General features: G+C 38.8%; 1 protein-coding gene and 2 long non-coding RNA genes across 4 annotated transcripts; 2 read left to right on the top strand and 1 right to left on the bottom strand.

The window, feature by feature from the left end:
• Nucleotides 1-18,299: 18,299 nt before the first annotated feature.
• Nucleotides 18,300-22,281, bottom strand: LOC307171915. Its single transcript, XR_013823620.1, has 2 exons — nucleotides 21,606-22,281; nucleotides 18,300-18,800 (listed from the first exon to the last, which is right to left on the bottom strand). It is a non-coding gene; the product is annotated as an uncharacterized lncRNA (long non-coding RNA).
• Nucleotides 22,282-25,317: 3,036 nt separating this feature from the next.
• LOC307171885 (uncharacterized protein) lies at nucleotides 25,318-28,562 on the top strand. The gene is made up of 4 exons (XM_079893821.1): nucleotides 25,318-26,459; nucleotides 26,574-26,643; nucleotides 26,754-26,931; nucleotides 28,402-28,562. Exons 1-4 carry the CDS (start codon nucleotides 26,382-26,384, stop codon nucleotides 28,559-28,561), a joined length of 486 nt encoding a protein of 161 aa, XP_079749947.1. The 5' UTR covers nucleotides 25,318-26,381; the 3' UTR covers nucleotide 28,562.
• A 5,612-nt stretch (nucleotides 28,563-34,174) lies between these two features.
• On the top strand, nucleotides 34,175-38,665 carry LOC307171899. 2 transcript variants are annotated; one of them, XR_013823615.1, is made up of 4 exons: nucleotides 34,175-34,595; nucleotides 35,565-35,611; nucleotides 35,706-35,804; nucleotides 38,152-38,665. It is a non-coding gene; the product is annotated as an uncharacterized lncRNA (long non-coding RNA). The 2 variants fall into 2 exon arrangements; XR_013823616.1 differs by lacking the exon at nucleotides 34,175-34,595 and having other exon boundaries at nucleotides 35,548-35,611; nucleotides 38,152-38,216.
• Nucleotides 38,666-69,914: the final 31,249 nt, after the last annotated feature.

Here is a 69,914-nt window from a genome sequence, read left to right as displayed (position 1 = left end):
AGGACTGTCTGGTTAGTAAAAAAAAATCAAAATATGATTTCATCCAGTAAAAGTTAACTTTACATGGTAATTTGTTTATTGTAACAACAACAAAGGGAAAAGAATGCTACCGATTACAAATGGAATGTTCAATATTTTTTTCTTTTTTTTTTTGCCTACCTATGAATTAAGAGGCATTGTTAACTCTTACATTCTAATTACATGTACAATCAAGGCATCAGATGAAAGCTTATCTTCCACTCTTTCTAAAGGTGTGCTCAGTTTGTTTCTAGCATAAAGTATCAGGGAGATATGGCTCACGATTCATGAATATAATTAAACCGTTTTAGCATGTTTGGGTGATTCTGGGAGTTAAAGCCGAATTTGAGGTAACATTGTTTTGACCCTAATTACAAGTTTCCAGCAGCTTGTTGACCGGGTTGGCCACCCAGGTTGTGATCCTCAGACATCATAGATTTCATTTTTATATGACAACCTTTTACAGCAGCCCATGTCTGATTTCCTAAAAAACAGGTGTTTTGCCCCCTGGGTATCTAGTCAAGTTTTTAATGTTAGGCTATTGTCTGTGTCTGTTGTGTCTAGGGCTTCGCCGGCGCATAATTGTGACAAATGTCGACGTATATTGACGTAAAAGTCGCATCAAATCCGCCTTGGTTGTTCACACTGCGGCCACATTGAAAAAAAATCAGATCTGGGTCTGATTCAGGACCACATATGTATGTGGTCTAAATCTGATTTGAAAAAATCAGATCTGGGCTAGATTTGAGTGTTCACACTACCTCTGAAGAAGTCTGACCTGGTCACTTGACCCCAAAAAAACAAACAGATTTGGGCCACTTTTGCCTGCAGTGTGAACGGGGCCTACGTCACCCCTCCGATTCTTCTCACCCCGCTCCGAGCGGGATTCGAACCCGTGTTTCTGGCATGGGAGGCCAAACATTAGAAAATGTAAGTATAGAAAACTGACAACTGTCTTTGTGCTTTCAGATACTTTTTAAAGGTTTGATAAAATAAAACAAAAGACTCATAATGTTAAATACATTTCTTATTGATTAGCAAAGTTTTATGATAAGATAAAAAGAAAAAGAAATGTTTTAATTGATGATAGGCTACATGTACAGTCAAAGCTTTCATTGTTTTAAAAATACAATAATGAACTTTAAAAAAGCATGTCTTTAATTATGTAAATAATAATAAGGCAGATGAGTTGCATGAAATTAATACATTTGGAGTCTTACAGCTCTCATACCAATAACTTGAGCAACACTAACTTTTAAAAGCAGACCACCTAATGCCTGTGTATTCAAAAAAATGTGTTCATGTTCCCTCACCATGTATAGCTTTCTGGCGTCCTACCATGATATTTCTTACACTTATGGTCTATAATATGGAATTTTTTAGATGACAGCAAGAATGATATAGAGGACAATGAAGAAGATGCCAACAGCAACACCGACATGGTTAAGGATGCGAGACATTCTGGAGTTTTTGCTTGCTATTGGTTGGTGTCCAAACATGTTAGCATCCCGAGTCTGTGAAAGTAAATTATAGTAATATTACAAATATTGGCATAAAACCTTTCTGAAGTGACATGCATAAAATCACAGGTCAGAATATAAACACAATAAGAAAACTAAAAATGCAACTCTAAACTAAGAAGAAAATGAGAAATAACATATATTGTTATATATTTAATTTATATTAGCTGTAAAAAAAAAAAAAAAATCACAAAACATATCACAGAGTTTTTAAACATCAGTGATTGGTGTGTATTAGGCTATATTTGCAGTTTTGCACTATTTTTTTTTTTTTTAAAGTTAGGCAACTACAACTAGATTAACTGGCTTGGCATTTTCTATTCTTGCATGTTGCTTAACCAAGTTGAATATGTTGTATGGCATCAAAGCATCGCGAGAGTGATTTGAGAGCAGCCGGAGGACTGAGCCACCGCAGCTTCTCCAGAGCAGCTGTACAAGCCATAGACATAATATACATAGACGCCCTATTGGCCGCTGGATCGTACGTCAACGGCGCCGCCATACTGCGGAGGGCAACCTTCCCATACCTCTCATAACGAGAATTGAGAAAAATGCCTATTTCTTGTGCTGCTTGGGGCTTTTCAAATCGCCACACAATTGAACACAGGTCTCAGGGAATTACCTTTCACAAGCAAAACTGAAAATTTGTTTCTGGTTGCATTTCATTTACTATTTTTATTTTCAGAGGAGAAAGGCCGCGAAATTTAAAAATACTACTGTTATTGTGTCACGAAATGTAGTTTTAAGAGTTTTTCAGTCGACAATGTAGTTGTTTAAAGCTCAAATCTGTGGTTTATTTATAAAGATAGCGCCTTTTTAAAAATGTTATCTGACGGTTTCGGAGTTGTGAGATCCAGCGATCACCGCGGGCGCTCAGCGCTCATGAACCCCGCCGAGAACAGCCTTGCCTCGGCTATAGTGCTTCTGAGTTCTGACGTTCGTCGCTGTCAGTCTAGTGAGAATAATTCGTCTTGTGTTTATCTAACGGGCGATCTTTGGTTTCATTAATCTATAATTTGTTCCTTGGCAGATTGTTTTGGCTGAGGGCAAAGTGAAGTTTCATAACTTTATATATTTAGGCTATTTAACTTTAACAGTGTAGCCTAGGCTACTGTATGTTTGACTGGATCGTTTACTTTATTTCTTGACTTGTATAGCTTCTTATACCTTTTAAAAACTGAAATTTAACAAAAAGAGACAGGGTTGCGTCATTTTATTTTATATAGCCTATGTAATAATATTTTAAAATGTATACATTTACATTATTTATTATTGTTATTATAATAATATACCACTTGCGATTATCAATCTATTATAGTTATGCTGTTAAATTATTTTACTATTCATAGTAACTATTTAACTTATTATTTTTTGTCTATATTCTGTAATTGATATTTCATATTCTATTGCTATTATTATAGTATTATACATAAACTATATGCTATTATCAATATATTATTATTATTATTATTATTATTATTATATTAGTACTTATGATAGGCTATTATATAATTATACTTTTCATTACTATTTTATTTACTGTATAGCCTACTGTTTGTTTATTTTATTGACTAAACTATTTACTATTAGCCTACCTCTCACTTTATCTTACTATTTACATTGCACTGTAGTTGTACCATATCATATGTATTACCATAAAGGATCCATCAGTTATCTTTGTTATTGCTAAAATCGGGTCAATGACAGAATATGCTTTTCCCACAATAAGAAAACTTTATTTAATTTAATGTGAAAATTAAATTATATCTCAGTATGGGGGTGTTCACAATTCTTATTCAAGAATGAAAAGCTAAATACATGACAAGCCTGAGCTTTGGCCATTCCTTATTAAAAAAAAAAAAAAAAATGTATAAGTCTAACTATCGAGAGTTTAACTAACTACAGATGGAACTTTTTTGTACACCACATACAAACCACCGAAATCGGTTGATAAATGTAATTTTTTTTTTGGTTTTTATACAGAAAAACCGCAGCTCACCTGTTTACTTGCATTTGATTACAGCGCAGTCTTGCCCTCCACAAAATGGCGGACGCGTTGACGTATCGCAGCAACATTCCAAAGCGGCCAATACGCTGATTTCACGCAGCCGCCATTTTGAAATCGAAAGTGAGGCTCCGGTGGGAAAAACCCCGGAAGTAAAGATAAACAACAATGCCTTTGGACTACCAACCTGAAGCTGCTGCCGCGATTTACACTATTGGATGTTAATATCCAATATAGGATATGTATATAGTTCATTCCTGCTTCTTTTTTTACTTTCTGAATTATATAAAAAAAATATTTTATTTATAAATGAATTTTACTGTATATAGTCTAAAGTATAAAAGAAATGTATGTACAGTTTTAGAATTGACACAACATCATTAAACACAACAATACGCCATCGCATTCACGACTCTCCTGTGATTAAAGGCGACACTTCCGGTTTTCTTCCCACCGGAGCCTCGCTTTCGATTTCAAAATAACGGCTGCGTGAAATCAGCGTATTGGGCGTCTATGGGTGCTTCTCAATATCCCTCCTCGTCTCCTCTCTCCTCCATCCTCCATCCTATGACCCGGAAACCGATCGAGCACAGCCATCTTGAAGGACATCTCAATTCTCTAATAGGCTTTATGCCCAGCTCCACTACTTCCTGAACTTCAGCCAGCTCCTTTGTTTCCTGTCTGCCATTATTGGACAAACTGATTAATCCAGGTGTGCCTGACCTCAGTAGTCACAACAACAATAATCAGACACACCTGGATTAATCAGTTTGTCCAATAATGGCAGACAGGAAACAAAGGAGCTGGCTGAAGTTCAGGAAGTAGTGGAGCTGGGCATAAAGCCTATTGCACTGCGAGGAGTCGAGGATCGAGGAGTTAGGAGGCTTCCTGAGGAGTCATGAGCAAGGATACACAGGTGGATCCTATGCGGAAGAGTTTTATCCACTAAAACGTGACGCACGTATAAATTCTCCTCCCCCTTCACATCGGTCACAATCATTTTGATTTATACTTTACTTTTGCAGTTTATATAAACCACACACCTCACATATTTCAACAGGGTATCTTTCTTTATTATTATTTATTATGAATTTCTTAAATAAACAAATTTCAACAACATGAGGGCAGATCCTCTGAGCGCTGCTGATGACGCGATGAAGTGACGCTCGAGTGATCAAGTATTCCAATGTATAAAAAAAGCTTTCATTCGATCCCTCCGTCCTCGCGTCTTTTCCTTGCAGCCTTCCCTCGCATCCTACAGGGGGTGGAGCTGAGACGCGAGGAAAGGAAGCGAGGAGAGGAAACGAGGATGCACAAATAAGAATTGAGAAGCACCCTATGCATAGGCGGAGGGTGTGTAAGGCTGGGGAAGGCTTAGCCTTCCCCTGGCCACGGATTTGAGACTAGCATAATTCGAGTAAAAAAAAAAAAAAAAAAAAAAAAAAATTCGAGTGAAAATTTCTCCCTCAAAAGCAGCCTGTCTGCTACTACTAGTTGCTTTTATAAAGAAAAGCTGCCCATAATTGCTGGTCTAGAATCAGTTTCCTCCACTCCAAAACCAAATGATAAGCGCGGCTGGCTCAGTCAACTGTGGTCTGTGGAAAACGTAAATAGGGTATATGTCGAACGTCGCATGACGAAACCGGAAACCTGGTCTCATCGCATCCGCTTGTCATAGAAAGTGTTAACAGCCGTACGAACTGACGCCGATATCTATGGAATTTTAAGGTAATCAGCTAACCTACCTATCTCACTTTGTTATTGGCGTTTTATTCTATTTAAATATCTAAACGTTAGTGTGAAGATTTTTTTTTTTTTTTACTTTTAAATATCGATCTTCACATGCGAGGGACATTGGTTATGATCATCTTTGCTCGCTCCTTTTAAGTTATCTTGAGTAAAACAGTAATAAAATGCAAGAAGCACATACAAAAGACCTGAACCGGAAGCGATGCGTTCTGTTTTCCGGTTTCGTAATGCGACGTTCGACATATACCCTATTGCATGCCGTGCGCACGCGCAGAGATAATTCATTTATGCAGGATTTCTTTTTTCGATAAACAATTTTTAAATAAATGAAAGCAATATAATTCATAAATTACAATGTTTTTATTAAATTGTGATCACTTTTCGTTCATTTTAAAAAATAGTTTATGACACCCATATCCGTCACTCGCCTAAAAACGCGGGTTTATGTGCTTTAGAAATAAAAACGTGATTTAGGCTATTTTGAGCTGGCAGCCAATTTAGTTGACATAATGGACATACGAACATTTTTCAAGACAAAGACTTCAAGCTGCAACGATCTAAACAACAACCCCTCTTGCTCATCCAATTCAAGTGTGCAAATATCGGACAAAAACTTAGAAGAAAGCTCGTCTTCACAGATATCAACAGATACAGCCGGTGAGTCTGGCTGCACCAGGCCTTGTGAACGGATCTTTGACTTTGAGTTTGTTACCAATAAAAGCAGCAGCACACCAGTGGATTTGGGCACAAAGGAAACTGGACCATCACAACCCTACTTGCCCGAATACCCAAAAACATTGTTCGGTAAGCAGAACCGGTCATTTTCGTCCGATTACTATAAGACATATTCATTCATTGAATACAGCAAATCGGCAGACGCGATTTTCTGCTTCCCATGTAGATTGTTTCAGTGCAGTTCTAGTGGTGCATACAGAGATCCTGCTTTTATTGCAAATGGAGTATGTGACTGGAAGAATATATTAGCAAAGTTACAGAAACACGCAGACGGAGCACCACATCGTCAGTGCAGTGAGCAGTGGCACTGCTTTGAGCAAACCAAAGCTACTGGTTCCATCGCTGCACAGTTAAGTGAATCTCACAGGACCTCAGTGCAGAGCAATAGGGAATATGCAGCATCCATTGTTGACATATTGCTCTATATAGGAAAGCAAGGACTTGCACTGAGAGGGCACGACGAGAGAGAAACTTCTGCAAATCGTGGGAACTTTTTGGAGCTGTGTGACTAGTACGCAAGACGTGACGACGCTTTCTGCGCTCGATTAAAGGCCCCGTTCAATCTAACGAGCCCTGACACACAAAACGAAATTTTAGAAATTGCGTCTGGTTTAGTCAAAAACAAAATAATCCGCGGCATCGAAAACAATGGTTTTTTTACTGTTCTAGTGGACGAAGCACGGAGTTTTAAAGAGGAACAAATGGCCGTGTGTGTGAGGTACACGGAGGAGCTGGAGATAAAGGAAAGATTTCTAGGATTTGTTGACTGTTCTGAAAGAGTTGATGCTACTGGAATTTATGGACACATAAAGAACTTTCTGGATGCGTGTGGAATCTACTCTTTACCCATTGTTGCACAAAGTTATGACGGAGCGGCTGTCATGTCCGGTCACGTAAACGGAGTCCAGCAGAAACTCCGTCAAGACCATCCATCTGCGGTGTACATTCACTGTATGGCCCACAAGTTGAATTTGGTTTTGGTCGATGCATGCAAGGTAAATCGTACAGCATCTACGTTTTTTCACATTCTCGAGAGTCTGTATGTGTTTTTCTCACAACCAGGCACACACCATGCATACCAGCAGCACCAAAAGGAGCTCGGGGTTAAAGCCGAACTGACAGCACTCAGCGACACGAGATGGGCGTGTCGATGGAAAAACATAGCAGCTGTCAAGACTTCAATAAGAGCCCTGCTCTCCACTCTTTCCGAGCTCTCTGTTCCCCCTTATCGTAGGTTTGTTGAGGCATCCGGTCTCTTAAGCCATCTCAAGAAGGCCACGTTCTGTGTGTGTCTTTTGGTGTTTTACCATGTTTTCAGTATGATCCATGTTGCACACAAGGCACTACAAAAGAAAGACACGACATTATCTCAGGCCTCAAGTGTCATGGAATCTACAATAAACGGCCTTGAGAACATGAGGACCACTGAAAAGTGGGACGAATTATGGATGGAGATTAAAGCATTCTGTAATTCACTTGACATTTCAGTCTGTGAAGATGAACGCGATCTTACGCATAAGCGAACTGCGAAAAGAACTGCTACGTTGGATTCCTCTGTTGTCACAAGTTCCCTTGGACAAAGAGAATACCAAACAAACATCACACAAAGCATGAAAGAGAAATGGGCCCAACAGCTATATTTTCCTGTTTTGGATACCCTGTTGGGTGAGTGTCAGTCCCGGTTTTCCACTCAGACCATGGGAATAGCAAAGAGTGTGGATGCTGTGCTAAAATGTGACCCAGAAGGCGCGCAGTTTCTTTTAAATAAATATGCGACCACCCTCTCTATCAACCCTAAATTGGCATGTACTGAGATGAATTTACTGAAACTGAACTCACGTCACACATCTCCTGACTTCGTTAAGGAGGCACTCTCGACTGGATTTTATCCAAACTTCGAAAAACTTTTCAAGTTGGCTCTAACATTACCGGTGGGGACCGCAACATGCGAGAGATCTTTTTCAGCTATGCGACGCGTAAAGAATTGGATGCGTTCAACAATGGGCCAGGAGAGACTTTCATCCTTGAGTTTGCTGCATATTGAGAGTGACATAACCACAAAACTAAACAACGAGGACATCATCAACGCATATGATGCCAGGTCTAAACGCAGGATTTTGCTGCATTAGGTAAGGGTAAGGCAGTGTTTATTTATATTGGCTGCCATGCATACAGTACTGCTTGCTTTTTTGCTAAAATTAACAGTTTGTAAACGTGTTCTTTTATGTATTTATTTAGTAAGATGTGCACTGTAGGGTCGTTGTAAGATTTTTACATTGTACCTGATTTGTTTGTATTTGTTTCGTTAAAAAAATAAAAACCTGAAAAAAAAAACAGTTTGTAAACGTATAGTCGCGTTAATTAGTTAACGGGAGCGTTTATACCGGGACGTTTAAGTTGTTGCTAGGCGACACGTTGGTTAAAACTTACATGTGATAGGAAATCTATTTTGCATCAAGGGGAAGCGCACATAGCCTTACCCTGGAGTTGGTTCACCCTCCGCCTATGACCCTATGTATTTATTATGTCTATGGTACAAGCTCTGATGACGACACAGCTGTTTCACGATTGGCTGAATTCACCGGATGTCAACAATCACGTGTGATCATCGAACACCTTCAGTTCCACTAATGCTCACAAATCAGCATTTTTATAACAGTAAAATCTCTTTTCATGTAGTCGCGATATTATATTGTGTCATTTTTATCAAAATAAAACTGATAATAAAAAACGTAGACCCCACTATTGGTATAAGGCTTATGTTGAACCTTTTCTTGAAATCAGACGCTGTAAAGCAGTAGGCTACATAACGTATTAAATGGAAACGGATCTGAAACGTCTGTGTATTTGACAAATATTGCATTTATTTCACTTCGGCTGTGGTAAAGTAGCCTATGCAAACACAGCGTGAGCGGTCACTACGGGAAGCAAAAAGTGTCCAAATTCACGTCTCCGGTTTTAGCTCTTCTCCGCCTGCACGCGAAAACACTCGGTTACATCCAGTCGCAGGCGATTTCGAACACACCTTAAAGGAGCTGTATGTAAGAAATGTATTTCAATTAATCATAAAATGGCCCTGATATGTCACTAGACATTAAGAAATCATGTTCATTTCAAATACTTATATCACTGACAACAGTAGTACGGCCAGGATATTGTCATTTAAAAAGTGAAGTTGCAGCCCTCAACTGATGTTGATGTTGTCATCTTGTGTTTTGGCCTGATGCTCCACCCTCCACCTATCTACCAATCACGAAGTCAGTAGTGTTTCGGGATCCGGGTTGCCAGCTCTGCTCTAGTTACCACAGTTGCAGCTCCTTGTAGCAGCCTACGTTCCTGCTGGATCCTGCAACATATCTGGCAACCTCGAGTCAGGGGGGAGGGGGAGGGGATACAGTGATTGCAGTACCAGTTTTGGCCACAATCTTACATACAGCTCCTTTAAATTTGAATAAAACTGACTAGATTTTTTTTTATTCTTTTTTTACTAGCAGTTTATACTATTTTAAAGCACGTGGCCTATACTATTTAATTCTGTATTATGAATTTTTAAACACGGATGCAATATTTTCTGTATAGGCTTCTCGTGGCGCTTCTCGTCTGTGTGACTGACTTAAAACTGTTTGTGCTACTAGTAGGCTACATTAATAAATTAAAATAATATGGAAAGAAATACCTGTTTACAACGTCAATCACCATAATAAACTGTTTTTGCACAGCTAAAATAACCTAACTGGAGAAGATAATTAACACCGAAAGCCTTGAACATTCAAAATTAAAATGGTTCTTAAGTTAAGAATAAGGTGAATACAGGCCTAAAGTATTGGAGTAAACAAGCGATAGCAGTGTTACAGCTAGATGACTTCTGTAATTTAAACTTCTGTAATGCATAGTTTATTATTTTATGTTTTTTACTCAAAAGAGAGAAAGGATCTACTGTAAAATGACAGCAATTCACAAAGTTGTTTTTGAACGATGAACTCCTAAAAATAAGAGTTTTTCTATCGACACCAATTGTTCAATGAAGAACCTTTAACATCCATGGAGTCTTTCCATTGCACTAAAGGTTCTTTATAGTGAAAAAGTTTCTTTAGATTTTTTAAATGTTCTTCAAACTAATAAAAATTTGTTATTTTAAGAACTTTTCACTAAAATATTCTTTGTGGAACCAAAAGTGGTTCTTCTATGGCATCACTGCGCAAACACCCTTTTGTAACCTTTATTTTTTAGCGAGTAACTGGAAGCCACAAAACAGCATTTAATGCTATAAATAGACCTAGACATAAAAAGGTTAACAACATGCTAAAAATACAATGCTGAAATTTTAAACAGAGGTTCAAACAACATCACAATATCAATGTTGATTGGAATAGCAAACTCTTTTTGATTTAAATTCAACCTTGATCCATGACGTTAAATAGCCCTAATCATTAAAAATGCAGGTTGTAAACAATAAAGTCTTTCTGAAGATTTAAGTAATTCTTTACATATTTAAACTCTGAAATATGAACCTTGGTTAATATTCTAGTACAACTATGACCTCATTATTTTGACTGTCTCTATTGTCTGTTTCAGTTCCACATTTATACTTTATATTGACATGAATCATGACCCTGAAGTCTTGTTTAGCCCTTAATATAAAGTGATTTTAACGGTGCTCTATAAACAATTTCAAAACAATATTTATGCCCTATATTATTTTACAAATAAAGGTTAAATTATTTATTTATTTATTTATTTTGAAGAGTAGGCCTATCATTTGTAAATGTGCTAAGCGAGGTGATACAGGTGTATGAACCAATACTTACTGTGATGGAGTAAACAAGAGCAGCCGATCCCAGAGGTAAGAAGCAGCACAGCAGGGTAAAGATGGCATAGCACAGGTAATCTGGCTCTGGATTGGTCAGTGGAGTGAAGGACGCATTAACTGGAGGCTGCACAGTGACCACAGTCTGCCCTGGATATGGCCCTTGTATGTACTGGCCAGATGCTGCCGGAGCTCCATAATGCTGCACTGGTTGACCTGAAGTGCTGGGATAACTCTCAGAGGGAGGGAATCCAACGGAGTATTGTGGAGGGTCCTGCTGAACTGGAAGTAAAGACTGCCCTACTTCCATTGGAGACTTTTTGGGATCCATGTTTGTCTTGGATTGTGTTTTTTTTTCTGCAATAATAAAGATCTGTACGTCTGTCTCTGGTGTGTAGTCAGGTGAAGACTGATCTGTTGCGTGCATCTCACATTCCTGTTTTGGTACCACAAAACCAGTCACAAGCGGGTAATGTGTATTGACAAAAATACACATTTTGTGGTCCAGGGTCACAATTGTGTTTAGCCTTTTGAAAACATGTTGTTACATTTGGTTTCAATTTCTGAGTAAAAATTGTTTCTTAATTTTTCCAGTGAATTTCTTTTTTTTCATTGGACTACAACAGTAAAAATAACTAATATAATAAATATAATATATAAAAGATGTGTTGCTGTTGAGGGGGTCTCCAGTGTCACCTCTCTAGAACTGAAAGTCATTTACAGGAAGCCAAAAAAACTGGTATAAAAACCACAGGTATACATTGGCCTTGTTAAGTAGGTTTCTGGACTGTATTGACTGGTTCTGACCTAATTGGGATCATCACGGGGCATCGGTAAGAATCTACAAAAGTCCAATCACTGTTTTTAATCGTGTTCAAGCCATCAACATACTTAGTGTGGTGCATGAACAGATGCATGTGATATTAAGGGTGTGTGAGTGTGGTTTCTATAATAAAAAACAGAAATATAAATAATCAGTTTACAGTAGTGATTGACCGATATTGATTTTTTATAACCGATACCGATACGATTATTTGCATGTTTATGTGCCCGATAACCGATATGCAGAACCGATATTTATTAATTAATGTAATTCATTTTAAACAGTTTTAGAAGGTTTATGTGCCGTTTAATAGGTTTAAAGAGTGAGGAATAATTCACTGGGTAATATTAATTCACTGAATAATATTAGCTGGAATATAACATTGTCAGGAAAGTAACAAACAAAACAGCATACAGTATACATCATTGCATTTTCCAACTAGTATGTTATTAATTATTAATAATGTTTTTGTCTACTCTAGATCATGAAATGCTTTCTGACAAAGTGCTGTTTATCTATGCATTTACACAGAACTATAACTTAGGCTACTCAACCGCGATCGCACGTGGAGATAATAAATAATTAATTTCCACAGAGCGGTATTTATTTAGATGTGTATTAGCGAAATAATGGCTATGTAGTAAATGATAATATAATTTAGGGTGTTTAAACGAGATTATCTTGAGGCAAACTTTAATATTAATAGAAGAGACCTTATCACTCAAGCTCTCGTTTTCATGACCCTGATTGGCCTTTGGAAATCACTCTGAGCCAGGGAAACAATGGAATTACTCTCCTGACGGTAATGAGAGAAAAGAGCCAGTGTGAGAAATTGAGTATGAAACAGGACACATAAATCAATTCCTAGTATATTTTTAGTGAATGTCCTGTCATTATTTAGAGCCTGAATAAAGTTCTAGCGAGTCGTCATGGCTTTTTTGTCTTACCGAAACATGGCTCATGACAGCCATTCCAGATCATGCAGTGCAGCTGGCAGGATTCTCCTTTCACTGCATTAACAGGATGGAGAACTCTGGGAAAACCAAGGGTAGAGGAGTGTATATCGTGGTTAATGAGAAATGGTGCAGCACAGAAAGCACCTGTCGTCTTAAGGAGCTATGCACATCAGATCTGGAATACCTTGACATCAAATGCCAACATTTTTATTTAGCCAGAGAGTTTACATCAGCCATCATTGTGACTGTTTACATTTCACCTCAGGCTTGTATACAGAGCCGTAGCAAGAGCTGTGTGAAGTGTGCGACCGCACAGGGCCTCGCGCTTTAGGAGGCCTCGCAAAATATGACAAAGGTATCATGAATTGACTGTTGACCAGGATTTAAAGGGATTTCAGAGAATAAAATAATAAAAGAACTAGAATTTATTGTAATGCATTTGAACTATTTGCAAATAATACTTTTTATTTTAAAATATGCACACATTCACTCAAATCATATGGCTAATACCGAAAATGGCTCTGTTAATGTTACTTGTCTTGTCACATTCAAACGAATTACATGAATCAGAATCACATAATTTATATATATATGCTTATTAATTTCAAAATAAAAATGGCAACATTTGACAAAAACAGTCGAGTAGATCACTGGATTGCTGTCGGTCGTTTAACATTTCTATCATAAAACAGTTTATCTATTATGTTTAGCTAACCTATACCTTATCTTGAACTCTTGCTCCATTAAAGCCTTGCGCTGGAGTTCACACTGTAAATTCGTCGAAGCAGACCAGCCTAAAAATTTAACAATTTATTTGTTTTTTGTCATCCTAACAACATACAGAGCGAGAGTGCAACAGAGCAACAGAGCAACATCAAGAAAATCAAATAGGCCTATTGATGACATTTGTAAAAAGAATAAAGAATAGCCTACAGTTCAAAAAGATTTACCTGTGTGTAATAATGACAAAATCTTGTATTCTTATTGCTGATCCTGTTTTGATTTACAGAAAATGGAGTAAATGGAGGCTGTGGCTCAGTGGGTAGCACTGTCCCCTCACAGCAAGAAGGTCTCCGGTTTGAGTCCCGGTTTATCCAGGAGGCCTCTCTTTGTGGAGTTTGCATGTTCTTCCTGTGTCTGCGTTGGTGTAACGGTCACCAGCTGGAGTGCCCATGAGAGCCACCAGAGGGCACTCCACACCATACTATTGTCAATCTCACAAACTACATTTCCCAGAACTCACTGCCCGGACTCATCATCATTGACTGCATTCACCTGTATCTTATTACCCTGTTAGTCTCAGCCTATTTATACCTTGTACACTCATTCATTCATTCCCTGTGAAGTCTTGTTTTATTGTCACACTGCAATTCTGAGCATTCTCCCGGTTTTCATGTCTCTTGGTTTTGGGTTTCTTGCCCTGTTTCCTGGATTACTCTTTTGCCTCTGACCCCTGCCTGTTTTGTGTGTTTGTTTGTATGGACTGCCTGCCTGTGTTTGACCTTGCTTGCCTGTTCTTTGGATTACCCCTTAATTAAAAGCTGCATTTGGATTCTCCACCTTCGTGTCTTGGAGCAGTTTGTGACAGTTGGTTTTCTCCAGGTGATCTGGGTTCCTAAATTAATGCGAAATTGTCTGTGCCTGTGGCCCAAAATGCTGGTATAAGCTCCAGCCTCCCACGGCCATAATAAGAATAAAGCGGTTTGGATAATGGATGGAGGATTTCTGAGAAATTTCTCACTTTCTCATTTTCATTTAGTTTAACTTGATGTAGCCTATAGTAAAATTGAATAATAACAGCTACATAGGCCTAGAGATATTTAAAAACAAACTAATAAAATGAGCAAAAAAATAAATAAATTACTGAACTGAAAAATGAATAAATAATAGAAACTACAATAGTATCTCAATGATCCTAGAATAACACAGCGATTAATGCCTTGTCACCCATATGCATATTTAAAGGGGTGGTTGATCATGATTTCACTTTTCTAACTTTAGTAAGTGTGTTGCTGTTTGAGCATAAACAACATCTGCAGAGTTACGATGCTCAAAGTTCAAAGCAAAGGGAGATATTTTCTTTAAAAAAAATTGCTTTTTAAGCACTACAACAAACGGCTGGTAGGGACTATACAACATTCCTCCCGGGTTAGTGGCATTACCAGCTCCAATATTTACATAAACCCCGCCTCAGAACACAATTTATAGATTATCAAGATAGAATATGCTAATCAATGACTAGAAGATAACTACACATAAGATTCATAAATTCATCAGCTAACCATTCAGAAATGTTGTCTACATGTTTTCACTTCTTGAGACTCTCTATCTTTCTGTCTCCGGTTTGACCATAAAAGACTAAAAGTTTTTGAAATTTTCAGTGCATGTCTGTGTGAGGCAGGGGCGGATCTAGAAAAATATTTATGGGGTGGCGAGAGGGGGGCAGGAATTTTTGAGGGGTGGCAACATATGGCAGACGTATATATACTGAATTTAATCACAGTTAAATTGGCCATAACTTTTAATTCGTTGCTGCCAATAGGGATGGGTATCTTTAAGGTTTTAACGGTATTACTACTCTTACCAATACTCCTTATCGATCCAGTACTTTAACAGTATTCTATATCGGTTCTTTTTGTTATATAAAAAAAAGGGGAAAAAACTATTATGAACACATTTAATATTGCTTTATATTTTGAAATGTAAAATAAATATCTATAGCAAAAGAAAAAGCAATGCTTTAACAAAACTAATAATACATTCATGTTATGCAGAAGGGTGCAGGCTTTTGTGTTTTATATTCAGAAGACATAGGACACCAAAAACAAAGTACAAACACATAGTCAAACAAAAAAAGTATACAATTAAACAAATATACAAATTATATACCCAGTGCTTTAATTTCAGTAATGTCGGCATTACTGTTCAGGAGTAATATGGGCTAAAAATACATCTAATAAAGTCAGATTTAAAATAACACTGCATTGTTTATCATAGATTAAAGTTATAAAGGTTGTTGTTTGATTCACATTAATGGAGCAATCGTCAGCATGTTTATTAGACTGCTGCCCCTTTAAGACCAAATGCAGATCTAATCATTATTACGCATCATATTTTCTCCCAACTATTAACGCCCATTTAAGACATAAACTGTATTTAAGTGAATAAACTGTTTAAGTGAATGTCCAAGACAGCCATTTTGACATATTTGATCGTTTAGATGTGCACACGAAGCCCAAAATATACGTTGCTTGTCTCGGTAGTTGAACTTTTCTATTGTAAAACAGTCAAATATATATATAAAAAATTCTACTTACATTTTACCAGGCATTCGTTAACTTATTTAATCATTTTGACATTGATGAGCTAGACCGCTGAACTTTTAGTCTTCCTAACAACAAACAGAGCGTTGCGTAATGTAGTGCATCAGAGCAGCATCAATAATAATATCAAGTGAATCTTTTATTTGCATCTTAAGTTTATTGCCAATAATAATGACAGGTTTGCGAACGTGAACTCGGTGAGCTCGCGCAAAACACATCTTCAGCACAGCGACTCATTTAAACGCCTCTGATTGGCCGATGTGAACAACAGACATGTCTGTGATTGGCTACAATGCTCAACGCTGCAAAAGCACGTCAAAAGTACCTTCAATGCAAAGGGAAAAATATAAATAAAAATGTAATATGCACTGTTCATGATTAGGTAATCGCGGCCGCTGTAATCTTATTCACATTTGTTTTTCTGATTAATTGCTTTGCTCTGTGAGAAAGACAATTAAACAAAATATTCGAGGCTTTACTAAAAACATTCGGGGCTTAAGCCCCCTTAGCCCAGCCCTAGCGCTGCCCCTCAATATTTTATATTTTTTATTAAGCTGTTCTTGTCTTTACAAGATTTTGTCTTTAAAATCAAAATTAGGCTAATCAAAGGGAAGAGTGCTCTTACAAATCACGAGGGAGCGATTTGACCGCTGATTTTGGCTAACGTGATAGACTCGCTGTTTTTGCTGATGCTGAATCGTCTTTAGCATACAATACATTCATTACAAATGTAACTTTAAGTTAAACGTGTGTTTAAACTACACCTGGGCTGGGGAAACTCACTTCACCTTCAGAGGCTCTGTCAGGGGCAGCTCAGTCTAGTCGGGTTGCAGGACCACCGCACCGCAGCAGACTTGCTGTGTGTGTGAGCCAGACTGAGCGAACGCGCTCTGCACGTTTGAATCAGGGACGCAAGTATTTGAGGGGCAGGGGAGAGGGGCGAATAATACATTTAAAATTAAAAATTAAATTGTTCACTTTTGGTAAATGTATTGGACATAGTGGTGGGTTGTTTTTGTAAGTACAGTTTTTGGATCATCAAAGTTAGGGGGGCAGCTGGGGGGGGCAAGGCTCTAGAGTGGGGGGGCACCTGCCCCCCCTTGCCCCCCTGTAGATCCGCCCATGGTGTGAGGTAATCGAAGCTACTAAGGACAAGAGCTCTTGAAGCTCTGTCCCCTGTGCTGGGAGCAGCAGCTCATTTGCATTTAAAGGGACATACACAAAACGAGGTGTTTTTGCTCACCCTCAAAAAGTGACAACTTTAACATGCTATATAAAAATATATGTCGGGTATTTTGAGCTAAAGCTTCACATACACACTCTGGGGACATCAGATATTTATTTTTACATCTTGTGAAAAGGACATTATACCACCCCTTTAAATAATGGTTGTGTGAGTATTTGCAGTTTGTTTCTGTATATTTGCATTGTGAGCATTTGCAGCACACGTGTTGTCAAACGGAAAAAAACTTTTTTTTCTAGCCTTTTTTCTAAAACTTTTTTTTTTTTCACATTTTTATTAATCTTGAAAACGTGTTTTTTTCTCTTTTTCTGGGTGATTTAGAGCTAAATGCGGCGCTAAAAGAGTCACACGAACGTGCACGTCGCGCAGCTGTGCACAGAAGACCAATGGTCAGGATTTTCTTTAAATAATAATACATTCAGTTGTTTGTTTTTTTTGTTTTTTTTTTGTTTTTTTTTTACCAAACCCTGTCGTATTGACTTACCCCCAGAACACGTGGAATATATAACACGTCACATGGGACCATTCTGTGAAACTTTTGCTTATTTTTTTAAAAAGCTTGATGTTGGTCGCTCGCTAGCACGCAGGTGCACACAACAAAAATGATGGTGTGGGTGGTCGTCCTCATTGAGTGCGCGAGACCCCTTATAGCGTGCCGGTGTGCACAACATTTTTTTGTTTGCAAGTAGCTCAATTTTCAAAGATGCACGTGTAAACCCTCCAATTCTACTCTTAGAGCAGGATTTGAACTGGCGTTTCAGGCATGGGTGTTGGGCACGCTAACAAGGACTCTAAAGACTGCATCCTCTAGCATCAGTCGCCGCAGTGCGCCTCCTGTGGCCAGAGGAGAGAGGTTTACTAGCACAGCTCTTACTAGCTGGCCTCCGTTACACGTTACACTTACCCTAAACCTCCCTCCCATCCGGGTTGTAACAAGCAGGATTCAAACCTGTCTTTCCGGCATGGGAGGGCAAACATTAGAAAATGTAAGTATAGAAAACAGACAATTGTCTTTGTGCTTTCAGATACTTTTTAAAGGTTTGATAAAATAAAACATCAGACTCATAATGTTAAATACATTTCTTATTGATTACCAAAGTTTTATGATATAACATAAAGATAAGAAGAAAAAGAAATGTTTTAATTGATGATACATGTACAGTCAAAGCTTTCATTGTTTTAAAAATACAATAACGAACTTTAAAAAAGCATGTCTTTAATTATGTAAATAATAACAAGGCAGATGAGTTGCATTAAATGAATGCATTTGTAGTCTTACAGCTCTCATACCAAATAACTTGAGCAACACTAACTTTTAAAAGCAGACCACCAAATGCCTGTGTATTAAAAAAAAAAAATCATGTTCCCTTACCATCTATAGCTTTCTGGTGTCCAACCATGATACTTCTTACACTTATGGTCTATAATATGGTCTATATTTATTGTTATTGTCATAGTCAAATCTAATGTTTGTAACTGCGATGACAGCAAGAATGATATAGATGACAGTGATCAACCAGAAGAGGAGGCCAACAGCAACACTGACATGGTTAAGGATGCGAGACATTCTGGAGTTTTTGCTTGCTATTGGTTGGTGTCCAAACATGTTAGCATCCCGAGTCTGTGAAAGTAAATTACAATAATATTACAAATATTGGTATAAAACCTTTCTTAAGACATGTATAAAATCAAATAAAAGGTCTTCATAGGTCAGAATATAAACACAATAAGAAAACACAAAATGCTACTCTAAACTAAGAAGAAAATGAGAAATAACATATATTATTATATACTTGATTTATAGTAGCTGTAAAAAATAAAAAATCACAAAACATATCACAGAGTTTTTAAACATCAGTGCTTGGAGTGCATTAGGCTATATTTGCAGTTTTGCAATATTTACACATATAGGCTACACAATATACACAATATTTGCAGAAAGTGTCCTGCACTCGACAACTCTCGCCGATCGGTTACATCCAGCCGCAGCCGATTTCGAACACACCTTAAATTTTAATAAAACTGACTAGTTTTTCTTTTTTTTTAACTAGCACTTTTTTATACTATTTCAAAGCACGTGGCCTATACTATTTAATTCTGTATTATGAATTTTTAAACATGGAAGCAATATTTTCTGTATAGGCTAGAGGCTTCCTTTTCATAAACCGCAGCTAAGCATGGCGCTTCTCGTCTGTGTGACTGACTTAACCCTTAAAGAGTTTCTGTATCTTGGGGGAGAAGGGAAGGGCCATGGGGGAGGGGCATTATGTGGTTGCAGTTGATGAGAAACGCTGATGGGGTGATGGGTCATGTAATCAGGTCATGTGACTTTATGCCAACATTCCAAACATTTGTATCAAAATCCAAAATGGCAGCATACGTGGACAAAGACACTGGCCATGAGTTGAGGGTTTTTATATTTTTCACGATTATGATATTTTAGAGTGATTTTGTTTTAGAAAATAGTTTTTTAAGGATAGTTTTACATGTTCTTGTGGATATTTTTAAAATAATCTTCTCACAACTTTGATTATCAGGCATTGAATGCCTGTATCCTGGGGGATACATTTCCCATATAAGGGTATTTAACAGGGCTGATCACTCACAGATAGTCTTATGTTTTGAGGCCTGTTCTCTACAGATAATGTCATCCTGTCAGTGAAAGGCCGATGCAGGATGTGCCAGGATGGGCAAACATCCATCATGTGTCAGAAGTGCAAAGTGAGGCTTTGCCTGGTCACTGGACAAAATGCTCGCAACTGTTTTCTCAGCTTCCATTGCCCATAGAATATATCTGGTGTGGGGCACCATGCACAGGGAAGATGGTAGAATTAAAAAAACAAAACAGGAAAAAGGTGTTTTAAAAATCGGCACATGAACTGTTTAAAAAGTTATGAAATGTTAAATGTATATCCTACATACACATCTTGGGAGAAAAAGTTCAGTTTTTTCCAATTTTTCTAATGTTGTATGGATAACATGAAAAAATTTAGCTAATTAATTGTTCATTAAATGTTTTAAAAGTTGTCATATGAACTATAATAAAAAAGAATACATTGCAAAATGTTACCCTAAATGGGCAATGTATCTCGGGAGATACAGAGTGTAACTTAGAAAATAAAGGTCATATTTTGGAAAAAATGCATGAACTGTGTCATTTTAGTCTAGATACATACAAAAATAGCAATGAATCATTTTTCCATCAAATTTATTTATGCTTGCCCCTTTAAGGGTTAAAACTGTTTGTGCTACAAACTAGTGTGCTTATTACGTTAATAAATTAAAATAATATGGAAAGAAATACCTGTTTACAACGTCAATCACCATAATAAACTGTTTTTGCACAGCTAAAATAACCTAACTGGAGAAGATAATTAACACCGAAAGCCTTGAACATTCAAAATTAAAATGGTTCTTAAGTTAAGAATAAGGAGAATACAGGCCTAAGTATTGGAGTAAACAAGCGATAGCAGTGTAATAAAACTTTAAACTTCCGTAAAGCATAGTTTATTATTTTGTTATGTTTTTTACTCAAAAGAGAGAAAGGATCTACCGGTACTGTAAATTGACAGCAATTCACAAAGTTGTTTTTGAACGATGAACTCCTAAAAATAAGAGTTTTTTATCAACACCAATGGTTCAGTGAAGAACCTTTAACATTCATGGAGGCTTTCCATTGCACTAAAGGTTCTTTTGAAAAAAGTTTCTTTAGATTTTTTAAATGTTCTTCAAACTAATAAAAATTTGTTATTTTAAGAACTTTTCACTAAAATGTTCTTTGTGGAACCAAAAGTGGTTCTTCTATGGCATCACTGTGCAAACACCCTTTTGTAACCTTTATTTTTTTAGCGAGCCACACCCTTTCTTTAAAAACGAAAGTTACTGGAAGCCACAAAATAGACCTAGACATAAAAAGGTTAACATGTTAAAAATACACTGCTGAAATTTTAAACAGAGGTTCAAACAACGTCACAATATCAATGTTGATTCGAATAGCAAACTCTTTTTGATTTAAATTCAACCTTGATCCATGACGTTAAATAGGCCTAATCATTAAAAATGCAGGCTGTAAACAATAAAGACTTTCTGAAGATTTAAGAAATTCTTTACATATTTAAACTCTGAAATGCGAACCTTGGTTAATATTCTAGTACAACTATGACCTCATTATTTTGACTGTCTCGTCTGTTTCAGTTCCACATTGATTCCTTCATACTGACATGAATCATGACCCTGTGAAGTCTTGTTTAGCCCTTAATATAAAGTGATTTTAACGGTGCTCTATAAACAATTTCAAAACAATATTTATGCCCTATATTATTTTACAAATAAAGGTTAAATTATGTATTTATTTATTTTGAAGAGTAGGCCAATCATCTGTAAATGTGCTAAGCGAGGTGAGACAGGTGTATGAACCAATACTTACTGTGATGGAGTAAACAAGAGCAGCCGATCCCAGAGGTAAGCAGCAGCACAGCAGGGTAAAGATGGAATAGCACAGGTAATCTGGCTCTGGATTGGTCAGTGGAGTGAAGGACACAGTAGCTGGAGGCTGCACAGTGACCACAGTCTGCCCTGGATATGGCCCTTGTATGTACTGGCCAGATGCTGCCGGAGCTCCATAATGCTGCACTGGTTGACCTGAAGTGCTGTTATAACTCTCAGAGGGAGGGAATCCAATGGAGTATTCTGGAGGGTCCTGCTGAACTGGAAGTAAAGGCTGCCCTACTTCCATTGGAGACTTTTTGGGATCCATGTTTCTCTTTGATATTTTTCCTGCAGCCCTGAAGGAATAAGAAGGATCTGTACGTCTGTCCCTGGTGTGTAGTAGGGTGAAGATTGATCTGTTATGTGTGTCAAGCTCCTCTTCTGGTTACTGGTAGCTGGGTTGTGTTGTACTGTAAGGGGAGGAGTGACAAGAATTTTGGCACAGATTTACTGTTTACTGGAACTTTTCTAGTTTGACTGCAAACATCACTTGGTGGAATCAACATGTAGCTTCATGAGTTCAGGAAAATGAAATACCAGGAGACATATGGAGATGATTTAATGATTCCTGAGCATGTTTTTATAAATTCTTTTTTAAATCTTTCCTTATCTTGTTTCTGGTTCCTAATGGTTCCTGTTCATCAAATCCCGATTTGGGTATTTGACTAAAATTTTTACTTATGTTGAAGTTGGTTGATCACTGGGAACTAACAATCTTTGTGGTATTTTTGGTTGTTTGCTTGTCTGACGAAATTCACTTCTCATAAATTCTCAAGTAGGTGTAGGTGTTAAACTGTCTGAGACACCACACAAGAGAGACGCTGCAATCCGCTGTAACTTTAACCCCTGGTGTCGCTGTCAAACAGTGTCACTTTAGAAAATGAGTGATTTACACACTTTTTAATGTCATATTTTTCAATTGTTTTATTTTTGCACTGTGGATTCTTTTCTCATCCAATTCTTTTGAATAAGCACTGCCTTGCCTCCTCAGATGAAAGGCCCCTGATAGATAGATCAGCCTGGTCTCAGTAATGTAGGTATTAATACGTAACATTTACAGGTACAAAACATACATTTTTGTATGTTTGGATAGATGGTGAAACGTACAATATGGACGTATTGACAAAAGTTTAACATAAACATTAGGTATTTACAGCAAAAAAATAAATCAAAAAAATAAATCAAAATAAATACATTTTAGATCCCTTAACCCTACCCCCAATCATAATCATTAAAAATAATATGAAATGTAATGGACAGAAATGTGTAAGTAAAATTAACATTTTATTAACATTATAAAATTAAAAATATTTTGAGCCGCTAATCCAACTCTTACCTCTAATACCCATAACAGTTTCTTAAAAAATATGCACAGTAATAAAGAAAAACATAACAGACAAGTGTATAAAAAACTGTTTTTCATGATAAAATTTAATTGGCCAATCAAAGCTTACATTGTTTTAAACATACCATAATCGGCGTATGTTTTAATGGTTCATTGAGCAAATAACATTTCAAATGCAGAAAACCAAATCTATTTGTAATCTGCATCCAAACATGACAGCTCTAATAGTTGTTATTCTTAAACAAAATAACCTGGTAGACAATCACAAATACAGTGACAACAAGCCCAATAGCAAGGGCGACATGATTCAGGGTGCGTGCCATTTTGGAGTTCTTCTCTGCTAATGCTTGTTGTCCTGAGATGTTGGCATCTCGAGCCTGTGAAAACAATAGTAAAACATAATATTAACCTCTGTTCTCATTCTGAATTTCTTTGAGCCAATGGCACAAAATTCTCAAATGAGGTAGCAAACTCCACTTTGTGGATGGGTTTTCTTATAGTTCAACATACTGTATAAAGTTTCATCTAAAAAAAAAAAAAAACACTATCTACTTTACCAAGCAAACAAAATTATGTTTATTTATTAAAACCAAGTCATAACAACATGATGTCATCAAATGTATACATTTTAAACATTTCATTTTAGTAGGCCACGGCTGCCCCTTTTCCTGACTTTTTTGGCCTAAAATGACAATTTTATGTAGGAAATAACGCACAGAATGCAGATGCAGTTTTTCCCCCTATTTTACAGTATTGATTACAGTTATTTAATAGTGTGTGTATCAAGGTTATTATAGTTTTGCATTTTTAAATTAGTTTTTATTTTAATATCATTTTCAAATTTCCTATAAATTTCAGTTTAGTTTTAGTTAGTTTCATTAATGGTTTTGTTAGTTTAAGTTTAGTTTTTATTTTGTGAACACATTTCCATTTAGTTTTTATATATTTAGTTTTAGTAATTATAGTTTAGCAGAGTTAACAGAACACTTCCAGTTAAAGACATTTAATTTCAGCAAAGTTTAATGTTTGCAGTTTACATTTAACTCTTGTGAAAACCTCTTAATAATAAAAATAAAATAATTGTTTGAGGATGAACAAAGAACCAAACAAATGCAACTAAAAAGTAAAAATTATATAATAATATTAAAAATGAAATCTTGTTAAACGTGGTGTATAAGAAAAAGAAAAAGATATGCGTATGATTAGTATGATTATTCTTTAAGTTTATTTCTATGATTAATCCTTTCAAACATTATTCTTGTATTGATCCATTTATGCGTTTTGTTTAAAATCATATACTCATAGTTATTCACATTTTCAAATGTTCTCTTCAGACCAGACATTTAGTATACTTCTACTCTGACAAATATACGTCTACTTCTGGGCTATAGACATGCTATTTGTTTTTTCCATTTTCTGCTCAGTGTGGTATCTTGTCTAATATGTGTGGTATAGGCCTATCTTGTTTAGGCTAGTTTCACATGAGATGGTTATCTTCCCTGGAATTAAGTACAGCTGCATTTGCATGAGGTGGAAATACTTATTTGGGCCTTTCTGCTTCGGCTGGTTCAGAAAGCGGTTTTGCTTTTAAAAACGGAAAAAAGACGCGAGCACAGTGGGGAAAAAGCGCAAGGTCTCAAGATTCAAGATTCAATAACTTTATTTGCTATTTGTGCTTGCACACATAGGAACTCTTGTGCAGTTGTTGCTCAGAGAGTCAAGTCAAGTTTAAAGACACACAAGGAAGACATAAATCTATCTATAAAACATAGCCTACATTGTAAATGGCAAAACCCGTTACAAGTGTAAATTTGCATTATGAATTGCACAAGTATATTGCATATTGCACAGGCCCCAGAGACAACATAATATAATATGATATATTATAGTGCAAAGTTGCGTTATAAATAAATAAATAAAATGCACAGGTATATTGCACAGGCCCTGGAGACATTAGTTCATTTAGTTTTGGCCAAGAGTCTCACTGTGGCTGGGAAAAAAGCTCTTATAAAAGCGTGTTCTATTTGTGATAATGCTGTCCGCTCATCTGTACCTGAGATTGTATGTACAGTTTTTGTGTGTGAGCAGGGAGTGAGCTGGATGTAGTGTGTCTCTGATAATTCTCTCTGCTCTTTTCTGACAGCGCTGTCTAGCAGAAGATGATTTAAAACAAATGATTTCATTGATTGATAGCAGAAAACTTCTACATGCATTTAACAACAGAGGTAAAACAGTTTGCATATATATGTTGTAAATAACTTGATTTTCAGAGTTTAAATGTTACTTAACATTTTGCAGTTTGTGTTCTTTTATTATGGTAACTTTATTTGTCTCATTTAAAATTTGTACTCTGTCTTTAGTAGACTCTGTCTGTGCTCTCCCCTTTTTTTGGTCCTTTTTATGTTTTTATTTTTAGGTGGTGGTGGTACACAGCTCAGTGAGCAGAGTGACAATGCAGCAAGCGACACAATTACACTGACATTAACTCCAGTAACTGAATTGGAAGTCTCCTCAGTAATGACTTCACCACAGTGCAGTGTTCCTTTGCAAAATAAAACCTGGACTTCGACATTTAAAATTCCATGGGAGAAGACTAGGCCCACTCTACAAAGATGTCTCTCTCAGAACACAATCCCAGAAGACACAGACAGACGGCACATGGTTAGGATCACTGTAGATGCCATGAGAGAAAAATGCTTAAACCCAACTTGGAGTCAGTGTACAGTAATTGCTAAAAGTGTAGTTGACAAATACCCTGATAGCTTTGAAGACAGGACAGATGAAGGTGACAGAATGGGCAATGGATACTTCACGTTGTCCTCACAACTGAAAAATAGAGTGGATAACCTTAACAGAAACAATACCCCTGCCCGTCTCAGAAAGCCAAAAAGACCTGCTGATACTAATGATGTTCACCCAGCACAGCCAGAAAAAGTAGCAAAAACTGACAGTTATGGATGCATAAACTGGCAGCCATCTCAATTACCAGAAGGAGAGACAATAGACTCTCTACATCATAAAAAAGAAGAACTTAAAGACATTTTCTCTCAGGAAGGACCAAGTGGAGCAGACCGTGTAAGGGTGAATGATTTGATGGTCTTAACTTATGCAAGTCAGCGCAGTGCAATAAACGCCACACCTTCACTTAGTGTACATGAATTGAAAAGAGAATGGCCTTTCCTGTTTGTGAAGAAGTTTTTAATGCAGCACTTCACTTCACTTACTGGGATCGAGCTTGACGAAAGGCTGAGAGAATGCATTGCTGGAAAAAGAAGGAGGGTGCTCCAGTTCTTCAAAACTCAGCTTCTTCGCTGGACAAAAGAAGTGAAGACTGTTCTTGCCGACATTGAACGTCTCCAATGTTAAAACATGGACTCAACAATCGCTGTCATATTGCTGATGATGACCTTCTTTAGAGAGAATGATGCCATTTTCCTTCTTGCTGATGTAATTATTATACTGGATTAATACAATGGCCAATGAATATACTTTTTTAGATGTGTAAAGATTTATTGCTGTCTCCCTCATAAGCACTCCTTCTGTCTGACCTTTTGAATGCAGGTCACTAGCACCCATGAAGATGCTGAAGCTCAGTTGTCTCTTCCCACTACACCAAGGATAATCATGCTGGGTGAGGTTGTCATTCAGACTTATACCAGATAATTTAATGCGACCGTTTATGATTCGGCTCTAAGAGAAAATTCGTCCCTATAAGGTCAAGTTTTCAAATTTGTTTTTTAGGAGATTCCATCCTGACATCGGAAAAATGGATGCTCTGCGTTGAAGGAAAGGTGGTCATCCAGTCAGTTAACCCTCAGGATGACTTCACATCTGCCCTGGCTGTCTTCTTCGCTTCTTTCTATATTTTCAACCTGGAGTACCAAGCTGAGGCTGCATCAACCTTGGAATTCATTCAGAGGTAACTATTGGCGAATCATCTGTTTGGCATCAGCAGATCATGTTGAGTACTGGAAAAGTGAACACTTTATCCAGTGTGACCAACTTATGACTGATTTTCATGCAAGATTTTGCAAATAATGCTATAACTACAGTGAAAGTACTATGGTCATTCAAACCCATGCTAACGTTAGAAGTTTATTTTTATGTTCCAAAGCTGGGATGTAGCAAACACTGTTTGTGTTAAATGTCACAGGTCGGGGTGGAGCGCCAGCGGGCCGCCCACCCCTTCGCTTGCGTGCCGCCCCTGAGGAGCCGGCCGTGGACACAAAGGAAATGGCGGACACAGCATTCAAAATAAATATACTCTTTATTAAATAATAAAAACAATGTTAAAAGTCTCTTCAGTTCAGGTTATCTCTTCATGTATCTCTTCGCGTTTCTCAGCACCTTCGGACAGAGAGAGGAATGGACATAATCCACAGCTTCCGCATTCTCTTCAGCGTTCTCTTCGCGTTTCTCGGCACAGCATTAGCAGGCTCTTCACTGGACTCAGACAGAGGGAGGAATAGACACGTGTAACTCACAGCATTAGCAGGCTCTTCCAGCATTAGCAGGCTCTTCAAGCATTAGCCGGCTCTTCACTGGACTCAGACAGAGAGAGGAATAGACACGTGTAACTCACAGCATTAGCAGGCTCTTCACTGGACTCAGACAGAGGGAGGAATAGACACGTGTAACTCACAGCATTAGCAGGCTCTTCAAGCATTAGCAGGCTCTTCACTGGACTCAGACAGAGGGAGGAATGGACAGCTGTGATTGCGAGTGAACAGCAGAAACAATTCCCACACTCACATTTCCACCACACACTGTAAGGTTTCACTCGTGCTCATTTCCACAATAAAACTGCAACTCAACAGACCCACAGTGCACCAAGGCCTCCGCCCGCAATCCAGCCGGAGTTCTCTCATCTGTCTCTCATCTGTCTCTCATCTGTCTCTCATCTGTCTCTCATCTGTCTCTCATCTGTCTCTCATCTGTCTCTCATCTGTCTCTCATCTGTCTCTCATCTGTCTCTCATCTGTCTCTCATCTGTCTCTCATCTGTCTCTCATCTGTCTCTCATCTGTCTCTCATCCGCGGCCACGGCCGCTCACGTACTGCGCGCCTCACCTCTCCTCCTGCCCTCCTCTCTTGGGGGAGAACCACCCAACTGTCTCTTCACTTTCCTTTTTATGTGCTTCATTTGCCTACACAGCCTCATCACAGATCCCAGCGTAATCCCCCGCACCTGATGTTAATCTGTCATTAACCGCTGTTGCTATGGTGACAGATGCAGCTGATACCGGCCCGGTGTTACAGTGGCACAGTCCCGGGTGGAACACAACTTCAGCGGGACTTAGTTCCGCTTCAACTTTGTCACCTCGTGACATAAACTTGGCTTTTTTTAGCAAATTGCTTATTCAGTATATTTAAAAATATTCTATTTACAGATTTTTGGTGAGGATAAATCCAGAGAACACAAAATGCAGAGCCAAATTTCAGCAGAGCCATAACAGCGGCAGGATGGTGCAACGTAAAAGCAGGGCCCTGAATCCACATGTTGCCAACTTCATCAAGGAATTCACCAATTATGACTGGCAGAATTATTAGAGTTAGGTAAGACTTTTAAGTACTTATTCAGTAATTAAGGTATCAACAAACAAAAGTCTAATTTCAATATTTCATTTGCTTTTAATGGGAAATACCAGCATTACATTTAATCAGGAGCATTTTTACCTTAATTGTATCAATCAGGGTCATTCAGAAAGTAGATTCATTGTGAAAGTAATCTCTCTGTGTATGTCTATGCAGTGTTGAATATGTTTTTCATTTCTTTCATTGTGTACAGTTGTTCGAGATTTCAGCGTGCTGAGGATGAGTTTTGCTCCTACATTAAAAACAGAGGTAAGTCATTTTCAGTTATTGAATAATGCACTAAAATTCATAAAATTAGAGTGTTTTTTGGATCGAGGAGATCAGGGTCATTCAGAAAGAAGATTCATTGTGAAAGTAAACAATAACCCTGATGAGAGACATAAAATATGAGGAGGATCAGCAGGATTATTTCATCACAATTTGAGCATATTTTTTGGACCTAGTGACAGTGAATCTGTCAGTGGTCCGTCTAGATTCAAAATAGGGTTATAAACTCAACCTTCCACTGTTTTAGAAGAAAAAGCACTTTTAATAAATTGAGAAACACCTTTTAAATGAATAAAACACTTTAAATAAAAAGCGTTGAAAAACCTTATGAATAAAACGCAAATTTACTGAACTAAACATTTTTTTCTTTTATACAGAATGTATATTTTACAAAATAATTTTGTACACTAAAATTGCTAGAAAAAAAATCTTAAGCCAAGTGTCTAAGCGAGTTGTGTTCTAAATTTAAAGTTGATATCACAAAATCTAAGTCCACAAAAAGGATTTAAATCACCTTTTCCAGGGTGAGGCAATAATCGATTTCATAATTGTTTTCACTGGATGAATTTGGAGTGTTTAAAGTGTTAGTTCACCCAAAAATTAAAATTCTATTAATTACTCACCCTCATGTCGTTCCAAACCCGTAACCCCGGATTTCCACCAGGTCCGGATTTGTTGCGGAACGGCTGCGGCCATGACTGACAGCTGAAGTCACGAGGACCCAAGAGATCTCGCAAAGTCACGTATGATCGCGCGATATAAGTGCTGAATTATATATATCTATATATCTATGATATCTCTCTATATATATGATCACCAGTTTTCTTCTAAATTTTACTTAACAGAATAGCCAATTTTTAATTAAACCTTTAATTAATTTAGAAGCATTTTAAAAGAAAAAGTGTGAAGTCTGTCATCCTACCTTAATACTTTAAGTCCTTTTAGCCCGTCAGGAACGGTCCCTTTGTCAAACAGGGTTCTGCAGTCTGGCAGAATGAAGACAACGTGGTTCCTCGTCCCTGTCCATCCGACAGAGGGAGATTCTGAGGACTCCTGGCTGTCTCTCCAAATTGTGGTAGATTTTTCCCTAAACCTAACTACGTCCTATAATATTTATACTCTAGCGCGTCTACAGTCGACGTCGGCCGAGTCTAACCTATATACCCTAGCGCGTCTACACATCAACGTCGGCTGGGTGCTAATCCTATACTCTAGCGCGTCTACACATCGACGGCGGCTGAGTCTAATCCTATACCCTATAGCGTCTATACATCAACGTCGGCTGGGTGCTAATACCTGTTCCCCTAACTAGCTTACTTCCTGCGCAGGAATAATCGACAAACAGACTTCAGCAAATGTCCTCTAAATGCTTTAATCACAGCCGGAGGATCTCTCGAGCATTTCTCAGAGAATCTCCCCCAAGAAGAAGCAAGGCCGGAGGATCTCAGACAAATTCCATTGAGAATCCCACCAGCTTACACGAATACAACAGTTTTTGTATAGGGAGGTATGGCAAAATTATATGAATTTGATTGGTTCTTCATACGCAAACCCTTCTGTAACTAGGTAAAGCAAACTTTATTTTAATGATTACTTCAGTGTTAATCACAAGGTTCTAACCTAGTCATCTGTCTAGTTTCATTTCCCATATTTGTTATTTTTACACTCACACAACCAAAGTCAAAGGGGTATGGCAACACAACATACAACATTCAAAAACACAGGACAGAATGTTTTATTACATTGTGTTGCGAAGTGTTAGTTTTGTTAGGCCTAAAAAGTGAAGTAAGGTTAGATGTTAGAGTTAATATTAGTCTGATATACAGTTTACTATTTTATCTATTAAAAATCCACCACTCTACAGTGGTTCAAATTAAATGTTATGAAGCGACGATAATACTTTTTGTGCACAAAAAACAAACAAAAATAACAACTTTATTCAACAATTTATTCTCTTTTGTGTCAGATCTCCTATGCTATCCCTGTAGTAAACACAATATAGCGCTTCCGGGTTCTATGCCAGATTGACCCATTTTCAAAAGCTTGCGTTTTCAGGCCCCCAAAATGCTGTTTTCATGTAAATGATTGGCCAAAACGCATACGTTTTCCGATTTTAATTGAAAATGGTGTTGTGTAAACCGCCCCTCAGTCTGCATTGTTACCTGTTCATTTGTTCTTGTTTCCCGTCCATCTTTAATTGCCATGGACACTCATGCTATCAATACACCTGTTTGTCATTCATTTCATTATCATTGTACTTAAGTTCCTCCTTGCATTCAGTTCATTCTGGTATTGTTTGTGTCTTTCACGCTGTGTTGTTTGATTATAACCTTTGGATTTACTAGTGTTTGTTTTATTTAATAAATACTACAGTTATTTGAGCCTTTTGGAATCTTCATCAGACTACAATGTTACATTAATATTCCTATTCTATCAATGAATTATTTATAGTGCACTAAACCAAAAATACCTTCCTTCGTAATATTTCCTCATTCACACAGCTGCACATCAGAGCTATAAACTCATTGCCTTGGACAAAACCGGTGACACATTCTGTTGTGCCAAACATTTTCTCACAAACAAAAGGTCCTCATCTTTTTATGGGACCAGAAACGATCTAGTATATTGTTCCTCAGGAAGTCATAAAAGCAGTAAAAATAGAAGTACAGATACAGGAACTATTGCCTATCTAATATTGTGAGATGCAATAAAGCAACATTTTGAACCATATTTTCTCCAGGGGATAAATTAGGCCAGTGTTCAGAAATTCGACCTACTTCTCAGCATGATCTACTTACTCACTATATATTAGCATTGTTTTAGGGTTACGAGTCCTGCCTCAAAATATGCTATAACAGCACAACCTAATGATTTCCTTCCTGAAGAGATGTTAACCACACTTTTAACACATTTCCATTACATCTTGAAAGGTTCTTCTCTGCCTCACGCAATGTGCTTTGATGTTTCTGACTATTTCAATATTTAATATTTTCAAGCCATAATATTAAATGTGATGGATGTATATTTACTGAGTAATTCAATATTTTGTAGAGGGGAGTCAAAATAACAATTTTCATCTGAAATTTTTAGTCAGATAACGGGGTTAAAAAATTACTTTAGAACAGCATAATTTTATTTTTACACAGAGATTTGTTGGTCTAGCAAAAATCTGTTGACTTAATCAATCTTTGGATAGATAGATGGGACCATTCATGTTAGCTCTTAGCATTAACTAATGTAAATGGAAACAACTTTAGAATGTAAAAATGTATTAGTAAATGTCGAAATTAACAATGAACGATACTTTCATTAATTACAATGGACTCTTATTGTAAAGTGTACCATTTCATATAAATCCAAACAGTCATGCTTAAAGATTTTTTAAATATCTAGCATTGAAATTAGACAATTGTATATTGTATGCATACATGTCTCACTTTATTTTCTTGATGAATTTCTATTATATTGATCAATCGGTCAACCTCTATTAAATAATAATAAGGCAAATGAGTTACAAGAAACATACTGAATCATTCCTCACTGGCTCTATAGATGGAGATCCTTACACATCTGGAGTCTTACAGCTCTCATACTAATTACTTGAGCAACACTAACATTTAAAAGCAGACCACCAAATGCCTGGTTATTCGAAAGACAATGTGTTCATGTTTGTATAACCTTCACCATCTAGAACTTTCTTTTTTCCTACCATAATATTTCTTACACTTATGGCCTATGGTTATAGTTAGGTTGTAATTGCGATGACAACAAGAATGACCAGAAGAGGAGGCCAACAGCAACATTGACATGGTTAAGGATGCGAGCCATTCTGGAGTTTCTGCTTGCTATTGGTTGGTGTCCAAACATGTTAGCATCCCGAGTCTGTGAAAGTAAATTAAAATAATATTACAAATATTGGTATAGAACCTTTCTTAAATTACTTGCATAAAATAAAATTAAAGGTCTTCACAGGTCAGAAAAACACAGAAAACACACACACAAAAAAACAACTCTAACGGTGAACAACTAGAAAATGAGAAATCAAATATTATTATATATTTGATTTATAGTGGCTGTAACAAAATCATTAAACATATCACAGAGTTTTTAAACATCAGTGACTGGTGAGCATAGCATTTGCACTAGTTTGTGCTATCTTCAGATCTACTGGATTAACTGGCTTATGATCTGTTCTTGCATGTTGCTTAAAGGAAACCAAGATAATAAATCTACATTGAGTGAACAATTGCAGATGAGAAAGAAAATAAGAGGCAAGACACTACAGGAAAATCTCCACTTCGGTATAGCACTACATACTGTACACCTAACTTGACAGATTCTATATTCTGAAGGTTTTCACCTGCTGGCTTATATAACATTGTATTCCTAAAAATAAATAATTTGTTCACATAAATATAAATCACATATTTCACATAAACAATGTAAATTGCTTGTTTTTGTAAACTTTAACTTTTCGTGTGAACCTCAATTTTCCAAGAGTACCTGAGGCTGCAGGTTTTTTTTTATGTACTAGCAGTTTACTTTATACTATTTTAGTGCACTTAGTCTACTAGTCACTTATGTATTTGTAATATAATTTTTTAGAAATGATTTTGTTGTTTAATTAGCCTGTTTACAGTACTCATTTATTTGGTCCTAACCCTTAATCATCCCCTAAACCTAAACACAACCATTGGTATCCTCTTGAAATATTTAACCTAATTATTTCAATATAAGATACCCTATACCTTAAGTTTTGCTGGAAAGAAAGACCTTATTTTTCAAAATGGAAGCAATAATGTTACAATGGCCACCGCCCAGAATATTGATTAAGCTGAATAGGCCTATAGTATTGGAGTAAACATAAGCAAGAGCAGTAGTGTGATAGCTAGAATACATTTTTGTATTTCAAAAAGCTCTGTAATGCATAATGTTTTTTTAGGAGAGAGAGATTTTGATTTTTAAAAAGACTTTAATCACAAATCAATTTACATTTTCACAAAGCAAATATTTATAATAGTAAAACCTTCAACATAAAAAAAAAAAAAAAAAAAAAAATCTTCAATTATTGTTGTTAAGGTTTCATTTCTCTCCGTCATGTCTATGTGCAATATGTTTTTGTCATCCATCCATTAAAGAAAATCCAGATAAAACTTCTTAGTATTATTTATTTTGTTCGTTTACATCTCAACGCGCTGGTATAACATCAGCGCCCGAGGGAGCAGCAACACGTACTAAGTACTCAGTACTGAGTTTTACATTCAACAACTTGAGTCAAAATAAAAGTCCCGTTTGTTCACACACACTGTAAAAAGTGCTACACCCACAAAGTAGGTTTTATATATTTAAAATATTTGTAATCTAGTTTATTTTATTGGTTTTATACAAAAAAGTATCAAAATACTTCATCTTTACTTAAAATATATCAGTTTTTATATAACAATATATTTTAAATAAAACCCATGCAATTTATTTGGGTAGTTATTTGTATGTGGTCGTTGTGTACAACAAATGCTATAAAAGTGAGTTGACAATGCACAATTTATTTAAGCAGCTGTCGATGTGGCAGGTGTGTTCATCAAACGTAAATATTTTAAATTTTATAAGTTGGCATTATCCCTTTTGTCACTGGCGGGGACCTTCCAGGCAGATGCAGTCTTCCTCAGCACTTCAACTGTTTGGTCGCTGCAGCGGATCTGAATTTCAGGGTCTGATTAACAAGGTAAGTTGAGCACATTTAGCCGAATGACTGGTGATGTAAAGGCACACGAAATTGCTTTCTCTCCACTAGGGAGCTGAGGTTAGGTTTGCAAATTGTATAGCTAACGTTAGCTATCCTGCACACATGGTAAGCTAAGATGGCAGCACAGTGTGGTCGATCGGCAGACAACAGCGGTTGACCGTGCTGTTAATATGAAATTAGTTCTGTAGTCATGCCTACTATGTGTTTTAAGGCTTGGGCTTTAATTTTGCCAATATCACTTTTAATCGTTAGTTAGCGTAAACTTAAACTGATTATTAGTAGGCTACATAGTACTAGTTAACGTGTTTTATCTAACTTAGGACTTTTAGCTTACCGTTTAATGTCAAATATTATTTTAAGTTAACGCTAAAAGTGATATTATTGGTAAAATTAAAGCCAAAGTATACTTAAAACACAAAGTAGGCATGACTACATCACTTAAATTAATCTCCGGTGGACGGTGGGGTGCTCGCGTTATCAGCAGCAGTGTTTAAAAACGCATAGGCCTACAAGTTACGTAGGTAATAATTAGTTGCACAAATGCCCTCAGTTATATTTTTATATTGCACAGATTAAATTTCGGGATCATATGCGATCGAAACGATCGCAATTTCGAGCCTTCAGGCAATAGTTTTGCGGGCAAATAAGGGAAAGTAAGTTGTGGTGTTTTATAGACACCACTTTGTTTTGTGTGTCTTTGACAGGACTATGTTAGTATACTTTTGCATTACTAAAGCAGATGCACAGATTAGACTGTAGAGATGTATGCTTAGTCTGTCTGATTTTAGAGATTTGATCCACGTTATTTTAATGCTGCATATAGTCAATTAATGACAGATGTTTGGTTGAAAAAAAACCCTTGAACTATTTCTAACCTATTACTTAAAGAAGTTACATTTACAACTGATTTTTAACCTTATTTCTAACATGTATTTTCCTGGTCTTTAGATACCCAAGCTTTTTTGTTACCTGGGGTCTTTGAGCTTCACATCCAGGTAAGAAAAACTTCAGAATATAATTATAATTAAATTCAATATAAAATATAAAAATAATTCAATTACAATTTGATCAGATTATACTTTTTGACAGGATTCATCTGCCTCTGTGGAGAAAAGGAGAGAAGTGGTCCTGAGATACCTGATTGAGTACATGGGGAAGAGACAGGAAGACCTCATCATTGTCCACCACGTATGTATTGGGCTTAAAGCTACTTGTCTATTTTTATGTCTGTCCCATTGAGCACATTTATGTCCAAAAGACGTCTTTTCAACGTCTTTGTCAAAAAAGTTGTATCACTGAGGAGCCAGAATGAATGTTATGACGCCTTTTTTGACAGGTTCTGTAAGTCCAATATAGACGTTCATGGAACCTCCATACAAGGTTAAAAACTAGTTCAGATGTGGACATATTTAACGTAATTTAAAGCTACACTGTGTAACTTTTTTAGTTGATTCTTAGCAAAAAACACTTAGTTCTTTCAAAAATATATGTGCTCATTAATATATATTTACTTCTTTCAAGTAATAAAGTATTCTCTTAAGTTTATAATCTGCCATTGAAAGTACATACGGGTAAGGGGTTCGAATGCCGGTCGCCATGTTGCCCCTCCATCTTGAAACTACATTAGCCAAAGAGGGACATGCCTGTAAATTCAAGCTTCGCCTTTTGCGTTTTTCACTCAGTGACACCGTGACGAATGCGAGGGGGAGATTACTCGCGAGCTCGCGAGTGCCGGCAGATTTGAAAGATAGTGTGGTGTGTGTGTGTGTGTGTGTGTGTGTGTGCGTGCGTGCGTGCGTGTGCGTACTCACATTTGAAAGAGAGAATTAAAACATCAACGCGACAGACAAATCAGCAAGACCATAGTCAATATTGGAGTAACTTTTCCCAGATGGAAAGAGCTCATGAGGAGAAAATATTTTAAAACGGACGCCGAGGTTGCCTGCTTTCTTCTCGACAGGTAATTCAGCCTGTTATTAATTTGTGTAAATTCGAAGTTTTATAGTTGCTTGTCTAACCATAGCATGGTTGTGCATAACGCCAGAACGACCTCTAGTATAACTTCATCCTCGCGTCAATGGTGAAAAAGTATTGTTTACCTTGTAACGTTAACATAAATCTGTGCTGCGACGGATCACAGGTAATGAATAGTTTTAAAGGCACAATTTTTTAAGCTATATAAAAAAAAGGACACTGTAAATTTTAGTTATTTTTATTTGCTTTTACTTTGTACACATTGTAACGTTAGCCTAATCTGATTATGCTGGGATAGCCGATTCCAAGGGTGACGTTTACCTCCTGACATCTGTCCTGTAGTTTTATTCATTTTAGACGTATTGTTTATTATTGTCATGGACGAAGTTGATAACTGGAAGCCATGTTAATCTTGGAATAATACGGCCACCGTAGGAGTTAAAACGCCCTCGGAATTGAGAGGAACAGAAACTAATTTTCACTGGGTAGTCATATACAATTTCACCGCTAGATGGGGGTAAAAATCACACAGTGTAGCTTTAATGTCTCATTTAGACAATTTAAACTGTTCCTGGACCAAATAAACACTTTCAGGATGCATTAAATTAAAACTTGTGTTTATTTCAACATAATTTCTAATTGCAAAGCAACTCACAGACAGTGTGTGTTTGTCCAAAAATCATGAAATCATTACTGTCTACTTAGGGCAGGCAGCTTAAGGTCCCTGGTTCGAACCTGATTTCTCTCACGATCCAAATATGTGTGAATTACAGATGCTAAGCTGTCTAAAGGTGTCAGTGCGTGTTTGTCCAAAAATCATGAAAAGAAACTTCACTGTCTGTGAATTGCTTTGCAATTACACATGGAAATTACATTGAAATAAATGTGAGTTTTAATTTAATATATCCTGAGAGTGTTTATTTGGTCTAGAATAAGTATAAATTGTCCAAATGAGACCTTAAATGATGTTGAAAATATGTCCACATTGTCCACATCTGAACTAGTTTTCAACCTTGTATAGAGGTTCCATGAACGTTCATTACAGAACACCTCAAAAAAAGACGTAAAAACCTTCATTCTGGCTCCTCAGTGGACGTCTTTTCAACGTACGTCTTTGTGACAAAGACGTTGTAATTACGTTTTTTGGACATAACTTTGCTTAGTGGGTGTATTAATATTGTGACGATATGGGGTGATTATGTTTGCTCTTGAAAGATATTTAAACTATATCTTAATTAACAGTAATGTGATGACCAATCAGGTACAGGCAAGGACAATATTGCATTTGTTTTATTGTAATGCATCCTTTGAACCAGAAAAAGACAACACTCATGCTAGAGTAGATCATAATAGTTTAGTACCCACACTCTATGACATTGTCATGGTAGACTTCACTCTGGTCACATGTTCTAGTCACAGTATCCGTCTAGTATCCACCACCTTTTGCAACAAAAGTACAATTATGACTTTGTGTGTTATGTCTTCTACCTGTCTGCTATATTCATCTTATTTCCTATTTGTCTGACCAAACTCTTGATTCTTTTTTTGTCTCCACCAATAGAGTCGGGCTGAAACAGAGGTGCACGCTGAGCTTGGCAGTTGCCCACTGAAAATGTACATGTGCCATCACCCCGACACGATTGGGATTATCATATAAGGACAGCCCATGGTCAGAGGTGTGCCAAACCTGTCGAAAGCATGCTGCCTCCTGTTTGGACTTACCTATGCTCTCGACCCCAAGTACCCCTCAAAACTGGTGTATTCTTGAGATATATTAGAGGCTTTTTGTGGGATTGGACCCTGTGCATCCTAAGCCATCATCATGTCATTTTTGACAGTACAGTTCCAGTGTGATAGAATGTGATGTTATGACTCACATTTACCTTTATCCAAACATTGCAGATTGGGCAGTTTGGATATTTCAATGTACTGTTCAGAACAGGTTGAAAATACACTTCTACAGTGTTTGTTTTATATTAGTGTACATGTGCGGGCACATTTATTTGATGTTTTGTAGTCACTGTTAAAAGTGACACTTGTTGATATTGAATTTATTGAATAAATTGTCTTCAATTTATCTTCTCATCTTTTTCTTCTTCAATTGAATTTGTAATTGTTATTGACAAAGTCTATTTATGTAAAGTTAATCACTGTAGTGCAGGATACAGACATTTAGATTTATTTTCTGAGGTTATAGCCAGGACTCAATTAAAATGTTTAAAGTTAATTTTACTAAGAAAATAAAGTTCATAAAACCTAATTAAAATGAGTACAGGTTACTTGTAGCAACCCATAAATAAGTTACCTGTACCAATAAAAGTAAGTTTATCTAACTAAGTAATACTAGTACTATTAGTTAACTCAACTCGATTTTGTTGCATTTGTATTAAGTAATGTTAAAGTGTTCAATATACTTAAAAAAGGCTGCAAGTTGAATCAACATAAAACATCCAATGCAGCCGCTTGCCTCACTTTTTATAAGTTAGATCTAGGTATTACTTTTTACAGTGCATGCGCACAATGAACTCTTGCACATTTTTGGCATATGATACAATACAACAGTTGGTATAATCTAAACAATAAATAAAATAACAGCAAGCTACATAACAAAATATAAATTATATGTTTAATGAGAACATATAACTCAACACCCCCACTTGTTCTCATCATCTTAAGCCATGCACAATGTCATCACAAATATTTAGTTCCCAAACAGAAAACCTTTGAACTTTAGAATTTTAATTTTTGAAACAGATTTTGTCAAAATGTCTGCTACCATGTCTTCTGTTGGGCAGTACACAATATGTATTCTTCCCTTACTGACAGCATCACGGATAAAGTGATATTTCACATCAATGTGTTTAGTTCTAGATCTATTCACTGGATTTTTACTCAGTGCAATGGCCCCCTGATTATCACCATACATCGTGGTGCAAGTGTAAACACTACTGTCCATGCCATTTAGCAGTTGAGTTAGGTACATGCTTTCCTGAGTAGTGTTTGCTAGACCAATGTATTCGGCTTCGCAGGTCGACAGTGCCACTGTCGGCTGTTTCTTAGACTTCCATGAGATAGCAGGGCCTTGTTCTGTCAGGCTGAAACAGTATCCTGAAATGCTACGCCTATCTTCTACAGAAGATGCCCAATCAGAATCACTGAATGCTATTAGACTTAAAGTCTTGTCTGTTTTCTTGAAACACAGCTCGTAGTCAGCTGTACCTTTTAGGTATCTCAGGACATGTTTAGCAGCTACTAAGTCATGTGTTTTAGGCTTTGCAAGGGTTTGTGACAGTTTACTGACTATCCAGCTAATGTCTGGTCTAGTACAGGTCATTGCATAGATCAAGCTTCCAACAAGTTCACGGTATTCTTTGGGGTTCTCAATCTCGTTGTTGTTTTCTTCCTCATTCCTATTACACTCCACTTTTAACTCACTTGGGGTAGCTTTTGGTTTACAGTTTGACATTCCAAACCTTTCAAGCATTTTGAGAATGTACCTTTTCTGATTCATTTTAATTTCTCCCTCTTTTTGCTCAAACTGAATCCCCAAAAAATAAGATATTTTCCCTAGATCCTTCATGTTAAATTTGGACTTCATTATTTCTTTAAAACTGTTGAGCTGATCCTCACTGCTTGCTGCAATTATCAAATCATCTACCCAGATGATCACTATGATTGTCTCATTTTCAATCTGCTTTCTATACACACAGTGATCAGACTGATTTCTCTCAAAGTTGTTTTGTTCCAAATGATCATTTAAAAGTTCGTACCAGTTTCTTCCAGACTGTTTTAGACCATAGATTTTTTCAACTTGCATACTAACTTGTCTCCTATGTCAGATGTCTCTTCAAAACCCTCTGGTTGATCTAAGTATATGTCTTCCTCTATTGGAGCATGTAAGTATGCAGTTTTGACGTCCATCTGATGAACTAAGAAATTGTTCTGAGCAGCTATCTGCATTAATGCCCGTACTGAGGTGAGATTTGCTGTAGGAGCAAATGTCTCATGGTAGTCTATGCCTTCAGTTTGGTTGTATCCTTTTGCAACATACCTAGCCTTGAAGATTTTTCCTGTTTCTGCATTTTCTTTAAGGGCATATACCCATCTTCCCCCCACTGTCTTTCTGCCCTCTGGTAGAGTTGTCAATTCAAATGTGTCATTTTCTTTAAGTGAGTCCATCTCTTCCTTCATAGCATGTTCCCATCCGGGAGCCTCAGGTGACATAAGGGCCTCTCTATAGGTTTGGGGGACCCCACACACTGCCCTGTAACAATAATCAACACTCACATTGGTTACGTCATCTTTGGAGTATGTCAGATAATCTTGTAAATACTTTGGGGCTCTCTTTTCTCTTTTTGAGTGGTAATGTTTTTGACTAGCCGTGGCTGTTGGACCTGTACTGTTTTTGTTGTCTTCTGTGTCTACTTTTTCTATAGTTCCATCATGTTCTGACACCTCTGTATTGTCTGTATCAATACTCTCCATGTCTCCATTTAGGACCCTGTTCTCTGTGCTTTCCTCACTTTGTGGGGCATCACCACTGTTCTTACTATCCTGTGTCCTGTCTCTGTATTGTATTTCTAAGAAATCTTCATCGGTTTGTGTCTGCTGTTCAGCACTGCTCTTCCTAATGAATTTCACCAATCTATGTTTTGACACCTTTTCTGTCTGTGGATTGTATATCAGATAAGCTGGGCTATTTTTACTATACCCCACAAATATTCCCTTCTCACATCTAGGATCCAGTTTCTTATGATTGTGTTTGTACGCATAGCATTCTGATCCAAAAACCCACATTTTAGAAAGGTCTGGCTTTCTTCCTGTCAACATGAAGTATGGAGTATTCTTAATTCTGTCATTATAGCATCTGTTTCGGATGTGAGTTGCAGTTTGGACAGCATAAGGCCACAGAACCTTTGGTAATCCCTTCTCTATTAGCAGACACCTTCCCATTTCAAAGATGGTTCGCCATTGTCTCTCAGCTGTACCATTTTGATGAGGGGAGTACGGGGATGATGTATCATGTCTTATACCATTTTCTCGTAAAAGTGACTGAAATGCATTGCTTGTGTATTCTGTGCCATTGTCTGATCTTATGCATTTGACTCTACCTTATGGTGCACTGTCTGCAAGGAACTTCTCTGTCGCTAGAGTAGTGTCACTCTTGTTCTTAAGGAAGTAAACAGATACTGCCCCTGAAAAATCATCTGTGAATGAAATTGCATACTTATATCCATCTTGAGAAGTTGGTTCAATGGGACCTGCTAAGTCAGTATGTACCAAGTCTAGGGCCTCACCAGCTTTTGTGTCAGTTTTCCTATTTCTGCTGTTGATGAACTTTCCCTCAGTACAAACATTACAGTCTAATTTGGTATTACCCGTGATTTTCATACCCTCAACCACTTCAGGTAATTTCAACACATCACTAACATTACAATGTCCCATGATCTCATGCCATGTTTTAACATCACAAGTTAGACTGACTTTGTCCCTGGACATCATATCTGTAACTGATGCATCAACACATTGTTTGTTGTTATTTACCGTTTTCAGATAGTACAGTCTCTCGTGCTCTTCTATGCGGAACACAGCTCCATCCTTGCTTATCAGTTCATTCTGTCCTTCCTGGAAGATCACCTTGGCCCCGTCTGTTGTAGCAGCTTGAACGGAAATGATGCTCTGTGGGTATGATGGTATGAACAAGGCCTTCTTTAGAGTGATCCTGACGCATTTCCCTTCCACGTCCAGCAGTAACACCTCTGCGTCGCCCCGCTTTAATGCCACGTTGTTCATCCTGGCTCCATCCGCCAGCTCCATGTAGTGTGACTTTGGGTCGAAACTCTCGTCAAATTTTGTGAAATTGTTCTTGTCTGTTAAGATGTGGGATGTTGCTCCACAGTCTACCATTAGTCCATTTTTCGTAATATTATCTGGAAGAAATGTCTGACTTACTTTGAACACAAATGTTTGTTCTTTCTCATGCTCCTCTTGTTTTTCCGCAGCCTGTTTTGCTTCATCTTTGTGTCCGTCCTTTCTCCGGCGGCATGTCTCATCACTATGTGTTGAACTTCTATGGTAGCTGCACCACTTAGGTACGCCTTTTTGGCGGCAATCGCGCGCAATATGACCGCGGTTTCCACATCCGTAGCAGGTCACGGATGCTATGTGCACTTTCATCACATTGTCAGATTTGGGTTTATCATCAAATTTTTCTGTCTCTTCGTAGCTTCTTAGTTTGCTTTTGAACTGGGAAAAAGTCAATTCTTCACTACTCTGTGTAGTATGGATAGCAAAAGGTTTGTAGGAATCTGGCAGGCCCTTTAGGATCATAGCTATTATCAGTCCGTCACTTATTTCTTCTTTTGCGTTTCTTAGGGAAGTCACCGCTTTCTCAGCTCGGATAATGTAGTCTGTTATCGTCTCGTCAGATTCCTTCTTTAACGAAGTTAGTTCAGTGTATAGGGCGATAATTCGAGGCTTACCCTGACTGGCGTAGTGACTTCGAAGTATTTGCAGAGCTTTCCTGCCGTCATCAGTCGCCTCCCGCATCACCAGTGACAGGCTTTTATCATCGAGAAACTGGATTAATTCAGCGTAGCACTCCTCATTTGTTTCCTCGTCTATATCCCCGGTAGACAGTATTGTTTCTTTTAAACCCATTATTCTCAGATGGCCAAGAAATTTTACTTCCCATAGTTCGTAGTTGTTTTCGTCTCCGTCGAAAACTAACCTCTGCCATCTTCCTCCTGTAGCATTGGCGCGCCTGGGCCCATAACCTGTTAAGGTTTCATTTCTCTCCGTCATGTCTATGTGCAATATGTTTTTGTCATCCATCCATTAAAGAAAATCCAGATAAAACTTCTTAGTATTATTTATTTTGTTCGTTTACATCTCAACGCGCTGGTATAACATCAGCGCCCGAGGGAGCAGCAACACGTACTAAGTACTCAGTACTGAGTTTTACATTCAACAACTTGAGTCAAAATAAAAGTCCCGTTTGTTCACACATGCGCACAATGAACTCTTGCACATTTTTGGCATATGATACAATACAACAGTTGGTATAATCTAAACAATAAATAAAATAACAGCAAGCTACATAACAAAATATAAATTATATGTTTAATGAGAACATATAACTCAACAATTGTACACAACACATCATGGCTATCACTGTTATCAGCTGGTGTGCCCAGGTTGACCACCAGAGGGCACTCCTTCTCTGACCTTTGCCACTCAGCCATGAACTTCAGTTCCCATAATCCTTTGCCCAGACTCATCACTAATTATTGCATTCACCTGTGTGTCATTACAACGCATTCTCATCCTAGGGCGTCATATACTGACGCTTTTGACATTTCGTCTACATCCAACGCACATGGCACCCTTTAGAGTCAATATGACACGCACAGAGCTTTGTTCGGTTATGGGTAGGTTTAGGTCTGGGGTAGGGTTAGGGTTAGACCGCTAGGAGGCGCCTTCTGGCCCATATCTATCTGCGTCTCATATTGACGCTAAAGGGTGCCATGTACGTTGGATGTAGACGAAATGTCAAAAGCGTCAGTATATGACGCCTTGGGATGAGAACGGGCTGGTCATTACATTGTTTGTCTCACCCTATTTATACCATGTTCTCTCTGCCATTTCTCATCGAGGTTTTGTAATTGTCACATGGCATTTCTGAGCACTCTCCCTTGTCTTTTGTTCTTCTGTGGATTGTTTGCAAGTGTTTTTGACCCTTTGCCTGGCATGACTACGATTCTGGATTTTCCAATAAAGCTGTGCTTGGATCTCACCTAGTCTCAGAGCTATCCGTGACAAAAACCTCGATCACCTCAGATCCAGCAGCATGGTAATTCGGATTCTTTCTCCAGCCACTATGGAGCGGAGGGCACAACGTCAAGCATTGACTGCCCTGCGTCAGCAGGGGTGCAGGGTAGGTGGATTTGCTCAGATATTTTGGCCCCTGACTGTGGGGCTGGAGTATAATGATATTGAACTAATAGTTGTTTTTAATGGATGCCTGGACAACAGATTACCTCCGTAGGAGATGGAGGAACTTAAAACTCTGGGTTTTTGGGGCTTCCCTGCCCTGCCGGCACCGCCCTTGATGCTTGTCGAGCCAGAGGCTCTTCACGTAACGCCTGCCGAGCCACTCTTAAACCATCCAAACTCTTCCTAATATGTTGGAGCAAGTGTTGCAAGGTTGCAACCTCACTTGCAAGGTTTGATAGCAAGCGAGTATAACATCCCTGACAAAGAACATTCTTGCCTAAATCCTCTGGAAACCTTGAATGGAGCACTTAAGCCACCATTAATCTTAATTATACTCTCAATGTCACTATAAAGAATTTTTAACATGCTTAAAATATTTCATGGAAACCAAAGGTTTCTAAGTTATTCCATAAATATGAATGTTCAACTCGACCGAATGCTTTTTCTTGATCTAATGACAACAAGCCGCATTTGATATGAAATAATTTAGAAACCCGTATAATGTCCCTGATTAAATAAATATTATAAAAATTTGACGACCTGGGCACACAGTAAGATTGGGATCACCTGTCCCATTACTTTAGCCAATCTAATTGCCAATGGTTTTGAAAGTAACTTCAGTTTTTATCTCAGTGAGATCTCCTTTTTTGGAAAAGAAGAGTAACAGCTCTTCGGCAGCTCAAAGGCAACCCACCCTTCGGCAAGCTGTTATTGAACATGTGGAGCAGATCAACTCCAATCACAGACCAAAAGGTTTTCAGAAAGTCAACCGGAAGCCCATCCATACTGGTTTTTCCGGACTCCATACCCTTGAGTGCTCTATGGAGTTCTCCGAAAGTCAGGGCATTCTCCAGTTCATTGTTGGATTCTTCTGAGATTTTTGGTATTTTCTCTGAATTTTTTTTCCCCCACTACCTCTTAGCTTTAGCTCAATTAAACGGGTACTGGTATAAAACACCTTTCTTCCTTACGAATCTCTCGGGGATTGGATACTAAAGTACCATCCTAAGAACGTAATGCATGAATTATGCCTTTTTTTTAAAAAATTTTTCATAACCAAATAAGTATTTGAAAGAAAGGAGCATCCATCTGATCAGTGTTAAATTCAGACCAGTGCCGCTTGTGTTTTATGATCAATCAGATCTTTGAGTTCTGCTTTTTTCCTTAAAAAGGTTTATAAAAAATTATCACTTGAGGTATGAGTCAAATTCAGTAAATGTTTTGTTTGCGTCAAGTTCAAGGGTTACTCTTTTGCCGTAAATCGATGCATATGGTCATCTGCCGGAAGCTAGTTATTTTAGTCGATAAAGTTTTAAATATGGAGATTTTTTTTCTTACACGAACTCATCGCTTCACTTCAGAAAACCTTTATTAACCCCCACAGATCTGTGTCGGGCACTTTAATCATGAATAGATGCACTTTGATGTACTTCCAAAGTCAAACAGCCATTCACTCCCATTATCAAGCTAGGAAGAGCCAGGACATTTTTTAATATAACTCTGATTGTATTCGTCTGAAAGAAGAATGTCATACACACCTATTGCTTCAGGGTGAGTAAATCATGGGCCAATTTTCATTTTTGGGTGAACTATCCCTTTAAGGTTGAGCCACTGTAGTCACTTGGACTATTTTAACGATGTCTTTACTAACTTTTCTGGCAGATGCAATTATAGCAGCCTATGAAGGAGTGAGCCTCTCAGATTTCATCAAAAATATCTTAATTTGTGTTACAAAGATGAACGAAAGTCTTACGGGGTTGGAACAACATGAGGGTGAGTAATTACTCACAGAATTTTCATTTTTGGGTGAACTAACCCATTAATAGATTCGTAATAAAATGCCACTATGCACTTTTGGGTTTCACTAAATTTTAAATAAATGTACAACTCACCATGCTATGATCAGTAAACGATAATGGTGTGATATAGCATTTATAGCATTTATAGCAACAATTTCAAATCTAGCTAAAAGCTAAACAGTTATCAAGTGCATGAGCCCATGTGTACTGTCTTTCATTAACATTCAGTGGTCGTCCTTATTGAGTGCGCGAGACCCCTTATAGCGTGCCGGTGTGCACAACATTTTTTTGTTTGCACATGGCTCAATTTTCAAAGATGCACGTGTAAACCCTCCAGTTCTACTCTTAGAGCAGGATTTGAACTGCCGTTTCCGGCATGGGTGTTGGGCGCGCTAACAAGGACTCTAAAGACTGCATCCTCTAGCATCAGTCGCTGCAGTGCGCCTCCTGTGGCCAGAGGAGAGAGGTTTACTCGCACAGCTCTTACTAGCTGGCCTCCGTTACACTTACCCTAAACCTCACTCCCATCCGGGTCACGGCACCAAATGTTACCCCTCCGATTCTTCTCACCCCGCTCCGAGCGGGATTCGTACTGTGTTTCTGGCATGGAGTGCAAACATTAGAAAATGTATGAAAAACAGACAATTGTCTTTGTGCTTTCAGGTACTTTTTAAAAGTTTGATCAAATAAAACATCAGACTCATAACGTTAAATATACATTTCTTATTGATTAACAAAGTTTTAAGTTTTATAAGATGGGAAGAAATATAAATGTTTTAATTGATGATACATGTACAGTCAAAGCTTTTGTTTTAAAAATACAATGAACTTTAAAAAAGCATGTGTTTTAATTATGTAAATAATAACAAGGAAGATGAGTTGCCTGAAATGTACGAATCATTCCTCTCTGGTCCTATAGATGGAGCTCCTTACACATTTGGAGTATTACAGCTCTCATACCAATAACTTGAGCAACACTAACATTTAAAAGCAGACCACCAAATGCCTGTGTATTCAAAAAAATGTGTTCATGTTCCCTCACCATCTATAGCTTTCTGGTGTCCTACCATGATATTTCTTACACTTATGGTCTATAATATGGTCAATAGTAATAGCTGTTAATCATGATGACAAAACGAATGATATTGATGACACCGATCAACCAGAAGAGGATGCCAACAGCAACACCGACACGGTTAAGGATGCGAGCCATTCTGGAGTTTTTGCTTGCTATTGGTTGGTGTCCAAACACGTTAGCATCCCGAGTCTGTGAAAGTAAATTACAATAATATTACAAATATTGGCATAAAACCTTTCTTACATGACAGGCATAAAATCACAGGTCAGAATATAAATACAATAAGAAAACAAAAAAATGCAACTCTAAACTAAGAAGAAAATGAGAAATAACATATATTGTTATATATTTAATTTATAGTAAAAAAAAAAAATCACAAAACATATCACAGAGTTTTTAAACATCAGTGATTAGTGTGCATTAGGCTATATTTGCAGTTTTGCACTAGTTCCCTTTCGTTGTCACTCCGAGTTACGTCGGATGACGACGAATGGGGTTTCGCTTAGAAATCCTATCACCTTCGAGTATATAAAACGAGCCAATGGCAAAGAAATGCCATGGGTCTGCGGAATTTGCATAGCGTAACTCCGCCCCACCCTGGGGGTATATAAGGAAGTGCGCTGGCAACATGCAGATATGTTTTCGCTTCGGAGCCAAGTTGATGTACTTCACTCCACAGCCAATCCTGAGATTCATCTCTTCATTCTCTTCGAGACGAGCCTCTCTCCAAGTGTTGGTGTGACAGCGAGTTCCAGCGAGTGCACATTCCCTGCTTATCTGTGCAGTGATTTGCCAGTGTGTGTGTGTTCTCTCCCTGGTCGCTTCAGCATTTGTGGAGAAATCTCCTTTCTAAAAGAGCTTGCACGCGGCACGTCTTTTTAAAGATGCCTCGCCCGTACACTTCTGGTTGCGGTCTTCTCATTTCTGACTCTGATGGGCACAATCGCTGTCTTGTGTGTCTGGGTGTAGAGCACGCTAAGGCAGCGTTTGTGGATGAGTCATGTTCCCATTGCGGGAACATGCCCATCGCACGGTTGCGGTCGAGACTCAATGACCTTCATGGTAGAGTCCCCTCATCCGCACCCCGATCTACTGGCTCCACGAGAGCTGGTACTTCGGCTGGCGGCCAGGGTGACCTGAGGGTTACGATGTGGAACAAAGCACCGACTATTCCAAGCTCCACACCGTCCTCTAGCGCCGTGCAACCCGCGAGTGTTTCGAATTCGGCGCTCCAGAGGAAGATGTGATGTCGATCGCTGCATCACAAGGTGGGCAAGAGTCCTTGGGAAGTGAGGATTCGGCTGTGCTGCCACCTTCGGGTGTGCCAGCATTGCCCGAGTCTGATCCCGAGATGACTGCCATGCTTTCCTGGGCAGCCGCGGCCATCGGCCTTGAGTGGTCCCCGCCACCTGGTCCGGTGCGCTCGCGGCTGGACGATTGGTTTTTGGGTGCCGCCGCTGATCCTCGTCAGCGCGCGACCCCAATGCCTTTCTTCCCGGATGTGCATGAGGAGGTCACGAGGTCCTGGAAGGCACCATTGTCTTCCCGTGATCGCTCGGCGACCTCCTCCGCCTTGCCTCCTCTCGATCAGGCGGCCACCAAAGGGTACATTGGGGTTCCCCAGGTTGAACGCTCTGTTGCGATGCAACTGTGTCCTCAGAGTGCTTCTTCCCGCGATGACCCAAAGCACTCCTCCAAAGCCTGTAGGTTCTCCTCCACCCTTGTGGCGAAGGCCTATAGAGCTGCGGGGCTGGCGGCCTCCTCACTGCATGCCATGGCGACACTCCAGGTCTACCAGGCCCAGATGTTGCGTGACATGCACGAGGGGAGGACTGACCCAGGGCTCTTTGATGAGCTGCGTGCCACCACCGACCTTGCTCTCCGAGCGACGAAGGTGACCGCACGCTCCCTGGGTCAGGTGATGTCCACTTGCGTGGTCCAGGAGAGACATCTGTGGCTCAACCTGGCCGATATGCGTGAGGCCGAGCGAACCCGGTTCCTCGACACTCCCATATCCCAGGCTGGCCTCTTTGGCGGGGCGGTTGAGGACTTTGCCCAGCAGTTCTCGACCGCCCAGAAGCAGACTGAGGCTCTCAAACATGTCCTGCCCCGACGGCCCGCTGCTGCCTTCACCCAGCCGTCGGCACAGGTGCCTCAGTCTGCTCGCCGCCGAGGGCGCCCTCCTTCGGCTCCCGCCCCTCCCGCACGGCCCCAGCAGCAGCCTCCATCCGGGTCACGTCGTGGAGGACGTCGTAGGAAGGCGCCACAGCCCTCTCCCGCCCCGTGCCCCGCTAAACGCCAGGCCAAGCGGCGCTCCTGAGACGGGCTGCTCAGAGATGGCGTTGAGTTCTTCCCAGGAGACGGTAGCAGGGCCGCTCCTTCCCCCGGTGGAGGGCCGGGGGAGAATCCTTGGTTTTCCCCACCCCGCTGCTCGTCCCACGACGGGCAGCACCCTAATGTGGTTAAAGAAAGAACTCACTTCCCCATCTCTGAGCACACAGAGTGTCCGGATGACAGTGCGCGCCGCTCACGAGCCTCGCCACTCTCGTCCCCCTCTGTCGCCAGTTCCCTGCCAGAGCACGCCCCCGTGGGACGCTGGTCCTCCCCTGGCCTCCTCTGGCAGGACGCGGCTAATGACCGTGCCCCCGCACCGGGCCGCTATGCCACCCACGCCTGGGCCGGTCATTCCGCCTCGCTGCACCACCGAGGGTACGTCTGTGGTCCGCATGACCCCGCTGGTACAGTTCCTGGAAGCCTGGATAGAGCTTCCCAGGCTGTCCCGCTGGGTCGCGAGGACCATCAGGCTCGGCTACGCGATTCAGTTCGCGCGGTCTCCTCCCCGCTTCAGGGGAGACCGCTTCACTTTGGTCGGTGGCAATGCCCCGGTTATGAGAGCGGAGGTTGCTACCTTACTGGCGAAGGGTGCGATCGAGACTGTCCCTCCAGCCGAAATGAGGTCCGGCTTTTACAGCCCCTACTTCATTGTACCGAAGAAATCCGGTGGGTTACGACCAATCCTCGACTTGCGCGTCTTGAACTGCTCCCTTCACAGGATGCCGTTCAAGATGCTCACGGCCAAACGCTTTCGAGTGCATGCGGCCGCAGGATTGGTTTGCAGCGATCGACCTGAAGGACACCTACTTCCATGTCTCCATTCTTCCTCGACACAGACCGTTTCTACGGTTTGCTTTCGAGGGGCAGGCATACCAGTACGCGGTTCTCCCCTTCGGGCTAGCCCTGTCTCCTCGCGTCTTCACGAAGGTCGTCGAGGCAGCCCTTGTTCCCCTTCGGGAACATGGGGTTCGCATCCTGAACTATCTCGACGACTGGCTGATCCTAGCTCACTCTCAAGACCAGGTTTGCGAACACAGGGACCTAGTGCTCCGGCACCTAGCTCGTCTGGGCCTTCGGGTCAACTGGGAGAAGAGCAAACTCTGCCCCGTGCAGAGGATCTCTTTTCTCGGTATGGAGATCGACTCGGTCGCCATGTGCGCGCAGCTTACGAGCGAGCGCGCGCAGTCACTGCTGACTTGCCTTCGTTAGTTCGAGGGCAAGAGTGTGGTTCCACTGAAACTATTTCAGAGGCTCCTGGGGCATATGGCATCCGCAGCCGCAGTCACGCCGCTCGGGTTGCTTCATATGAGATCACTTCAGCTTTGGCTTCGCGATCGAGTCCCGAGGTGGGCATGGCATCACGGCACGCTCCCAGTCCCAGTGACTCTGACCTGCCGTCAGACCTTCACCCCGTAGTCGAACCGCAGTTTTCTTCGGGCCGGAGTGCCCTTGGAACGAGTTTCCAGGCATGTTGTTGTATCAACAGATGCCTCCACCATGGGCTGGGGCGCCATGTGCAATGGACATGCTGCTGCGGGCTCCTGGACAGGACCCCAGCGCCTTTGGCATGTCAATTGCCTCGAGTTGTTGGCTGTACGTCTTGCCCTGCACCGCTTCCATGCATTGCTCAGGGGTCAACACGTACTAGTCCGATCAGACAATACCGCGACTGTAGCGTACATCAACCGTCAAGGTGGTCTGCGCTCCCGCCGTATGTCACAACTCGCCCGCCACCTCCTTATATGGAGTCAGAAGCATCTGAGGTCGCTTCGAGCCATTTATATCCCGGGAGACCTGAACCAGGCGGCCGACGAGCTGTCTCGGCTTCGGCCTCTCGCTGGAGATTGGCGACTCCATCCCCAGACGGTTCAGCTGATTTGGGATCAGTTCGGGGACGCACAGGTAGACCTGTTTGCCTCCCACGACTCGTCCCACTGCAGCCTGTTTTATTCCCTGACCGAGGGCACGCTCGGCACGGATGCACTGGCGCACAGCTGGCCGCGGGGCCTCCGCATGTATGCGTTTCCCCCAGTGAGCCTTCTTGCGCAGACTTTGCGCAAGATCAGGGAGGACGAGGAGCAGGTAATTTTGGTTGCCCCGTATTGGCCCAACCGCACCTGGTTCTCAGAACTAGTACTCCTCGTGACAGCACCTCCCTGGCCAATTCCTCTGAGGAAGGACCTGCTTTCTCAGGGACGGGGCACCTTATGGCACCCTCGTCCCGATCTTTGGAACCTCCACGTGTGGCTCCTGGATGGGACGAGGCAGGTTTGAGTACCCTACCACCAGCGGTGGTGGCTACCATCACTTCCGCTAGAGCATCGTCCACGAGACATGCCTATGCGTTGAAGTGGAACCTCTTCGTCAACTGGTGTTCTTCTAAAAATCTAGAACCCACGAAATGCCCCATCAGTCTCGTGCTTTCCTTCCTGCAAGAAGGGTTGGAGCGAAGGCTGTCTCCCTCCACCCTGAAAGTGTATGTTGCCGCCATTGCCGCACATCATGACGCAGTTGATGGTAAGTCCTTGGGAAAGCACGACCTGATCGTCAGGTTCCTGAGGGGAGCCAGGAGACTGAATCCTCCTCGTCCTCCCCTCGTACCCTCTTGGGACCTCTCAGTGGTTTTAACTGCCCTGCAGAGTGCTCCCTTTGAGCCTCTGCAATCAGTGGAGCTTAAGTTCCTGTCAATGAAGACAGCGCTCCTGGTTGCATTGGCCTCCATCAAGAGGGTAGGGGACCTGCAGGCATTTTCGGTTGACGAAGCGTGCCTGGAATTCGGACCGGCTAACTCTCACGTGATCCTGAGACCCCGGCCTGAATATGTGCCCAAGGTTCCCACCACACCCTTTCGAGACCAGGTGGTGAACCTGCAAGCGCTGCCTTTGGAGGAGGCAGACCCAGCCTTGGCACTGCTCTGTCCAGTACGCACTCTCCGTGCTTACGTTGACAGAACGCAGTGTTTCAGGACCTCAGACCAGCTCTTTGTCTGTCATGGTGGGAAGCTGAAGGGAAAGGCTCTCTCCAAGCAAAGGTTGTCTCACTGGATAGTGGACGCCATTGCTTTGGCATACCAGCAGCAAGGTCGACCATGCCCCCTTGGTGTGACGGCCCACTCCACCCGGAGTGTGGCATCCTCTTGGGCTTTAGCGCATGGCGCCTCGCTAACAGACATCTGCAGAGCTGCAGGCTGGGCGACACCTAACACATTCGCGAGATTCTACAATCTCCGAGTGGAGCCAGTTTCTTCTCATGTACTCGCTTCAACTAGCCGGTAAGAGATTCTGCTCAGGTGTCTTCGCTTGCTCGCCATTCCTCTCCACGGACGGGATACGTGCGATATTTTCCTCAGGTGAGCCTAATAAGCCCTGAGTCTCCTCCAGCACTGACGACGTCAACGCCAGAGTTATGCAACTGAGCAGCTTTCGCGCTTGGCTAGGTGCCTCCATGTGCATGGTTCCCCCTTTGGGCGACCCCCACATGTGTATTCCACTGTAAGCCTCTTTTGAGCATGTGTCTTTCCCTTGGCAAGCCACCTTGCCACCCCTGGGGTTGAAATATTCCACCTGCGGCTGGACACCCCAGTGATTCTCCATATGCAGCCCTTCGGGGTCATATGTGTATCCCAAGTCCCCCCCTTCGGGCTGGGCATAATTGCATATTTCCACTGGATATGCTTCCCAGTGTACCTTGGTATTCCTGTGTTAAGTAGGACTCCTTTGTCCGTGCTAGTCTCACGACAGGGAGCTCAGACTTACGCAGGGCACTGGAAGACAGTCGAGAGGTGGCGTGATTACACTGGGAACCCCATTCGTCGTCATCCGACGTAACTCGGAGTGACAACGAAAGGGAACGTCTCGGTTACGTATGTAACCCTCGTTCCCTGAGTAGGGAACGGAGACGTTACGTCTCCCTGCCACTTCCGCTGTACCGCTGGAACGCCTGAGTTCAGTCTCGGCTCCTCAGCGAAGACATATCTGCATGTTGCCAGCGCACTTCCTTATATACCCCCAGGGTGGGGCGGAGTTACGCTATGCAAATTCCGCAGACCCATGGCATTTCTTTGCCATTGGCTCGTTTTATATACTCGAAGGTGATAGGATTTCTAAGCGAAACCCCATTCGTCGTCATCCGACGTAACGTCTCCGTTCCCTACTCAGAGAACGAGGGTTACATACGTAACCGAGACGTTTTTGCTACACGGACCAACTGGCTTGGCATTTTCTATTCTTACATGTTGCTTTAAGGAAACCAAGTTGAAAATGTCGTATGGCATCAAAGCATCGCAAGAGTGATTCGAGAGCAGCCGGAGGACTGAGCCAGCGCAGCTTCTCTTTATTTATTTTTTTATTTTTTTAATTGAATGCAAAATCTGAATACAACAAAATGGCACAAAACAATCAATATACAGAGAAAAAACTGGCATTGAAGGGTCAACACAGCGGAACCATATCGAATCAAAAATACACATAATACATAAAATTAAATGATAATAACCTGCAACAGATTATATAATGCAAGCGAATTATACAGCTGTATTGCATTTAACTGGTGGCATCTGAGACGTATTTTAATTCGTATAATAACCAAAGTAGGGTGTTTAAAGAATCTAAATTTATGTATAAAGTATTTTCCCTAGAACAGACTTTTTTTTTTTTTTTTTATGCTTGCAAACAATACAGAGATGACAAACATGGTATACAATTTTGTAACAGAATTACAAAAATGTCAATACAAAATATAACAATATGTACAATGTCATCTGAACATACAAAATAGCAGTGCATAACTAAGACAAATAAAGAGAAATAGGTGTTAGCAAAAATGTTACAAAATAAAAAAAGATTTTATACATCATTTAGTGTACACAAATTAAAGTCATTACAATTTGAAATTGTTTTAATTGCTTTCTTATTTACTGAAGATGAAATAGTGTTAAGGTACATTTTAAATTCTTTAAAAAAAACACAATAAAAATTGGTTTGTTATTGGTGAATTTACATTTATGGATATAAAATTTGCCAATAAAATAAATTAAATTAATAACAAAGCAGGCTTTTTTTATTGGGGTCAGAATCAAAGTATCCAAAAATAATGTCTTTAAAGGTTACTGATATATCTTGCTGGATATTATCTTTAATAAATATTTCAATGTTTTTCCATAGTTGTTCAGTATAGAAACATGACCAAAATAAATGATAAACAGTTTCTGTGTGAACTTGGCAAAATGAGCATCTTGTGTAAATATTACTTTTATATTTAATCATAAAATATTTAACAGGGTAAAATGTATTTATTATTTTAAAGGACACTTTTACTTTATTAGTTAGAAAATATTTCTGTTGTAAGGACCAAATCTTTTTCCAATTTAAAAATTTAAATAAATTACTCCAGTAAGAGATTGCAGGAGAAACAGAAATGATATTTTCAAGAAAAAGGGATCTAACTTTATTATTTCTATCTTTTTTCCTGAAAAACATATTTTACCTATTGGAGTTTCAGTTGGCTCAGGAAAAGTAGTAATTATAGTAGGAGAGTGAAAGCAGTTTTTTAAGAGAGTACAGATTCCTGTTGGAATTGCTCCCATAACTATGACAAACTCTTTGGGTGTATATAACTGGCATATTGTATTCAGAAAGAAATTCCGTGTAAGTCATTAAAAAACCTTGGTTGTTAAATAGCTGACATAATAAAAGTAAGCTGTTATTAAACCATTTATCAAAAAATAAAGATCTATTTTTGAATAAAATATTTTGATTATTCCAAATAAAGAATTTATGGGGGGTGAAATTGTGTTTATAAATTAAAGCCCATGCCAAAAGTAGCCTACCTGTTGGTGGAAATTTGAACATTGATGGAAATTTTAGATATGTTGTAATTGCACATTAATAAAAATCTTATACCCCCAATATTTGAAAAAGCTTGTTGTGGGAAGATATTCCAGATAGAGTCTTGATTTTTCAAATAGAGATGAAGCCAATTTATTTTAAAAGTATAATTTAAAGAACTAAAATCAATCAAATTTAAGCCACCTTTGTTATAATTGTTTAGAATAACCGATTTCTTCATATAGTGGTTTTTATTTTTCCAGACAAAATCTGTCATCTCTATCAATCAATTTACATGTGGACTTATCAACATAAAGAGATTGGACCCTTGGTGAAAGTCCCTTGGCCTTAGTGAGCAAAAAGCCAGGAATTAAGTTTTTTCTTTGTTTTAGCAATAATCGGATTAAAATATGTTGCACATCCATTTTTATCTTTAGTTATTTCTATGCCAAGATATTTTACAGTACTTTTTAACAGCTATGCCACATATTGAAGAAACATTACAATTTCTAATGGGCAATAATTCACATTTATTATTTTTCAGACTTAGACCAGAAGCTCTGATTGAAGGATATTTAAGGCTACGGGGATTTGAGAAGAGTCTTCTAAAAACAACACTGTGTCATCAACTAATTGACTTAGGATTAATTTTGTAGTTCCTACAGTGATGCCTTTTAGGTCGCTCCTTGTAATATGCAAATTAGGAAATTGTACTGCAATTAAAAATAAATAAGGAGACACTGTCGAACACCACGATTAAGGAAAAATCTGGGAGAGGTATATCGTTTTTTTGTTTAATTGAACTATATCCATTATACAATTTTAACCATCTTACAGAAAAAAAAAAAAAAAAAATCACCAAATCCAATTTATTTAAGAGCTTGATATATATAAAAAAACGTGTTCTAAACTAAGTATCAAAAGCTTTGTAATAATCTAAGAAAAAAATGAAGCTGTCATTATTAATTATATCAGAATAATCTAAAATATCTAATATTAATCTTATATTGTTAGATATGTGTCTATTTTGCATAAAGCCAGACTGTGCTTCATCAATAATAGAATGTAATACTCCTTTTAATCTTTTGGCTAATACTACAGCAATTATTTTATAATCATTGTTTAGTAACGTTATAGGACGCCAATTATCTATTAAATTAATATTTTTATTTGGTTTGGGAATTAAAGTGATCAGCCCTTGGCATAATGTAGGAGGGAGAGACGATTTGTTTATGCTTTCCTTAAAGACATTTAATAAGAAAGGAGCTATATTTTCACTGAATAAGTGACAGAATTCTGACGTTAGTCCGTCTGTACCAGGGGACTTGTTTGTTTTTAAAGATTTAATTGCTTCATCAATTTCTTTTAAAGTAATGGGAGAATCACAGAAGGCTTGATCAGCATTACCTAATTGATTAATGGAAAATAATGAATCCAAAAAAATATGAGCATGTTGCTTGCTAAATTTAGTGTATAAATCATGATAGAATTTGGCACAAAAATTAGCAATGACTTTTTGGTCTTCACAGAGAATTCCATCAATCATAAGCTTTTCAATCTGATTTTTTTCCATTTGTTGTCTTTCCAATCTAAAGAAATAAGAAGAATTTTGCTCACCTTCCTCAATCCATCTTTTCCGTGATCTAATAAATGCTCCCTCAGCTTTTTGTTTATAAACCTCATCCAACGCATTTTGATGATGAGCAAGCTCAACCTTTTCAACATCAGATCCATTTTAGATAGAAGTTTAGAAATTTTACATATTATAATACTCTCATCATTGTTTTTCTTTTTAGCCAATTTGCTACCAAAAGTACGTATGTATTTACCAATTTCATATTTCACTAATTCCCAATTATTGCAAATTTTTTTTTTTGCTTTTTCCCAATAACTAGTGATTTATACATTTAATTATACATTTGATCTTTTACTTCTTTATATTTAAGCAATGAATTGTTCAGTTTCCAAAAGGAGGTAAATCTTTGCAAGTTAGCAGTATCTGAAAGAGGAATGAATATGGATATGCATTTGTGATCAGAGAGAGGCGATGGAGTAATATTAGAGGATACATTATTTAGATCTCTAAGCCACATATCGATACGAGACTGGTTTGAAAGAGAATTGTTGCTCCATGTAAATTGTTTTTGAGAAGGATGAGTTTCTCTCCAACTGTCGAGTAAAGAAAATCTCTGCATAAACCTCTTTAAGTACAGACTCGAGTTATCAGGTGACTTTGGGGGCCATCTAAGACGTTATCCAAAGCCACGTTAAAATCCCCTCTAAAAATTAAAAAAGAATTTGGGTATTTAGTTAGTAATTTCAACACATGTTCTTCTACTTGATCAATACGTTTTTCGTTGTCTTTTTGTTGATTAAAACCATAGGCTACATATTGACAATAATACCCGTTACATTATAAATATCCAGTACGAGACAGATATATCGACCACCTGGATCACAGTCAGAGCATACAATCTTCATTTTTTAAGAATACAAACACCAGCTGAGTTGTTCCATGAGCCATCCACAAATCGGATCCCCATTGAGATCTCCAAAAAACATAATCCTCTTTGGTTGAATGGCATTCTTGCAAAAAACAAAAGTCAGATTTAAATTGTTTAAGAAACAGAAAAATTGCTTTCCTTTTTGTAATGTTTCTTAACCCTCTAGTATTAAAATTAATTACAGAAAGAGACATAAAGTGAGAAAAAAAACCTATGTTATACTTTAGTTAAATTGAACCTGTTTCTGAGAATGTGTTAAATATACACACAGAACGATGAGAACAGCAAACTCTATACTAGTACAAATTATATAGTGCAAATCAGAATTTAGATTTCAATATTCATAACACATGAATAATCTCTTTTCTTGTAGTAAAAATCTTATTTCTACAGTGCAAATGCAGAGTTTATAATAATATAACTAACAAGAGCTAGCTAACTTTTTCCCATAAGGAGCGAGATTGAAAAGAACAAATTCCTGAGATTAGGATGCCTTCCAAAAAAATTAAAAATAATAATATATCATTAGCATTGCATTCACATAACTGTATAAGTTATAACTTAGGATGGCATTAGTGTATTCGTTCAAAATATCAACTAGCCTAGCCTAAATTATATTTTTCTTCTTTCCCTTTCCCCTCTTTTCGTAAAAAAAATTAATAAAAATAAAAAACTTAAGGCATGCAACAATCTCGAGGTTAAACAGACTCTCCTTAGCCCACTGTTTCAGTGCAAGTTACAAACAGGCTTCATGTAACGTTAGATCCCTATCAGCTACATAAAGTTTCAGGCTGGAGGGAATATTTCGACTTCCTCTACAAACGCCCTACCTCCAATAAAGTATGTTTGTTATTTTGTCTTGCTTTTTCCACTACCTGCCACAATTTGTTCCTCCTCTCTTTATCTGCTGGAGACAAATCCTCTGATATCTTCAATCCATTTTCCCTGAGAAACGTAGACTCCTTTGCTGCACGCCACACAGCGTCGCGATAGAAACGTGTAGAACTACTTCTTGCAATCAGACGCTGTAATCAGTAGGCTACATAGCGTATTAAATGGAAATGGATCTGAAACGTCTGTGTATTTGACAAATATTGCATTTATTTCACTTCAGCTATGCAAACACCACGTGATGAGTCACTACGGGAAGCAGAAAGTGTCCGAATTCACGTCTCCGTTTTCAGCTCTTCTCCGCCTGAACGCGAAAACACTCGGTTACATCCAGTCACAGCCGATTTCGAACACACCTTAAATTTGAATAAAAATGACTTGAATTTTATTTTTTTTTGTTCTAGCAGTTTGAACTATTTTAAAGCATGTGGCCTATAGGCCTACTATTTAATTCTGTATTATGAATTTTTCAACACTGAAGCAATATTTTCTGTAGGCTATAGGCTATAGAGGCTTCCCGTCTGTGTGACTGACTTAAATTGCGGTAAACGTTAAAACTGTTTGCGCTACAAACTAGTGTGCTTATTAGTAGGCTACATTAATCAATTAAAACAATATGGAAAGAAATACCTGTTTACAATGTCAATCGCCATAATAAACTGTTTTTGCACAGCTAACTGGAGAAGATAATTAACACAGAATGACTTGAACATTCAAAATTAAAATGGCTCTTAAGTTAAGAATAAGGAGAATACAGGCCTAAAGTATTGGAGTAAACAAGCGATTGCAGTGTGATAGCTAGATGACTAAAAGAGAGAAAGGATCTGTAAATTGACAGCAATTCACAAAGTTGTTTTTGAACCATGCAATCCTAAAAATAAGGGTTCTTTATCGACACCGGTTCTTTATAGTGAAAAAGTTTCTTTAGATTTTTTAAATGTTCTTCAAACTAATAAAAATTCATTATTTTAAGAACTTTTTACTAAAATGTTCTTTGGGGAACCAAAAGTGGTTCTTCTATGGCATCATTGCGAAAACACCCTTTTGTAACCTTTATTTTTTTAGCGAGTTACTGAAGCCACAAAACAGCATTTAATGCTATAAATAGACCTAGACGTAAAAAGGTTAACAACATGCTAAAAATACAATGCTGAAATTTTAAACAGAGGTTCAAACAACGTCACAATATCAATGTTGATTGGAATAGCAAACTCTTTTTGATTTAAATTCAACCTTGATCCATGACGTTAAATAGGCCTAATCATTAAAAATGCAGGCTGTAAACAATAAAGACTTTCTGAAGATTTAAGAAATTCTTTACATATTTAAACTCTGAAATATGAACATTGGTTAATATTCTAGTACAACTATGACCTCATTATTTTGACTGTCTCTATTGTCTGTTTCAGTTCCACGTTGATTCCTTTATATTGACATGAATCATGACCCTGAAGTCTTGTTTAGCCCTTAATATAAAGTGATTTTAACGGTGCTCTATAAACAATTTCAAAACAATATTTATGCCCTATATTATTTTACAAATAAAGGTTAAATTATTTATTTATTTATTTTGAAGAGGCCAATCATTTGTAAATGTGCTAAGCGAGGTGAGACAGGTGTATGAACCAATACTTACTGTGATGGAGTAAACAAGAGCAGCCGATCCCAGAGGTAAGAAGCAGCACAGCAGGGTAAAGACGGAATAGCACAGGTAATCTGGCTCTGGATTGGTCAGTGGAGTGAAGGACATAGCTGGAGGCTGCACAGTGACCACAGTCTGCCCTGGATATGGCCCTTGTATGTACTGGATAGATGCTGCCGGAGCTCCATAATGCTGCACTGGTTGACCTGAAGTGCTGGGATAACTCACAGAGGGAGGGAATCCAATGGAGTATTGTGGAGAGACCTGCTGAACTGGAAGTAAAGACTGCCCTACTTCCATTGGAGAATTTTTGGGATCCATGTTTGTCTTGGATTGTGTTTTTTTCCTGCAATAAGATCTGTACGTCTGTCTCTGGTGTGTAGTGAAGACTGATCTGTTGCATGCATCTCACATTCCTGTTTTGGTACCACAAAACCAGTCACGTGTATTGTCAAAAATGACTGGTTTTGTGGTCCAGGGTCACAGTTGTGTTCTGAAAACATGCTGTTAGATTTGTTTTCAATTTTTGAGTATGTATATATATATATATATATATATATATATATATATATATATATATATATATATATATATATATTTTTTTTTTTTTTTTTTTTTTTTTTTTTAAATTGGACTACAACAGTAAAAATAACTAATATAATAAATATAATATATAAAAGATGTGTTGCTGTTGAGGGGGTCTCCAGTGCCACCTCTCTAGAACTGAAAGTAATTTACAGGAAGCCAAAAAACTTGACCAAAGACCACAAGTACACTTTGGCCTATCAGTGAAGCATGAGCGTCCAACATAACTGCCTTGTATTGTTTAAGCAACTTATATTGTTTAAAATGCTTACATATTTATCTGACCAGCTGAAGTTTTAACAGGCCTGTTTTGTAGTCAACTGCATCTCCTTTTTTAGTTATGGAATTATTTAAGTGAACTCAATGTGATAGAGCAATTTACTTTTTAAGCGCTGGATGTCAATACACCATTTTCTCTCATTTTAAATGAGAGGCCGGATCGCATTGAGGGTTTTCTGTTAGAACGGTGTTTAATATTCCTATTATCACTGTCCTATATTCAACTGGGTTTTATATTGAAACAGGGTTGAAAACCTGTGTAAATATGTTCACCATGGTCCATTTGTGTACATAATAAAAAGAATACACCAGCCTACAAAATCGCATCAAGGTAAGATATAACTGAACATGGGAAACTTTGAATATAGAGGCCTATTTAAGTTTTCTTTTCATACATCATTACATTATCTACGTAAGTTAAGACCCAATACTTGAACAATTTAAAGTGTAATCTGGCAATTCAGGACGCAGCCTCTGAATTGGGACGCAGCAAACCATCTTAATTTAGCTGGCCATGGTCTTGGCTAAGCCGAAAATACATGACCTGGTATAGCGCCAGGGCTGAAACATCCATTCCTCACCATGTCCTCCAGTAAAATATAAAACATAAAAATGACAATAGCCAATTCTGGCACCATAGCTGTTTATTCAATTATATCAAATTAATTATCAGGATGGCAGCTGTCCTCTCGCACCGTTGCTTGGCGCCAGGAGCGGTAATCAGGAACACCTGGTTGCGCAATAAGGAAATCCTACGAAGGCTACATGGTGCTCCTTCGAAGGACGCATAGGCTGCATCCTTCGAGATCTGCGGCCTTTGAAGGATGCAGCCTTCACATTGGGACACAGCAGTTATATAAAAATATATGCGGACTATTTTGAGCATACACACTCTGGGGACATCAGACATTTATTTTACATCTTGTGAAAAGGGCATTATACCACCCCTTTAAATAATGGTTGTGTGAGTATTTACAGTGCGTTTCTGTATGTTTGCATTGTGAGCATTTGCAGCACGTGTTGTCAAACTGTTGAATTTTTTTTCTAGCCATGCTATTTCATGTCACATTTTTATTAATCTTGAAAACTTGTGCTTTTTCTAACACAGTCTCACCCCAAAACGTCACGTACTGACGGGTCTTGACCATACGGCAACATATGACGAAAAGGGTACCCCTAAAACGTCCATATGTGACGATTCGGGTTATGGGTAGGTTTAGGTATGCGTTAGGGTACCGCTAGGAGGCGCTGCTGGTGCGCTTATGTCTTCGTCTCATATGGACGTTTTAGGGGTACCCTTTTCGTCGTATGTTGCCGTATGGTCAAGACCCGTCAGTACATGACGTTTTGGGGTGAGACCGGGCTGGCTTTTTCTGGGTGATTTAGAGTGAACTGCGGTGCTAAAAGAGTCACACGAACGTGCACGTCACGTAGCTGTGCACAGAAGACCAATGGCCAAGGTCAGGATTTTCTTTACATAATAATACATTCAATTGTTCTTTTTTTTTTTTTTTTTTTTTTTTACCAAACCCTGTCGTATAGGCTTACCCCTAGAACACGTGGAATATATAACACGTCACATGGGACCATTCTGTGATACTTTTGCTTCTTTTTTTAAAAAGCTTGAAGCTGGTCGCTCACTAGCACGCAGGTGCACACAACAAAAATTACGACGTGGGTGCTCGTCCTCATTGAGTGTGTGAGACCCTTTTTAGCATGCACAACATTTTTTTGTTTGCACGTGGCTCAATTTTCAAAGATGCACGTGTAGAGCCTCTTAGAGCAGGATTTGAACTGGCGTTTCAGGCATGGGTGTTGGGCACGCTAACAAGGACTCTAAAGACTGCATCCTCTAGCATCAGTCGCCGCAGTGCGCCTCCTGTGGCCAGAGGAGTGAGGTTTACTAGCACAGCTCTTACTAGCTGGCCTCCGTTACACTTACCCTAAACCTCACTCCCATCCGGGTCACAACACCAAATGTAACAAGCGGGATTCGAACCCGTGTTTCTGGCATGGGAGGCCAAAAATGTAAGTATGGAAAACAGACAATTGTCTTTGTGCTTTCAGATACTTTTTAAAGGTTTGATAAAATAAAACATCAGACTCATAATGTTAAATACATTTCTTATTGATTACCAAAGTTTTATGATATAACATAAAGATAAGAAGAAAAAGAAATGTTTTAATTGATGATACATGTACAGTCAAAGCTTTCATTGTTTTAAAAACACAATAATGAACTTTAAAAAAGCATGTGTTTTAATTATGTAAATAATAATAAGGCAGATGAGTTGCATGAAATTAATACATTTGGAGTCTTACAGCTCTCATACCAATAACTTGAGTAACACTAACATTTAAAAGCACACCACCAAATCCCTGTGTATTCAAAAAATGTGTTCATGTTCCCTCACCATCTTTCTGGTGTCCTACCATGATATTTCTTACACTTATGGTCTATAATATGGTCTATAGTTATATCTGTTAATTGCAATGACTACAACACAAATTATATAGATGACAATGATCAACCAGATGAAGATGCCAACAGCAACACCGACACGGTTAAGGATGCGAGCCATTCTGGAGTTTTTGCTTGCTATTGGTTGGTGTCCAAACACGTTAGCATCCCGAGTCTGTAAAAGTAAATTACAATAATATTACAAATATTGGCATAAAACATTTCTTACATGACATGCATAAAATCACAGGTCAGAATATAAACACAATAAGAAATCTAAAAATGCAACTCTAAACTAAGAAGAAAATGAGAAATAACATATATTGTTATATATTTAATTTATATTAGCTGTAAAAAAAATTCACAAAACATATCACAGAGTTTTTAAACATCAGTGATTGGTGTGCATTATAGGCTATATTTGCAGTTTCGCACTAGTTTTTGCTATTTGTTTTATATCTATTTTTAAAAGTTACAACTAGATTAACTGGCTTGGCATTTTCTATTCTTGCATATTGCTTTAAGGAAACCAAGTTGAATATGTCGTATGGCATCAAAGCATCGCAAGAGTGATTCGAGAGCAGCCGGAGGACCATTGACCATAGGCTTGTTTGAGATGCGCCTTGCCTCGCCTGAAATGTATGCGAGAGTAGGCGGCTGCAGTGAGAGGAGGAGTGAAAAAAGCGCAGGCAAGCCGGAAAGTTCTCTCTTCTCGTAGTGGATCAGACACCTGTGAGATCAAAGATGGATATCGCGGGATTCACGCTCGTGCACAGTGTTGCTAATAAACTGGATGGAATTCAAGTTCTGTTGCTTTTATATGAAAATAAATAAAATGAACAAGACCAAAGTACCTGCTATTTAATTCCATTCCAAATACATGTTTATCAATAATTTTTTCTTTAATACAGACATATGTGTTTTTATTTATTTTATTTTTTTATAAAAATAAAATTGCATAACCCAAAGAGATCGCACTGTGAGATAGTTTGGGAATATTCACACATAACGTATACACATAAAACATGATATCAGAGTTTTAAAATCAAATATTTTAAAGGAGAACAATAGCCTACATCACGGTTGTTTAAACCAATGAGCATTAAGCTGTGTCGTCAGCAAGTCGTTTCCCATCGTGCTTTTGATCAGCGCAGTCGTTGGAGAGCAACTGCGCTTGACTGCAGAATCCGACACGTCCGCCTTGCACTCGCGAGAGATTTTTTGACATACGTCAGCATGACATCAGAGCAAGGCGGACCGCACTCGGACACATTTCTAACCGGCATGCATCTCGCGCTGATCACCGGTGATCGGTTCTGCACAGATTTTGCTCATCTCAAACAGGCGGGTAATCCATCGACCGGAAGTTAAAGCCGGCCGCGTGCCGCCATCTTGTAGCAGAACTTCACTTGCGTTAGCATTCCATTGACTCCCATTCATTTTGGCGTCAATTTGACAGCGAATAACTTTACATCTGAGGCGTTTAAAGAATCCATTTGTCCATTATTTATTTCTAAAGAAACACGACAATGTATAAAGGGCTCCATTACCTTCTATGTTACATTATGGCCCCGTAGAAACAGTTTTTGTAAAAAAAGGCTAACGATTGCATCATAACCACTCGACTCTCTGTCGCACAGTAGAGAGATTACCGTACAGACAGGAGGAGAAGCTCGCGGGCGATCGGGGGGACGTCAAGGGAGAAGCCCATAGATATATTATACTGTCAAAATAATTAATCAGAATACTTACTCCTGCTCACTCACGCCAAAGAACTCTTTGCTCAAGCTCGCCGTCTCTGCAAGATTAACGTTGGCAGTTTGCACGCACAGCTACTAGAAGATTTACATCTGTCAGACAGGTTGCTCACGTCATCAAGCTTAGTTTGAGTCGGTTTGAGTCCGCGCGTCAGGAACAGAAGTGCTAAAAAATCGCTAAAAATGGGCTTCACTTGTCTCAATTGAGTTCCAATGAGATGGCTCTGTCCACTTACTGTCTATGATCTCAAATAAGCCTAAAAGAAATGGACACAGCGACCCCATTGGATTCAACGGAGAAAAGTGAAGTCAGTTAGAAGCACTCACTTCCTGATGGCTGACCGTACTGCGCAGACTCAAACTGAGCTTGACGACGTAGATGTGACGTGAACAACCCGTCTGTCTTCTAGTAGCTGTGCCAAGAGAAATCTGAATCATTCCCTTCTGAAACTTGCAGAGACGGAGATCGTGAGTAGGAGGTGTCCATGAGCTTGGAGCAGGAGAAACTTTTGCTAGGTATTCTGATTAATTATTTTGTAATTTTGCCTCCACGTCCCCCCGATTGCCCGCGAGCTTCTCCTCCTGTCCATACGGTAATCTCTCTACTGTGCGACAGAGAGTCGCATGGTTATGACGCAATCGTTAGCCTATTTTTACAAAAACGGCTTCTACGGGGCCATAACGTAAGATACAAGGTAATGGAGCCTTTTATACATTTGAGAGTTTCTTTAGAAATAAATAATGGACAAATGGAGTCTTTAAACGCCTCAGATGTGAAGTTATTCGCTGTCAAAGTGACGCCAAAATGAATGGGAGTCAATGGGATGCTAACAGCAGGTGGGGGTCCGCTAGCCAATGGCGGCGCCCGGGGGTACCTTCAAAATAATAAAAAACCCTGCCCCCCTGGGTAAAGTATGCAAACACCACGTGATCGGTCACTACGGGAAGCAGAAAGTGTCCGAATTCACGACCTCCGTTTTCAGCTCCTCCCCGCCTGCACGCGAAAACACTTGTCCGATACTATTTAATTCTGTATTATGAATTTTTCAACACTGAAGCAATATTTTCTGTATAGGTTATAAAGGCTTCCCGTCTGTGTGACTGATTAGGGTGTATTCACACCTGCGTTTGGACCAGCTGCCCCACGGTTCATCATGCATGTGGTTCGCTGAATAACTGCTAAATTTAACCATCATGTGAAAGTTTATAATTTCGACGTGTTTTGTCCTGCTAATTTACACATTCAAACAATTTTAAACGCAGAAGAGGCGAAAAGCGTTATATGTGACCAGAGCCGCACGCAGAGAGAGAGAGAGAGAGAGAGAGAGAGAGAGGCGCGTTTCAGATAGTGGTAGCATTCCCTTGCCCTTTGAATGGACACATGCACACAAAATTATGTTATTGCTATCCTGCTAATTTACACATTCAAACAATTTTAAACGCAGAAGAGGCGAAAAGCGTTATATGTGACCAGAGCCGCACGCAGAGAGAGAGAGAGAGAGAGAGAGAGAGAGAGAGAGAGAGAGGCGCGTTTCAGATAGTGGTAGCATTCCCTTGCCCTTGAACGGACACATGCACACAAAATTATGTTAAAAAAAAACTCATCTAAATACCCTTCTTGGCAAGTATTCTCTCGGTTATGTCATAGTTGAGAAAGAATCCATGATGTTTGTCATTTGTTTCGGTATTGCATTCGGGCTTAAAATGACAGCACACACAATATTCCATTAATGTTAATGTCATTAATGTTAATAAAACAACAAAAATGAAACTATATTTCATTTTTGTAGTGAACAAATTGTGTTATTTTACATTTAGGCTTAATTAAGTTATGTGCCTGAATTGCCTACTGTTAGACGTTGTAACTTTTTTATGTAGTATTCATCTCTGCTTGTAATTTGTTTATTTGTTCTTATTTTATTACTGACTGTTCACTTGTTTATACCAATGTTTGAAATGTATAATTTAAGAGCATGTTCTCTCCACCGCAACCATCTTGCAGCACACCTTCATCTTCGCAAATTCCTAATTACAACATTGTATAGATGACATTGTATCATATGATGCTCAGAAGTTTCTTCATACTGCGTTAGTAGCTGATAACACCAAATCAGTAAAAGAATAAAAATTCCACTAAGAAAGATCTCCATAATATAAATTGCCTGTTTCACTTCCTGCTTTTCCCTGCTTGAGAATTACTGTCCAATGAATGGACGACCTTAGCACAAGTGTGGTTTTGTTTACAAATTTTGGTTCACTTGCAAAAAGAGCAGTGTGAAGGCGAACCGTACCAAACAAACAAAAAAAAAAAAGAACATTGTATTTGGTCCGGACCAAAACAAGTGAACTATTGCACTTTCCTGGTGTGAATACACCCTTAAATTGCGGTAAACGGGTAAAACTGTTTGCGCTACAAACTAGTGTGCTTATAGACTACATTATTAAATTAAAACAATATGGAAAGAAATACCTGTTTACAACATCAATCACCATAATAAACTGTTTTTGCACAGCTAAAATAGCCTAACTGGAGAAAATAATTAACACCGAAAGCCTTAAACATTCAAAATTAAAATGACTCTTAAGTTAAGAATAAGGAGAATACAGGCCTAAAGTATTGGAGTAAACAAGCGATAGCAGTGTGATAGCTAGATGACTTCTGTAATTTAAACTTCTATAATGCATAGTTTATTATTTTATGTTTTGTACTCAAAAGAGAAAGGATCTACTGTAAATTGACAGCAATTCACAAAGTTGTTTTTGAACCATGCAATCCTAAAAATAAGAGTTTTTTATCGACACCGGTTCTTTATAGTGAAAATGTTTCTTTAGATTTTTTAAATGTTCTTCAAACTAATAAAAATTAGTTATTTTAAGAACTTTTCACTAAAATGTTCTTTGGGGAACCAAAAGTGGTTCTTCTATGGCATCACTGCGAAAACATTTGTAACCTTTATTTTTTTAGCGAGTTACTGGAAGCCACAAAACAGCATTTAATGCTATAAATAGACCTAGACATGAAAAGGTTAACAACATGCTAAAAATACAATGCTGAAATTTTAAACAGAGGTTCAAACAACGTCACAATATCAATGTTGATTGGAATAGCAAACTCTTTTTGATTTAAATTCAACCTTGATCCATGACGTTAAATAGGCCTAATCATTAAAAATGCAGGCTGTAAACAATAAAGACTTTCTGAAGATTTAAGTAATTTAAACTCTGAAATATGAACCTTGGTTAATATTCTAGTACAACTATGACCTCATTATTTTGACACTTTTGTCTGTTTCAGTTCCATGTTGATTGCTTTATATTGACGTGAATCGTGACCCTGAAGTCTTGTTTAGCCCTTAATATAAAGTAATTTTAACGGTGCTCTATAAACAATTTCAAAACAATATTTATACCCTATATTATTTTAAAAACAAAGGTTAAATTATTTATTTATTTTGAAGAGTAGGCCAATCATTTGTAAATGTGCTAAGCGAGGTGAGACAGGTGTATGAACCAATACTTACTGTGATGGAGTAAACAAGAGCAGCCGATCCCAGAGGTAAGAAGCAGCACAGCAGGGTAAAGATGGAATAGCACAGGTAATCTGGCTCTGGATTGGTCAGTGGAGTGAAGGACACATTAACTGGAGGCTGCACAGTGACCACAGTCTGCCCTGGATATGGCCCTTGTATGTACTGGCCAGATGCTGCCGGAGCTCCATAATGCTGCACTGGTTGACCTGATGTGCTGGGATAACTCACAGAGGGAGGGAATCCAATGGAGTATTGTGGAGGGTCCTGCTGAACTGGAAGTAAAGACTGCCCTACATCAATTGGAGACTTGTTGGGATCCATGTTTGTCTTGGATTGTGTTTTTTCCTGCAATAAGATCTGTACGTCTGTCTCTGGTGTATAGTCAGGTGAAGACTGATATGTTGCGTGCATCTCACATTCCTGTTTTGGTACCACAAAACCAGTCACGTGTATTGTCAAAAATGACTGGTTTTGTGGTCCAGGGTCACAATTGTGTTCTGAAAACATACTGTTAGATTTTTCAATTTCTGAGTAAAAATTGTTTCTTATTTTTTTTTTGGACTACAACAGTAAAAATAACTAATATAATAAATATAATATATAAAAAATGTGTTGCTGTTGAGGGGGTCTCCAGTGCCACCTCT

Source organism: Squalius cephalus (genome assembly GCF_949319135.1).
Source record: "Squalius cephalus genome assembly, chromosome: 15".
Lineage (NCBI taxonomy): Eukaryota > Metazoa > Chordata > Actinopteri > Cypriniformes > Leuciscidae > Squalius > Squalius cephalus.
The sequence above is the reverse complement of the archived record's forward strand: the minus strand, read 5'-3'. Positions and strand labels throughout refer to the sequence as shown.

Coding starts and splice junctions, on each gene's coding strand:
- LOC307171885 (XM_079893821.1), top strand. CDS start 26,382: ATGGACTCAACAATCGCTGTCATATTGCTGATGATGACCTTCTTTAGA. Junction 26,460..26,573: donor CCATTTTCCTTCTTGCTGAT/GTAATTATTATA, acceptor TTTTGAATGCAG/GTCACTAGCACCCATGAAGA. Junction 26,644..26,753: donor ACCAAGGATAATCATGCTGG/GTGAGGTTGTCA, acceptor TTTGTTTTTTAG/GAGATTCCATCCTGACATCG.